The sequence below is a fragment of the Xenopus laevis genome, chromosome 6L (genome assembly GCF_017654675.1).
Source record: "Xenopus laevis strain J_2021 chromosome 6L, Xenopus_laevis_v10.1, whole genome shotgun sequence".
NCBI lineage: Eukaryota > Metazoa > Chordata > Amphibia > Anura > Pipidae > Xenopus > Xenopus laevis.
Window position 1 is genome coordinate 90,176,926 of NC_054381.1, and position 52,249 is coordinate 90,229,174.

The 52,249-nt window shown below is 40.5% G+C and overlaps 2 protein-coding genes across 6 annotated transcripts in view; one reads left to right on the plus strand and one right to left on the minus strand.

Moving 5' to 3' along the window:
- The window catches only part of XB5872520.L (uncharacterized XB5872520 L homeolog), an 18,744-nt gene extending 16,857 nt beyond the window's left edge, over positions 1-1,887 (minus strand). Inside the window, exon 1 of one of the 5 annotated variants that reach the window (XM_041565199.1) lies at positions 1,688-1,887. The gene's annotated coding sequence lies outside the window, so the exon portion shown is untranslated. 5 annotated transcript variants of the gene reach the window in all.
- A 24,420-nt stretch (positions 1,888-26,307) lies between these two features.
- LOC108719104 lies at positions 26,308-49,168 on the plus strand. Its single transcript, XM_018267731.2, has 5 exons — positions 26,308-26,453; positions 31,672-31,774; positions 33,841-34,011; positions 34,240-34,374; positions 48,976-49,168. The coding sequence occupies exons 2-5, from the start codon at positions 31,672-31,674 to the stop codon at positions 49,107-49,109; spliced, it is 543 nt and encodes a 180-aa protein (XP_018123220.1). The 5' UTR covers positions 26,308-26,453; the 3' UTR covers positions 49,110-49,168.
- The last annotated feature ends 3,081 nt before the right edge of the window (positions 49,169-52,249 follow it).

Here is a 52,249-nt window from a genome sequence, read left to right on the forward strand (position 1 = left end):
TCAGGATCTGTCATCTCACTGTGCATGTAGCAACTGGGGAAAGGGCAGGGCCAGAGTACCAAAGGATCTCCTGGTGGGCCCAGCCTATATCTGGCACTATCTGTCACCATTTAATTGGGAGTGGGCCCTGAATGTCAGGTTTTCTTGATGGCTCAGTCCAACATCAAGATAGGAGTGGGTTCCATTAACAGAATGGCACATTCACCTAGAATTGATTACATAGGCATGTTTTTTTTTTTTGTGACTCAATGCCATTAATGTGGAACATACTATAAAAAAAATTAAACTACTCTATTATTGTATTCTTAGGGTAAAGGGGCATGGTATACAATGCTCCACACAGTGTGCATTTTTTGTACACAGTTTGGGGCACTTAAAGAACGTCTGCAGGCTTCTGTGTTCGTACAGGTATGGGACCTGTTATCCAGAATGCTTGGGAACCTGGGGTTTTCCAGATAATGGATCTTTCCGTAATTTGGATCTTCATACCTTAAGTCTACTAGAAAATCATGTAAACGTTAAATCAGAGGCTGGTTGTGCTTCCAATAAGGATTCATTATATCTTAGTTTTGATCAAGTACAAGCTACGGTTTTATTATTACAGAGAAAAAGGAAATCATTTTTAAAAATTTGGATTATTGGATTATAATGGAGTCTATGCATCCCCAAACGTTGCAATTTATAGCATTAGCTAGAGGACTGTAGGTCATGCATCCCTGATTTTGATCAAGTTTAAATTAGTTCTGTCTTTGTTTTCTCACTGTGCAATTTATATATTTCTCACTGTGCAATTTATATATTTATCATGTTCTTCCATTAAACCATAGTTTAAAACAGTGGTGTCCAAATGATGTTTCATGTGGTCCTGATGAGGTGGGTGGGGGCACATGCTGGTCATACTGGATGCCACCATGAATAGTTCTAAAGGGGAAATTCACCCTATAATTATAGTTTAGCATAATGAAGATATGACAATATAAGACATGAGATTTTTTTTTTTTTCAGCCAGTTTGGAATCTGCTATCTAGTTGCTAAGCTGACTTTAGAAACCTGACATTTGAATGCGAGAGCAAAAGAGGAATAGATAAAAGCCTGAATAGAAAGGTTAGCAAAAATAACTATAAGCAATCTTGCCTCCTGCTTGTAAATGCATTATACTGTAAAATGTTCAGCAAAATGCACAGCGCTACATGGCATAATTGAAATGAAAACCAATACAACATATTAATGGGGAGTAGCAACGTCTTTAACCCACTGCCTGCTGCATCCATTTGATCTACCTGGATTCCAAAAAGAAACCTGGAAAATGTAAAACCTACAACATTGCCATGATGGCACTTGTAAGTTATTGTAGATCCTAAAATAACATTTAAAAGGTTAAAGATGATTATAACATGCATATAACAGGTTTTCATCATCCCCAAATTTTTCCTGTCAAGTCAAGGAAAATCAATGAACATAGTTGCAAACTTGTACCATAATAAAATCATGAGTAAATCATACCAACCAATCAGCCAAATTGGCAAATATCCCTCACAGACACGGTCAGCTCTGAGAAAGTTAAATGTCTTACTGATTCTATAAACTAACACAAGCAAGACAGTTCTCCGTCAATCACAATCAGTGAAATTCAAGGAGCTAAAGCTTCCTGCACATGTTCTGTTCCGTCACATAATTGCATTTTTACCTTTCAGCAAGATTTAGAAGTACAGCCTCAATTATTGTTCCCATCCATGAGAGTATCTGCTTCTCCCTTGCCAGACTAATGTAGGTGAAACTTTAAGTTAGAAGTAGTTTCAGGGAAACAGGTGAGACTGGTCTTTCTACTGAGGAAGAGGCAGTTCATAGATTGTTTACCATTACAAAAAGTCAGGCAAGCACCTCCTACCTCTCCAACTTTCCAGTACAAGTATGCAGAGAGGCCGCACCTATTCCCCTGTTGCAGGCACTCAGGTGGAGCCAAATTGGATTCTATTACACTCTTTCTTACTGCAGGAATAAATTAGAGGAATACAATGTTTAAATTTAGTATCATGGAAGCATAAAATCATGTCTTAATCTGGGGCTGTATTTTTCCTTTTACACTGACTATATTGACCCACATTTACTTTCTGTCCGGTTGATATCCCAGTTCTATTAGGTAAGAAAAGTTACTTTAAAGTGTTTAAAAGGGTAGCTTACCTTTAAAGGGGACCTGTCACCCTTAGAAATCATATAAAATTCTATACTATCATGTTAGTTGAGCAAAATAAGCTTTACTTACACTGTATTTATTATTTAAATTTTGTTTCCATCTGTTTTGGAATTTTACAATCACAGCAAGCAGGCAGCTGCCATTTTGTGGACATGGTTATTAAGGGAAATTGTGTATCACCCCAAAATCTTGTGTATGCACCAGAATGAGGGACCTTATGTCCATGTGCAGTGCCCTACACAATTATAGAGCCTGAGGAGGGAAGGGGGAATGTGAGGAGAGCAGTGATATGTAGGAAGTGCTGAATGGAAAGTGAAAGTAATTGACTGCCCCTCCTCTATGCCATGGGCATAGAGGCGGGCCAGGTAATATTTGATTGACAGTTTAGATATTTAAACACCTTTATAACAGGTATGGATGTTTTAATGAAAAAATATTTAATTTGGAAAGGACTTTCATTATGCAGTTTTTTGTGTGTAGGTGACAGGTCCACTTTAATTTAACTGCTAGTATGATGTAGAAATATTCTTAAAGAATTTGCAATTGGTCTTATTTTTTTCTATGCTTTTCAAATAATTTAGCTTTATCAACAGGTATCTGGTTGCTTTACCCTAGCAACCCGGTGGTGCTTTGACTAGAAGCTAAATTTGAAAGGGCCTGAATAGAAAGATAAGTAAAAAAAAAAGTAATCATGACAACAACATTGTAGCCTCCCAAATCAATATTCTCTATACCATATAAAAAATTTTCTGGCCAAACTGAAATGTTGCTAAGAATAGGACTTATATCACATATTAAACGTTAACTTAAAGGCAAACTAGCCCTTTAATGTACTTTAATGTATTGTACAGAGCTGAAATCTGACATTTAATATTAAGGCTATATAATGTATCTGTGTATTGTGTTTACATGCATTTTCAAAGGAGAACTAAACCCCCTCCCAATAAGAAAAGCCCCATCTACTACCCTAGATAGTCCCCCTCCCTGCTTCCCCCCAGCATAGTTCATTACCCCTGAAAGTGTTCCGAATACATCGCTCACGTATCTGTGCAGAGTAGCGCAGCGGAGCTCATGGGTGCCATCTTCAGGATCGTCAGTCTTCTTCGGATCCTTTCCTTTGTCAATTCACGGCACTTTTGGCCACGATTACTGGACTGCTCCAACGGTACATGTGTCAATATGGCGCTCCCTTACAGAAGAAGACTGAAGATGGTGCCCATGAGCTTCGCTGCGCTACTCTGCACAGATACGTGAGCAATGTATTCTGGACACTTTCAGGAGTAATAAACTATGCGGGGGGGCGAGGGAACAGGAAGGGGGGACTAATATTAGGGTAGTAGATGGGGCTTTTATTATTGGGTGGTTTAGTTCTCCTTTAGGCAATGTAGTGTGGATTAGCACACCCACCTTGTCGATAAGTGAAGATGTGCCTGGTGCACGTGGGTGGAGGTTCGGCAACCCCCCAAAAGTAGTAATGTAGAAAGAACCTCACGGCACACAGGAGGTTCTTTCTACATTATTAGTTCTCCTTTATACACAACTAGACACATGTTTGTGACTTAAACATGCATATCCATATTTAATAGTATTATAAATGCATGTTGAATGCATAAAATGCAGCATGTTGTGTTAAAAAAACAATCATAGTGTAACACAGCTGTGCTAAGACTGCTGGATGCCGGTGAGTACCACCAGGCAGGATAAAATGGAATCCGTTAGCAGTGTTAGCTCATGTGTTTAAGTGCGCTCAGACCAGCATTTCATTATGGTACAAGAGCCCTTAAAGTGCATTTATTTAAGCTTGATCAATGCATTTTAAAAGTCGGAACTCTGATCCTTTTAACACTCCTATTTATTGGTACACTAGACTGTAGGGTGCGCTGCCAGTGGTGTACTCAGCCCTATACACCTATATTTGTCTTTCCAACATTCCTTTTTTATTAGGGTTGTTAACCACAGAACCAGGCCATGTGACTGTTTAGTGATTAGACATAATTAGAGCTAAATTATATAGAGTTATATAGAGCTGATAGAAATGTTCCTACACTGAGGCTCACTGGAAGATTTTGTGGAAGTGTTCCTACTCTGAGGACCATTGGAAGATGCTCTGACCCTGGTCAGAGCAACTAACTGTAAGAGGGCCCGAAGGCGCAGTAATAGTGTAGACCAAAGAGGAGACCAAACCAAGTTCGAGGTACAAGAGGGTTTATCAAAAGAATCGTCAAGGTACAGGCAAATAGATCAGACCAGGCAGCAGACAACAGGAATCGTAATAACAGGCAGGAGTCGGTACACAAGAATCAAGAGTAATATATATCACACCCAGGAACAGACGAACAGGAACCTATAGTTGGGCAGGGACTGGAAGGGGAGAGAGGTTTAAGTAGTCTCTGAGTTTGGCGCCAAAGTTGACGCACTGGCGTCAGACGCTGACGTGCTTGCGTCAGACGCAGACGCCCGCGTCCCCATGCTGACATCCTGACGCCGGCGCCCATTCTGACGCCGGCGTCCATTCCGTCGCCGGCGGCCAATCCGGGAGCAGGAAGATGATAACACCATGGAGCTGCGCCCATCAGGAACCATGCGGTGAGGCAGGAGGTCGCCATCTTGGACGCCATCTTTGGAAGGTGAGTTAGAATCCATTACAGTACCCCCCTCCTTAGGGGGGGCCCCAGGACCACCGAGACTAGGAGAAGAAGGGAAAAGTCTATGGAACTTACGGACCAAGGCAGGCGCATGGACGTCCGAGTTCCTCACCCAGGAGCACTCTTCCGGACAGAACCCTTTCCACTCGATGAGATACTGAAGAGTACCCCTGGAAAAACGAGAGTCCAAAATCCTCTTGACTTCGAATTCCTGGTGACCATCAACCAAGACAGGAGCTGGGGAAGAAGAAGAAGGACAGGACACAGCAGGCTTGAGTAACGAGACATGAAAGACATTTGGAATCCGCATCTCCGGAGGAAGTTGAAGGCGGACCGCCACAGGGTTGATGACTTCGACAACAGGATAAGGACCGATGAACTTAGGACCAAGTTTGGGAGTGGGAATTTTCAGACGAATATTACGAGTAGAAAGAAAAACTTTGTCACCAGGAGTATATGGAGGGGCAGGAACTCTTCTCTTATCGGCAAACCTCTTCTGAGCCAGGGAACTCTTCTCCAAATTAGTGGCAGTGGCCTCCCAGATAGCCAACATGTGAGCAGCTTGGTCGTTGGCCGCAGGAACGTTGGTGAGAAGAAGATCTTGAGGAAAGGCCAACGGATTCCGACCATAAACACAGAAGAAGGGAGACTTTAGGGAAGAGGAATGCAGCGCATTATTGTGAGCGAACTCAGCCCAAGGAAGAAGATCTGACCAATCGTCCTGGCACAGAGACACATGACAGCGCAGAAACTGCTCCAAAGCCTGGTTGACCCGTTCAGCGGCACCATTGGATTTTGGGTGGTAAGCAGAGGAAAATTGGAGAGAAATATTAAGGGCCTTGCATAGCGACCTCCAGAACTTGGATATGAATTGAGAACCCCGATCAGAAACAATCTCAGCAGGAAAACCATGAAGGCGAAAAATATGTTTAATAAAAAGTTCAGAAAGTTCAGAGGCAGAAGGCAATTTCCGAAGAGGAGTAAAGTGAGCCATTTTACTAAATCTGTCGATCACCGCCCAGATCACAGTGTGGCCGGAGGATAAGGGCAGATCGACAATGAAATCCATTGCCACATGAGTCCAAGGGCGAGAAGGGATGGGCAACGGCAGGAGAAGACCTTTGGGAGAAGAATGACTAGCTTTAGAGACAGCACAGGTAGCACAGGAAGAAATAAAGTCTTTCACGTCCTTTCTCATCGATGGCCACCACACCAAGCGTGACAGGAGTTCAGTGGTCTTCTCAATCCCCGGGTGACCAGCTTGTTTGGAATTATGGGCTTGAGATAGGATGGCCTGGCGATACTCAGGTGGAACAAAAGCAACCCCCAAGGGAATGTTATCAGGAGCAGAGGCCTGGGCAGAAAGAAGTTCAGAAGCCAAGGAGGGAAACAGGGCAGCAATAATCTTGGAAGGAGGCACAATAGGTTCGGGATCTTCAGAACAAGAAATCTCGGGAACAAAACTCCTGGACAGCGCATCAGCCTTTCTATTTCTTGAGCCAGGACGAAAGGTGATGATAAAATTAAAATTGGAGAAGAATAAAGACCATCTGGCTTGACGAGGATTTAAACGTTTCAGGGACTGGATAAATTCAAGGTTCTTGTGGTCTGTAAAGATGGTCACAGGAATAGAAGATCCCTCAAGTAGATGCCTCCACTCCGCAGTTCACGATTCCCAACGTCGTAATTCTGCTCGGGAGAAGAGAATTTTTTGGAGAAGAATGCACACGGATGTAACTTCCCATCCGAAGAAGACCTTTGAGATAAGACGGCTCCAGCTCCCACATCAGAGGCGTCCACTTCAAGGAAAAAGGGTAGAAGAGGTTCGGGGTGTCTCAGAATCGGTGCAGAAGAAAAGGCCACTTTCAATGTTTCAAAGGCTTCCACAGCTAGAGGGGGCCAGTGCTGAGGTTTGCCCCCTTTTCGGATAAGAGCAAGAATAGGAGAAATCTTGGAAGAAAAGCCTTTAATGAACTGTCTATAATAATTGGCAAAGCCAATAAACCTCTGAATAGCCTTGACGCTGGTGGGTAGAGGCCAATCAAGAATTGCAGTAACCTTGGCTGGATCCATCTTGAACCCCTGCTGTGAGATTATATACCCAAGGAAAGGGATGGAAGGCACCTCGAAAGAACACTTCTCCAACTTGGCGAAGAGATTATTCTTTCTAAGACGAAGAAGAACTTCCTTCACCTGACAACGGTGTTCCTGAAGATCTTTGGAGAAAATGAGGATATCATCCAGGTAAACGACTACACATTGCCCCAACAAATCTCTGAAAACGTCATTTACAAACTCCTGGAAGACCGCGGGGGCATTGCATAGACCAAATGGCATTACTAGGTACTCATAATGCCCGTCACGAGTATTGAAAGCGGTCTTCCATTCATCGCCCTCTCGGATCCGAATGAGGTTGTAGGCGCCCCGAAGATCAAGTTTGGTGAAGAGATTAGCGCCTCTCAACTGATCGAAAAGTTCAGAGATTAAGGGGAGAGGGTAACGGTTTTTGATAGTGATTTTATTCAGCCCTCTATAGTCGATGCAGGGCCGCAGACTGCCATCCTTCTTTTCGACAAAGAAAAAACCTGCTCCAGCAGGAGACGATGAGGGACGAATGAACCCTCTCTGGAGATTCTCCTGAATGTAGGTTTTCATGGCAGCTGTTTCAGAAGGAGACAGAGGATAGGTGCGGCCACGAGGAGGCATAGAACCAGGTAAGAGCTCAACTGGGCAGTCGTAGGGTCGATGAGGAGGAAGAATCTCAGCGGAGCCCTTATTGAAGACATCCGAAAAGGATTGATATACAACTGGAAGAGAGGGCTTAGAAGACACAGAGGAAACTTTGACAATGGGCACAGCAGGTAAACAGTTCTGTTGGCAATGTGGACTCCAACGGGCAACTTGTGAAGAAGACCAATCAATGACTGGGTTATGGGTGCATAACCATGGAAGACCCAGAACAATAGGAGTAGAAGGGCAATCAATAAGAAGAAAGGACAGTCTCTCCAAATGCAGGGTGCCCACTTTAAGAGAAAGTTCCGGGGTGGTCTGTGAAATGATGGCAGAAGACAGAGGAAGATCATCAATTGCCAGAGCTCGCAGAGGAATAGTCAAAGGAAGAAGAGGAACAGCATGTCGGCTGGCAAAAGTTTTGTCCATGAAATTCCCGGCAGCACCAGAATCTATGAAGGCTTGAACCGAGATTCTCCGGGAGCCAAACTGGATCTGTGCCGGAAGTAGGAAACGATGACCAGACGGTCGGGGAGAAGAACAAACTCCACCCAGGTAAGTTTCCCCAAACTTACCGAGGTATTGGCGTTTTCCTGGCTTCACAGGACACTCGAGGACGGAGTGAGCTTTGCCCCCGCAGTAGAGACATAATCCCGCCGCCTTTCTCCGGTTCTTCTCCTGTTCGGAAAGACGAGCCCGTCCAATCTGCATCGATTCCTCAGCAGACGTAGGAGAGGAAGAAGCAGAAGTCGCAGGAGGTGGAGAGGGCGAGAAGTAAGCAGGATTGTTGAGCAGGGGTCTCTGGAAGTGGGGGGCCAGGATAGGCTGGAAACGAGGGTTCTTCTTAGAATACTCACGGTCTAGCTCGACCTGGAACTCCCTTTGGCGAGTATCAATCTTCACGGCCAAGGCGACCAACTCTTCCCAGCGGGAAGGAATTTCCCGGGATACGAGGTCGTTCTTTATTCTTATAGCTAGGCCGTTGTAGAAGGCAGCATGGTAACCGTCATTGTTCCACGACGTCTCCGCTACCAGGGTGCGAAACTCAATGGCATACTCAGGAACCGAGCGGGAGCCTTGCTGGAGCTGGAATAACCGAGCCGAAGAAGCTATGGCTCGTCCAGGAGCATCAAACACCGTCCGGAACTCATGGAGAAAAGCACAGGCATTATCGATCAGAGGATCCTTCTTTTCCCAAAAGGGTGATGCCCATTCTAGGGCCTTTCCCTGCAGACGGGAAATAACATAACCCACTTTGGCTCGCTCCGAGACAAACTGACCTGGCAGAAGGTCAAACTGGATCTCACATTGGATAATGAACCCTCTGCAAGCGTCAGGATCACCACTGTAGAGAGGAGGTGCGGGGATGCGAGTCTCGGAGACTTGGAGCGGGGTTGCAGGTACAGCAACTGGTGCCACGGGAATCAAGGTAGACACTTTCTCCAGGACTGCGCCAAAGTGAGACTGGAGTACTTCATAAGAGTCAATTCGGGAAGCCAAAGCTCGAATGGTTTCACCAAGATCAGGCGAAGCATGAGTCTCCTCCAAAGGGTCCATGGCCCAACTATACTGTAAGAGGGCCCGAAGGCGCAGTAATAGTGTAGACCAAAGAGGAGACCAAACCAAGTTCGAGGTACAAGAGGGTTTATCAAAAGAATCGTCAAGGTACAGGCAAATAGATCAGACCAGGCAGCAGACAACAGGAATCGTAATAACAGGCAGGAGTCGGTACACAAGAATCAAGAGTAATATATATCACACCCAGGAACAGACGAACAGGAACCTATAGTTGGGCAGGGACTGGAAGGGGAGAGAGGTTTAAGTAGTCTCTGAGTTTGGCGCCAAAGTTGACGCACTGGCGTCAGACGCTGACGTGCTTGCGTCAGACGCAGACGCCCGCGTCCCCACGCTGACGTCCTGACGCCGGCACCCATTCTGACGCCGGCGTCCATTCCGTCGCCGGTGGCCAATCCGGGAGCAGGAAGATGATGACACCATGGAGCTGCGCCCATCAGGAACCATGCGGTGAGGCAGGAGGTCGCCATCTTGGACGCCATCTTTGGAAGGTGAGTTAGAATCCATTACACTAACCCAGTACCTCCCAACATCAGAAAGAGGGACAAAAAGTTCTGGCACGTGTTGCGTGGCAACAATTTTTGACCACACCCATTTTGTGGCCACACATCCCCCCCTAATACCATGTCCATTTTACAAAATTTGGCAGGTTATGGAAAGTCTGAACACATTACTGGAGGTTGTAAGGCCATGTTTTTTGTACTATTACAGTTTTGCTATTAAAGGTGAATTGCCCTTTACGCTGCAAGTCTCAGTTCTCCCATGAGACTTGCTTATCTTAAATAGTTACAATTGTTTCTTTGCTTATCTTAAAATGTTACAAATGTATCAAAATGCAGCTGCTGAGTATTCTGGGCTCTCTGCCAAAAAGCCTCTTATTTTATTACGTTGTAGAAAATGTGTATTTTTTTGGCATTAGTGCAGCAGATCAAAGAGAAACTTAAGACATTTCTGTAACAGTCTGGAACTGTGGGCTGGAGGTATGACTAACCCTATAGTGTCTAACCCTGCAAAAATATACCATGGGCCTATGTTTTTTTTCAAAAAAAGTAATCAAATCCACCACACATTGCTTTATTTTATATCATTTACCATCACTTTTTTTTCTTAAACAATGCCTTCCACTGCTGATCTTAATGTTTTCCTTTTGATTTTATTGGCTTTCACAAGATCCGAGTTAGAGTAAAATGCAATGAGTCACAAAAGAAAAAACACACTTTAATAAATACCACAACCATTAACAGATGATTCCTGTAACTGTGATTGGTGGCATTAAATCACATGAAAAGGAAACCAATATTGTAAATGCTCCATTTATTTTACACTATTATTTGAAAGGACATAATTTTACATAGCTTGATAAATTAAATCCATATCTAGAAGGTGAGCTTTTCAACTGAGGACAACAGAACAATAATGGGGTGCATATCAGCCTATCATAAACTTCAAAATAATCTGTACAGGAGTAATTTCTATATTATCCTGAAAAAGGGCAATGGGTTGTCAAATTAAACAAACCCCCTTAAAACACAATATATACATAACACTTTTTTTTTAATAAATCAGACTGAAACACTTGTTTTTTTTCTGGGTAGGAATTTCTTGTCCTCTGACTCTGGTTGTCTGCACTGTCCTGTGTTCACGCTTACATCCTATCTGTGGCAGAACCATAGCTTCTAGGCCTCTACCTAGAACTGAAATCCATTTCAAGAACAAACAGATTTCTTATATTTAATTTTGAAATCTGACATGGGCAGTGTCAGGCTGGCCCACCGGGATACCAGGAAAAATCCCGGTGGGTCCAGGTGTCAGGGGGCCCTTGTGCTGCTAAAGATTTGGACTATTTCATGGCCATGTCCTATTTCTTTGAGAACAAAGAGACTAAATAGATGAAATAATAGATTATAGTATGTAAAGAAAAGAGACTAGGAGAATAGAGGTTGAGTGAGGAGAAGAATAATAATAGTACTGAGAGTGGGTCCCTGGTCTATGGATCTTTGGTGGGCCCCTGGTATAAGGTTTTTAGGTGGGCCCCTGGTGTCCCAGTCCGACACTGGACATGGGTTAGACATATTGTCAGTTTCACAGCTGCCCCTAGTCATGTGACTTGTGCTCTGATAAACTTCAGTCACTCTTTACTGCTGTAATGCAAGTTGGAGTGATATCACCCCCTCCCTTTCCCCCCAGCAGCCTTAGGGTAAGGTCACACTGGGCGATTTGGAGAGATTTAGTCGCCTGGTGACTAATCGCCTTGTCTTTGCTGCGACCAATCTCCGCATATGCCTTACCTCTGTCTTACGCAGGCTAAAATGAAAAATCACACAGGCATCGCCTTGTATTTTAAAGTCGCCCGAAATTTCCTCGCGAGCACATGGCCAGGTAAAATTACCTGAGATGACTGCCTACACTCCAATATTACAACTAAAAAAAATACACTTGCTGGTTCAGGAATGCAATTTTATAAGGCAGAGTGAATTATTTGCAGTGTACATAGTATAAATTAGAAATAAAAACGACATCATAAAAATCATGACAGAATCCCTTTAAGGAGACCTAACTGCACCTGCTTGGAATAAAAGACCATTCCCTGAGCTTGGCTCCTCTCTTTTATACCTTATGTTTTCAATCATTCCTACTCACATCACAGTCTATCCCCTTACATGCTCAGCTTTGTGCCACTATATGAATCAGCTGTAAATGAAATAATACAGTGTAACCCTGCTTTACATTTCTTAAGGGTCCAAGCCAAATGAGAGTAATATTTGGGAAAGTGTAAATTCTAGGACAAAATGGACATTGTGTACAAGCACTGGGCTGCGAAAGATCCTGGGAAATGTAAATTTGGGGGGTTTAAAATTGGGGTTCTACTGTAAACGTCAAATGTGTTCCTTTTCCCAGAAGCCTCCTGAATCAGTCAAGAGGATCTCCACCCTTTACTGCCTCATGTATACAAGTTGGTGGTGGACTTGAGGGGTGGCATCCTGGTAGGATATTTGTCCCAACACCTCATTGAATGGAAGAATCTGTGTGGCTCGAACATAGTGGTGGCAGCTTGTATATTTATCAGCATGTGGCCCCCAGCTCATCACCGTCATATACAATTGTATGAAATGCAACAACTGCAGCATGTTTCTCTTAAGGTACATGTAAGGGAAAAAACAATAATTTTTTTTCGACTAACATACTTTTGGATAAACTTGAGAAGTTCTTAAAGTCTGGGAACCATGGTATACTTGTTTTGCAAATGCATGCTACTTATCCTCATTTATTTTAGCCATCTATTCTATTATTATGACAAATCACTTTACTTTAACAGTGATTCCATTATGGGTTTTTGGAGCCACTCCCTTGCCAAGCTGCTGGTCTTTAGTTTTTCTTTTCTTCTATAGTTTGGGACCTCCAGGGTATCATCTGACAAACAAAACTTTGTTTTGGATTATTTTAGAGACCACCAACCAAACATATTCAAATTTAAAAAAGTTCACTTTCTTGCTCTGGTCTTATCTTTAGTTCACCAACTCAAGATTTTATAACTGTTACTTTTCTTTCCACTTTTTCTTTCCCTGTCCTGTATAACTGAAAAATGTTAATAAAAACTATTAGTTTTAACTAATGGCACCAGGGGTGCAATTACAGGGGAATCAGATCCTGCAGTCGCAGAGGGGGCAATGAGTGTGAAGGGCTCATTAATGATCAAATAAACCCCCTCCACAACAATTTAATTAGTGAACAGCCTCTTTGAAATCTTTAGATACCTGCCACTCTGGTTGTTTAAAGGTTATCAGTAAGGCTGCAGCATCCCCTTAATCACTTACAATTCCTTCTCCTCTAACCTACTCAGCCCCTCCCTCAGGAATTTGCTTTGGCTGTTGACTTATGAGCATGCTCAGTTCTTCTCAGCTCAGATTACTAAATACACCCTCCAGTCTAACAGCCAATGAAGAGATTGCATTATTGGTTCCCATGGAAACTCTAGCAGTCTGAACCTATTTTTTTCTCCTAACCACCTCTACTGAGCTCCACTTAACCATTACAGTGCTCAACCCAAGCAGAACCTTTTATCAAAGTATGTTGTGCCTGTGTAACCTGCATTCTGTATTGCATGAACTTTACAGTATACGTGTCTCAATGTTACTGATGATGTCTCAGAGGGAAAATGGCCGCCGGGTGAAAGCTGCAATTTGTTTTAGGAAAATGTGATGGTGCTGGCAAATGGAGGGGAAATATGCAGTACAAATGATGTGGCTTGGGTGGGAAAGATATGCCCAACCTTTATACGATAGGAAAATGTGCTTTACATGTGCTTTAAGGTCAGTAGAATAAATTCAATAGATCTGGGTAGAATTGCTCAGTTTAGCAATTTTTGGGCCATGACTTGAATTTGCTGTGGGGCCCAATAGGATCTATTTATGGCACCCCATAATAAAGTGACCCTTAATTATGTAATCAAGTATCACGTTAATGGATTCGCAGAGACAGTATGTAAATCAATTGTTCAGTTCAAATTGCCTCTTCCAAACTAATTTACACTCAAGTCATTGCTATTTTTGTACACTAGATGGCAGAAGAAACACCACAAAATCATTTTTAACGTTGTTGTCCCAGAAAATTCCCCCACCCACTCAGCTCTCCTTACTTCCTCACTCTCATGTCAGTTCTTAATTATAAACTCATTGCAACACTGTTATTCTGGTATTCTAAGGAATAATCTATACAGGTATGGACTGTGATTCAAAATAGGACCTGGAATCTTCAGTACACAGAAACCCAAACAGCACCCTAACAGCCTTATAGTTACTGCTTATGTATGGCATCCTACAGAAGCCTCTCTGGCATTTACTATAATTCACAGATCACCAGTCTGGAGCTTACTATCGCATCAACTCCATCATTTTGTACCAAAAGTTTTTGGACCTTTTTAATGCAGACAGAAGTTTTGTTTTATTTAATTCCCTTTACATTACTTTAAAAGGGCAGCTGTACAGGAGCAGCAACAAGCATGTCCTGTATCTTGGTAGAAGGAAAGGACCATATATGTAAAACCTAGAATGTAGTTTGGGTTAGTATGAGGGTGCTCTTTTAGGTGCTGACAATGGAAGGTGACAATAGAGATATAATAGAGACAGATATACAAAGATTGCAGCACTCCAAATGAATAATAAAACCGCCTTTGTTCCAAGTACAGCATAGCGACATTTCGGACACACAAGGTCCTTTTTCAAGCTAACTTGAAGCAAAACAGATTGAACAAATTGATCTATTTTTTATTGGAATAGATGATTGTGGCGCTTTCCTTTCTCTGCTTCTGGTCATCCATTTTGCTAAATTCTCCACAAATGATGAAATGAATAAAGAAAATGAAGAACCCACAAGTGTTCAGTTGTGTTGTACCCTTAATAATGACTTAATTTACCCTACATCTTTTGACTGTTCTTACAGTGCAATTGAGGGTTGTAAGTCAACACAATCACAGTAGATTCTAGTCACAGTTCAGTTGGGAGTTGTAGCTCCTCACAAACGCAGTGGTGGTAATTGCTGTCTCCAGTAACAGCAAAGTTACTTCTGTCTTTTCCCTTTGTGGCAAACTGGTGGCTTGGACAAGTAACTTTGGGGGGAATTTAGCAAATGGTAGGGCAGGCAGCATAGGAAAAGGAGCAGTTAGACAGGGACACACAGGCTCTTCAAAGAAACATTGGTTTATTTTTCCAAACAGTAAGTCATTCACAAACAGGGGTGACCATTTCAATATTTATAACAAACCATAAAAATAAATCCTTGCCCACTGGGTGCTACCTTCATATAAAGTGTTCCCTATACTGGGCCCCTTGTGGACTACCAGTCAAAACATAGGTTGGGGTCACCCCTGTACTCAAAAGTCTTTGAGTGAATTTCTCAGCCTCCTGGCTTTTCCTCAACAAAATCTGACTCTTAGTAACAGCCACGGGCTCCCTCTGCTTCATGCAGTAGCAGGCGGCACCCCCAGCTCCACTGGGGGTTCCTAACACAGCCAGGTGTCCTACCTGCTGTGTCCTGCTGAGAGACACTCTCTAAACTTCCAATTAAGTTTAAATACCCTTACCACGGGATAGCCTTCCTGTGGAAGATGAGCTCCAAAATGCGAACTGGACCACTGGAATGGATTGCCTGTTCCTTCCAGAACACTATAGCATCCAGGGCCAGATAGCAATATTCATTAAACAGGGAGACTGTGCTCTAGTTGGTAAAGTAATCTCCCTTGCAGCTTTCATCTCCTATTGGTGAGAAATCAAAGGAAAAACACACCTTTTTACACTTTTCATTGAGCCCTCTACCACACCTTGTAGAGCAAGTGTACTGCAGATTGTGTATTACTTAGTACTGTGGTTCTACTCACAGTATATAGAACAATAATGTGTGACTGCTAGTGATGAGCGAATCTGTCTCGTTTCGCTTAACCAAAAAACTTAAGAAACAGCAAAAAATTTGCGAAACTTTTGTTGCGAATATTAAGTCATGTGACACCATTTTTTGTTGTGTGTCATTTTTTCACAAACTACATTAGAGTCTATGGGCATTTTTTTCTTTGCATCATGTTTCTGCTTTGGGGCTACCATTGGAAAGGCAAACTCACACACAGTTTTTTGCTACACTACATTGTTAGAGGACCTAGAGGGAGCCTAGAAAAAACGTCTCCCATGTTGCCAATTTTGTAAAAACATGTCTGTGATTTTTTTTACATTACTGGTTGACTAGTAATGGTGTCTACTACTACTACACTTTGTAACTATGTACCAACTATAGTTTATATGTAAAGCAATAATTCCAGCAGCACTCCGATATGTGAATCAAAGATTATTTATTCATGCCATTAGCAGAGCGACGTTTCGGGCTATTCCAGCCCTTTATCAAGCTCGATAAAGGGCTGGAATAGCCCCAAACATCGCTCTGCTAATGGCATGAATAAATAATCTTTGATTCACATATCGGAGTGCTGCTGGAATTATTGCTTAACAGTGGAGTTTGTCCTTGGGCAGAGAGGAACACAGCTGTGCACCCGACGCTGCAAAAGGCGATATAGTGTAAGTGTGGCACCTTATTGATTTGATTTAACTATAGCTTATAGCTCACAAACAAAAGCACAACTAATAGTAAATCTGACCACCAACAGATAATATCTGGGTGCTTTGTATCCTAAATTAAAATGAATAAAACATATCTTTATGTGTATGTCCTTATATAGACAGTGGGACGGCTCAGATCCCTTTGGCTTATGGGGAAGGAGAGGGGAAGGATAAATGACTTATGCACCTTTTTTTAGCGTCTCTTTATTTTGTTGCGCAAAGCGAAACGAGATGTATGTTTCATTCTAATGATGGATAATGATGACGAGGATTGAAGTTTTGGCTAGGAAAAGTGTGAGGTAATTTGGGCTTTAGGAACAAAAAAAGAAAAAGAAGACAGAATTTCTATTGTGGGTCAATCCAAATTAGTGGTTTTCTGCTACAAAATTCAAGAAACAGAGGGAAGGTCTTTTATTATAGCATTAAAAACACAAGTGCTTTAAGGAGTTGTTCACCACACTTTTTCAGTTTAGTTATTTTCAGAAAAAGTGTTTGAAAATAAAGTGTTTGGAAAGTGAACAACCCCTTTAATGTAACACAAAAGCCTCCCAAAAATCATGAAATCTTCAGATTTTTGCACAAAATCCAGAGCAGATCAGGATATCTTCTGGACATCTCCCATCAACTTATATACAACCTCGGCAAGTCGGCAGGTCTGAGATGCCAGATTTTCAGATTCATAATTTTTCCATCACTGGGGTATAATGAATCTCGGGAAAAAAAATCTCACTAAAATTTTTTATTCTATAGTTAAAAAAAACTCGATTTTTTTCAAATTGTTTGCATTCGGACTTTAATAAATAACTCCCTTAGTTCTGCTTCTATCTCATGTAATTGCTCATGTAAATTATAACTAAGTTTCTAGACATGCTTTCTTGCATTCCTGAAGAGGAACATTCATTAACATTCCAACTTTAAGGTATCTTATTAGCAGAAGTGTACATAAACATCAGATTGTACAAGTGAAATTTGTAACATGAGTACATCAGCTGCCTTATCCTAGAATGCTAGTCATATTCAGTATGACACAGCAAATTCAAGCAGTTACAAGAAACATGTTTAAAAACATGTACGTGTTATGGGACTCATCTGCAGGCTCAGTTTCACATGGGTAGGTGGGATATTAGAACGTGGTTAGGCCAAATGCAGGGTTCCAGCCACCAGCCCTGAGCTTTGCAAGTGGCATCAACAGGTAAGGCAGGATACACATAACCAGGCACATAACTAACAAATGATTGCAAGGAATCCTTATGAAGCTAATATTCAGGAAATAGGGATCTTTAAGGCACTAAACAACAGATTTGTAAGAACAAGGAATAACACACAGACACGTGCACAAACAACAGAAATCTAATGCAAGAAGCAGAAGAACATTGTGTTAATGGCAGCCCCTCCAGCCCCCACCCATGAGCAAATAAATCTGACACCATGATTATAGGCAGAAGGATGTGCTCTGGCTAACACTGTCTGGTGCACCTTTACTGGGTCCCCTTTTCCAGGTTTAATTTCTGTACAAAACTTCACTCCATAGGATAGGTACAAAAAACGGAATAAACTCCTCCCCTGCCTTATATACACCTGATTGGTGGGTGGGTGAATGTAAGGGGTGGTGGTGAAAGGAATGGTGTATCTGATATTGACATCCCTAAGGTTTAGCCTTAGCCCCCCATCATCTCTACCCCCAAGGAAACACTCAAGAGGTACCAAGAGGTAAGTTCAACTGCATATTACTCTTATGGTACTTACAAAGGAGTCAATCCAGTGAAAGTGTCTATTCCACAACATCGGTAAAGTGCTGCATGCACCAGCCATGGCTGTCAGGTCAGGTTGAACCAACGTCTCCTCTGGCCAACGTCCCCACGCCAGCGACTGTTACTAGCGCAGGCGCATGTTCTAATGCGCGCGCGTTTTATTGCAGGAGCGCGTTTTTGCGCAGAAGCGTGTCCAGATGCAGGTGCGCGTTCTGACGCAGGCACGCATTCTGACGCAGGCACGCATTCTGACGCAGGCGCGCGTTCTGACGCAGGCGCGCGTTCTGACACAAACGTGCGTCCTGGGGTTAAAAGGTCACTCAGGCCTAGGCTCAATGCGAGGTGATCGTCTCTACTGATACTAAGCGTACTTACTACTGATGATTATTCTGATTACGACTACGACTTGTTCCTGACTACTCTTCTGATTATCCCTGGATTCCTGTGTTTGTTATTCCTGATCTCGACCTTGGCTTCCCTGACTACTCTGCTGGATTTTCCTCAATTGGCACCTGCTTCCTGATTGTTCTCTGTGTATGACCCGGCCTGTTCCTGACTTCGTCTCTTCAACTGCAGATAAGTGCTGAGTCCTTATTACGAACTGTTATTCTGCGGGCTCACCTAGCACTCCTGCTATTCCTTATCTGGGACCGTCCTGTACCAACTTTCAGGGCGCAGCTCAGTGGGAAGCATGGGGGGAGGCTCATACCTTCAGACTCGCCTTGATACCTGACAGTATCACTTCGCCATGGAGTCTGAGGAACCAGCCCCTTCCCCTTTGGAAATCGTTGCTCAGCAATTGGCTGGCCTCACTCGGGCTGTTCGAGATTTACAGGGAGGCTATCAACAATTGCAGGCTCAGATGCAAGATATGACTGTTGCTGCTGCTCTTCCTCCTGGGCCCTCAGTTTCGTCTGCTTTTCCTATCTCAGCATCTTCTTCCACACATCCGACGCCCGAGCCCAAGATGCCACTTCCTGAACGCTTTTCAGGAGATCGAGCAAAATTCAGAGCTTTCGAAAATAACTGTCGGCTTATGTTTTCCCTGAAAAGTCAATCCTATGCTACGGAACAAATCAGGGTGGGAGTGATTATGTCCCTATTGTCTGGAGAACCCAAGACTTGGGCTCATCGCCTTTTCGAAACCCAAAGTCCATTACTGGCTAGTGTGGATATATTCTTTTCAGCTATGGCTCAGATCTATGATGATCCTAAGAGGTCCGATACTGCTGAAACAATGATCAGGACTCTTTTTCAGGGCAAACGCCCAGTAGAAGACTATGTGACGGGTTTCCGTACTTATGCTACCGACACCGAGTGGAATGACAAGGCCCTCAGACATCAATTCCGCTTGGGTTTGAGCCCTACTCTGAAGGATGAATTAGCCAGAGTAGGAATACCTGACTCATTGGAATCTTTGATTGATTTGTGTGTCCAGATTGATCGTCGTCTTAGGGAAAGACACGCAGAGAGAGCTGCAACACCCTCTCTTGGAGCATCCTGGGTATTACCTAAAGCCCCTCTGTCTCCACATGTCTCTGCAACTTCTTCGTTCATCTCTTCTCTTGCTTCAATGGCAAGTGCCCCTGAACCTATGCAGATTGGACTCATTAGAGCAGCCATCTCAGCCCAGGAAAAGCAGATGAAACTGAGGGCCCAGGAGGAAGAGCATCAGCAACAGTCATATCTTGCATCTGAGCCTGCAATTGTTGAGGCCCAAGACTCAGCCGTTTCTTGTGAGAACTGCAGATGGCTCTCAACTTTCCTCTGGACCAGTGATGTTAGAGACTACACCACTTATTGTTATTGTTGACTCTAATCATATTGAGACTTTGTCTTTTGATGTGGTGTCTTCTCCTTTTTTTCCCTTTAATTCTCGGTTTCCCATGGTTGAAATCACACAATCCCTCAATAAATTGGAGCACTGGGTTATTGCAATTTTCGTCTGTGGCTTGTATTTCTCATTCCATTATGCCCAGAACCACTTCTAAAGCATTTGCCTTGTGTTCACCCCAAGATCCTCGTTTTCAGGCTATTCCAACATTTCTTCATGATTATATGGACGTCTTCGATCAAAAGGGAGCTGACACATTACCTCCTCATCGAATTTATGATTGTCCCGTAAATTTGCTTCCTGGGGCTCCTATTCCTTTCGGACGCATCTACCCTCTGTCTGAGCCTGAACTGTTGGTCCTGAAAGAATATATCAATGAGAATTTGAATGAAGGGGTTTATTCGTCCTTCCACTTCTCCTGCAGGGGCGGGTATTTTCTTTGTGGAAAAGAAAGAACACTCCTTACGTTCCTGCATTGATTACAGACACTTAAATCAGATTACTGTGAAAAATCATTATCCTTTACCTCTTATTCCTGAATTATTCCAGAACCTTCGTGGAGCTAAAACTTTTTCTAAATTACACTTGCGGGGGGCATACAATTTGGTAAGGATTCGTCAAGGAGATGAGTGGAAAACATCTTTCCGAACACGTTTTGGACATTATGAGTACCTCGTTATGCGATTCGACTTATGCAACGCTCCCGCTATTTTTCAGCATTTTGTTAATGATATTTCAGAGATTTTATGGATCAATTTTTGATTGTTTATCTAGACGATATCCTAATTTTTTCTTCTTCCGAACAGGACCATGAGATTCAGTTAAGAAAGGTTTTTAACCGTCTGCGAACTCATCGTTTGTATGCTAAGTTGGAGAAATGTGAATTTTGCAAGTCTTCAGTGGAGTTCTTGGGGTTGGCCTTTTCCACGGCTTTCCATCCACAATCCAATGGGCAGACAGAGAGGACTAACCAGACATTGGAACAATACCTCCATTGTTTCTCGTCCTTCCTTCAGGACAATTGGAGTGAACTTTTACCATTGGCAGAGTTCTCCTACAATAATGCGGTTCATTCCTCTACCAAGCAAACTCGTTTCTTCGCCAACTATGGTTTCCATCCTCACGTGCTTCCTAACCTTCCTAAGGGAATAGAGGTGCCAGCAGTACAGGAGAGACTTTCCTTTCTTCTCGATAATACTCAGAGAATTCAACAAGTGATGTCTCACAGGATTCCTGTGTTTGTTATTCCTGATCTCGACCTTGGCCTCCCTGACTACTCTGCTGGATTTTCCTCAATTGGCACCTGCTTCCTGATCGTTCTCTGTGTATGACCCGGCCTGTCCCTGACTTCGTCTCTTCAACTGCAGATAAGTGCTGAGTCCTTATTACGAACTGTTATTCTGCGGGCTCACCTTACACTCCTGCTATTCCTTATCTGGGACCGTCCTGTACCAACTTCAGGGCGCAGCTCAGTGGGAAGCGTGGGGGAGGCTCATACCTTCAGACTCGCCTTGATACCTGACAATGGCAGATTGTACAGCTGTTGTGACTACTTATCAATGTAAATATACATTATGTCTGCAGGCAAGAGGGACGGTCTTGTGCAAAATATTCTGCACACTGAACAACCTACAGAATGTCTTATTATCCTTTACTGTCTACAGAAGGAAAATAAATGGAAATATTTATAGCCTGTATTCACCATTAATTAAATTACCGTGCAAATATATATTTTTTACATCTATTACAAATGTAAATTAATATGCAGTAAGTAGTAGAAATTACATTTTTAAAATGTTCCATTGGATTGATCCTTTGTTCCTTTTACTTGCCTTAAATGCTTAATTGACTGCATAGCTCCAAACAATATTCACTTTAATGATTAAAGAGTAGCTGTTGCCATTGAATTTGTTCAGAATACATTTTTTCTTGATTCAACTTGTACATAAAAAAAACATGTAAATAATGGATTAGAACTTCCTTGTTCTGCCACATGTTAACATTAACTTACAGTAATAATAATAATAATGCTAATGTTTCAAAACTGGTTATGCTGCATAACAACCAGTTGGAGAAGTTGGCAATACAGAAGACTGTAGGGGGGGGGCTATAATTAAATGGGTGATGGTAGTAGCATGCACTGCCAAAAAACAGTAATGTACCCATCATTTTTTGCAGGCAGGTTACTAAAGACACATATAAGTCATTTTCTCCCAGATCATCTACACATCTACGCTCCTATTAATCCCAGGAATGCATCTCTTTTGAGGCCTTTTGCCGTAAACGTAAGCAACGGGCAGCTCTTTCAAAGGAATGCTTTCCAGAACTCTGAAAGTGCGCCATCAAAGCCATAATTCTGTACTTAGCATGCTAGGCACACAGCCCAATATTTGCCAAGTGTCAGGCATTAAGTATGACATTTAGAAATTGCCTTTAGTTTTTTCATGCTGTAAGATGTAAATGTAACAATATGAACCAATTCATAAAATAAATGTAACATTAGTTTGAAGATGGACCGCTTCTTTGTCCCTAGGACCTTGCTTTTACATTCCCAACCCTACTTGGCGAGCTGCAACTCCTGGTTCTTTCAGGTTGGCACTCCCTGTAGGATTGAGGTAGGGTTAACCATGCTGACTTCACACACCCAGAACAGGAAATTTCTTGATCTGCATACTGTATGACAATAGCTCCAGCTTGAGGCTTTTCTTGATAATTTATTCAGACTTGTCTGTCACTGTACCAGGAACCTCCTAGTGGGCATCACTGTATGGAAATGATATACAGCAGCCATGTCAACTTTTATCATTTATTGTGTTTTACATCTAAAGCTGGCCAAATATATGGAGATCAGCTTGTTTGTTGAGGTCATCAAATGAGGGCATCTGTCCCCAATATGGCCACCTTGAGGTTGACAAAAATCAGGCTGATTCAATTGTGGGCCCTAGGGCCCAACTATCAGATCAATACGAGGAAAAAACTGGCAGTCAGATCAAGGACAGCATCAACGAACCAGTGTGGTCCTCGATCCAAAAGATTTTATAAGCCCAACTGATCAATATCTGGCCAACCTTCAGACAGATATTGATCGGGGAAGCCTATCGGATGGCCCCATACACTGTTTTATAAACTGTCGACTTAATCTGCCTGAATCTTATATCTGCCCGAATATGGGGGCCTTAACGGTTAAGAGAATGAACTCAAGATTTCAGATTCTCTGGTTGGCCCCAGGAGGCCCAAAGTGACACTTTTAATAAAGAAAACTTAGAATTTAGAAAATTAGGTAAAGTTGTAAATACTTTACCAGATTATACAATTTGTTTCAGGTTTTCAGTGGATTTGCTTGCCCATGTGTATTTAAAACAAAATATAGATTGATATTTCAGTGAACTCATTAATTTCATTAATGCCACAATGAAATGCAATGGATATAAATAAATTATAATCTTCACTTACATATCTTGCATAGTGATGGGCGAATTTGTGCCGTTTCGCTTTGGCGGAGAATTCGCAAATTTTGTGGAACTGCGAAAAATTTGCGGTTTTGACGCTGGCGCCCGTTTTTGACTCTGGCACCTGTTTTTTCGTGGGCGTTTCGTGAATTTATTCGCTGGCGACAAATCACGCAAATTCGCCGCAAATTCGTGCCTGCCAAATAAATTCGCCCATCACTAATCTTGCACTATAGTTCCTGCAGATCTGTTTTACTTCGCATCAATTTATACTCCTTGAATATATTATTGCCTCTGCCTTCAATACCACAAGAGCCCCGTTCTCTTTAACTCCTTGTCAGAAACATGACATACAACTGTCAACAATGTGATAGCAAGAAAACCCCCAGGCCGTTGACCAAAATGTTCTCTTAAATGTAGAACCAAAGGTTTCATGTCTGTGTTTCTTGATCACGCAGGGTGAACACATTCCATCTAATCTGCAGGCAGTGCCCTTACATTAAAAAAAATACAAAGGTTGTACTTCTGCATTGGCAGTAATATGGTTTTTATAATAAATATGAGTAAAAATATGAGTGCACTTTTGAATCTTCTTCATGTGAGATGAAAACTGACAATGGGTGCTCTCTCTTCTTTTATACGATTAGTGGGAAACCATTGAACATCCCTTACTAGTGGGCACATCCCCAGCCACAGGGCATGCATTAACTTGAAGGGGCTACAATTCTACCACCAAGTGTTTCTTAACTTATGGGTTAGGACCCAAAGTCAGTCTCCATAACCCTCTTTAATAAATTAAAATATCCTGCTACAATAGGGTTCCCTGAAAAAAAAGTTAAAGGGCACATGTCACCCCAAAATAGTTTCCCCCACCAGAGGTGCAGGCCAATAGAGCCCACACTCCAGTTGGAGAAATCAATAGTTTAAAGCAAATGCACCCACTAGCTCTAATCTGCCTGCTTCAGGAGGAAGCTCTTGGTGTAGGTTACCCATGTTGGGGCAATCTGACGTCAGTGGAATCTAAATTTTCTGCAGTGAGCACTAATGTCACATTTTGATAAATCTGCCTATAAGGGTTCAACTACACAGACTATGTCCCCGCAATTGTGCCGGATCAGACACTCTGTGCCAAAATGCAGGCGTCAAGTCGGATGCAACGGAAAACAAGGTAAGCAACAGGAACGTTTAATGGTGTTGCATCGTTCGTCCAACACGACACGACTGTCGGATGCAGGTGCTGCATGCAGTGTCTGCATCCGACAGTTGTGTCGCGTCAGATGAACTCTGTGACACCATCCGACATTTGTATTTCTTACCTTGTTTTCTGTCGCATCCGACTTGACGCCTGCGTTTTGGTAATATCTTAAACAGAAAGATAGGCCCAAGGTTTGATTGTGTCCACAGATCCCAGCCGGCTCCCACTTGTATCCCTTCAAGTCCGAAAATTCTGTTACTAAAATAAAAGAGCCAGCGCCAGAGGCACGGGAGACAGACAAACAGGCAAATAGGGTAATATAGTTTTGCAATGTTGCCACCTCTTGTGTAGGGAACAGATCGTTTGTTACACCATATATGTGTGACCTTCCTTTACTGTCAACCTCCACCAAAAAAGGGTTAAAAAGACTCTCCTCAAGAGCTTGTTTAGATGGGTACTCACAAACAGGTAATATCAACTTGCACGTAAATTCTGAAGCGCTTCCCTTCGTGTAGACTGTAAATCAACATGTAGCAGCAAATAGTGTAAAAATCTTTTTAATATTTATAAAACAAAGTTTAAAATGCACTCACATGGCAATGGTTAAAATAGAGCATATCTATGCACCGTCCAACCGGTACAATCAGAGGGGCCTCCAGTTGGACGGTGCATAGATATGCTCTATTTTAACCATTGCCATGTGAGTGCATTTTAAACTTTGTTTTATAAATATTAAAAAGATTTTTACACTATTTGCTGCTACATGTTGATTTACAGTCTACACGAAGGGAAGCGCTTCAGAATTTACATGCAAGTTGATATTACCTGTTTGTGAGTACCCATCTAAACAAGCTCTTGAGGAGAGTCTTTTTAACCCTTTTTTGGTGGAGGTTGACAGTAAAGGAAGGTCACACATATATGGTGTAACAAACGATCTGTTCCCTACACAAGAGGTGGCAACATTGCAAAACTATATTACCCTATTTGCCTGTTTGTCTGTCTCCCGTGCCTCTGGCGCTGGCTCTTTTATTTTAGTAACAGAGCCTGCGTTTTGGTGCAGAGCGTCAGATCCGGTGCAATCGAGGGGAAAACGCCCGTGTAGTTGTACCCTAGGTGGGTGATTTATCAATGTTCAAACTCAAAGTTCTGCTGCGATTCAAAATATTTTGCACTGAAACTTCTTAAATCAAATTATGCTTTCAAAAACGTGAAAGTACGATAAGTTTTGAAAAAAATTGATTGTAAAACTTCAGCATCTAAAAGCTGCGGAGTTCATGTAAAAGATAGTGGGGCAAATTTAAAGTGTATTTTTTATGCAGCTTTGCATTGAAAATGGTACAAATTTGAGCTATTTGAATTATATTCACAACTTCATTCATGCAAATATTTTATATTCAGATTTTTTAATAAATAAGCAAACATTAGAATTTTTTCAAGATGTTTAAATTAGTCGAGGTACAAAAAACCTTCATAAGAAGAAAAATAATTATTCTTGTTGAAAGAAAATTGACACTGTGAATTGCCAGTCAAACTTAAACATTCACCATTATAGTGACCCCCCCATAGATAATAAAAAGCACAAGGTTTGCCCAGGTGCAGTAATTAAGATGTTTACTTTGAAACAGGTGACCAGTAAATGCTACCTGTTGGCTAGTTGCTATTAGTGATGAGAGTAACATCTGGTGCCTCTATATCAGAGTGGTACTAGGTTATCATAGCATGGAAAAATATGGAAAGGGATACTGCATGCACGTGCATGTTTTAGTGCACAAAGGACAGTATAATGATCAGATCTCTGGACCAGCTGGTTTTGCATTGTAACTTTTTCTCAGAGTCACTTCCTATTGTGAAGGGAGATTGGTCTGGCTGGGAGCCAACAACACCTACTTTCTGTTTGTGCTGCTATATATATAAGGACATACTGAGCATCTGAACACCATTTAGAGTGCAGACTGAGGCACGTACCTAGCAGCTGCAAAGGTAAGGACTTTGACCATTTTTTATCTGAGCCATTAAATAAAAGACAGAACACATATATACAATGGTTTATCAACATAAACAGTGTAGAAAAAAACAATGTTTTTGTTTTTTTGCAGTGGGATTACTAATGTTTACTTCTCTAATTGTCTCAGTAACAATATAATAGAATTCAAAAAGGGAATTGTTTCTGCACTTCATTAGATTTGCATGCAGCAATCAATTTTTCATTCATTAAAATCATTTGAAAACAGACACATTTTTAAAATATTTATATTCTTTATATAATGTTCAAATCTTACACAGCACTTTAGATAGAATATTCATCATTTGCATTAGTTGTCTACTACATTCACAAACACTCACAGGGAGCAAATGAGGAGCCAATTAACCTGACTGAATTTTTTGGGGTGTAGGAGGAAAATGGAGAACGCGTAGAATCCACACAGACACAAACAGAACATCAATGCACAAATAATTTTTTTGTGAAAACACATCATTTAATACTTATATGCACAGCCACCACAGCAGAGTCCTGTACACTATTAATGGTTATTATCTAGCAGTTCCTGGTTGAGATGGGGAAGCAGTACTACGTGACTACGTGCACAGCAGCAGCAAGCTTCATTTGCAACCAAACCCTCAAAAGTTTTTTCTAGACACAACTAAAAAATGACATTGAAATATGTTTGTCAGAATGAGGCAGCAGCCCCAGGCGTCTTGCACCATCGTACATTAGGTTGATTGTTCTAGTTGTGGTTTTTCAATGAAGACAATGAAGAATTAGGAAGTGTTTGATTTCAATTCTGCCTTTACTGTATACACTGGGGGCTATATGGGTGCAGAGGCATGGAAACAAACTGTTAAGTTGGTACTTAGACTGCAATGTGTGTGTGCATACTAGTAAAATCCCTGTAGCATTTATTATTTTTTTCTTGAGAGTTTTATATATACAGTATGTTAAAAGTTCTGCTTATTATAAAGCAAGAAGAGTATGTAGTGCTTTATATGCGTATGTAGACAAAAATAGTACAGATATGGCATCCGTTGGGACCCACTATCCAGAAAGCTATGAATTATGGAAGGGTCATCCCCCAAACACTTTATTTAACCAAATAATCCAAAAATGATTTCCTTTATCTCTGTAATAATACAAGAATGCCTTGTACTTGATACAAACTAAGATATAATTAATCCTTATTGGAAGCAAAATCAGTCTATTGGAGACAGATATTTCTATTTCAGCGTATCCCTAGAATACAATATACATTTTATGTTACTGCCTTGCATTAGCAGTTCTCTAGTTCCTGACAATACCATCACTACTGTGTTTGACTGGTGAGTGTCCCTGTAGTGTTACAGTACCAAAAGCAATGGAGAAAATACACAGTGTGTATTGAATGGTGACACTAGCTTGGGAAATTAGACTTTTTCAGAAATTTTACAACTTCTCTTTTTACTAGAAAATATTATGGATATTTACAATCAATTCTTCTTCCTTCCATGGCAGTGAACAGTACATAGCTGGAATATAAATTGCCTGCCTTATAATATTTAAGTGTACATACTTAAGGGCAGTACTGTCGCAAATTCATTGTGGTGGCTGCATGGGGTCCATCAATGAAATCTTTGACCTGGGCCCGCTGTTACCTTAAATTAAACTATGGAAGGGCCAGCATTAAAAAAACCTGTAGCCCATCAGGTTATTAGAATATAAAAGGGTTACAGCATTAGAATATGGAATGGGAAATATGAAAACATCACTCTAGGGGGCTGATTTATCAAGAGTCGAATGAACTAGAATGACCTCGAAACTCGAATGGCATCTTATTTAAGAAAGAACTCTATTGGCAAAAACTTGATTCTGCGAGTTTTAGTCCCACAGCCCTAAAACAAAAATTTATTGAGTTTTCGGCAAAAAAAACTCAAATCAATCGAGTCAATTTGAGTTTTCTGAAAAATAGTTGAACATCAAGCAGGCTAAATGGTTCCAGGGACCTCTGCCATTGACTTCTATAGAACCTCGACAGGTTTTCAGTGGTTTATTTTCGGATTCAAGCTATTTCCAGGGTCAAGGTATAATAAATCTTGAATATTCGAGGTTTTTTTTAACCCAAAATTTAAGTTTTTACCAAAAATACAACTCGAATACTTGAATTTTAATAGAAAAAACAACTTAAATCTTAATAAATCTGTCCCTAAATGTTTATACAAAATGTTTTAATTTATTGGTGGTAAGTGCAAAAGACACGCAGTTATTTACCATGTCAAAAACAACTTCAGTAGCTGACCAGAAGATAATAAGCATCACTTCCAGGGTTAATAATGGCAATGGTAGGTTATGTAAATACTATAGAAAGGTTTTTTTTTATTATTTGTGTTTTAGAGCATGTATTTTATTTGGAAAAAAGGAAACTTTGTTCCAATAAATAAAGAAATAGTCAGGCCCCTCTTTATAAATAGGTCTCAACAACATATAATTAGGATCTCTTTCAATGCTACAGAGTTTTAATGCTGGAGGATGTTTTAAGTTATATTATAACTACGCAGAATTTGTGATTTCCAGCCCCCCTCAATAATGAAGACCCTAGTATGTATTTATGGGCGTCTTATGAATTTATTTGAAAGCTGGTGGGGAGATGATATGAATTATTCTCAGTAAAGTGCTTCATAGTATGTAATTGCTAACACTAGTGATTAACCATTTAAGCACCAGCACCTTTTGATCTTGCTTTGTCATATGTTGGTTGCAAACACACACACACCTGCAGTGCCGGTACAATGCTACTTTCAGTCGGCTCCTTAGATCCTACACTTCAGATAATATAATTTCTAGCATTTCTTGATACTCATAATTTTCAGGTTCTTTTGTGATGTATTTAAATTGCACTATAAATAGTTGTTTTTGTCATTGTCACAGAGGGCTGCTTTACTCTCTGTGCATGAAGCAAACAGCATCAGTGATGGCTAAATGGTATTTAAAAATGCAGAGAAACTGGTAACAGGTTGAACAGCTCCTATCAAGTTAATAATCAACTGCTTGTATATGAAGTTCAATAAAAAATATTAACTTTTATATCACACACACCCGAGAAGAATGTTTGACACTATAATCACAGATAGGCAGGTCAAAATTTTAGCAATCATATTGGTTCTTGTTGCTTGTGCACTAGACTTTGATAATAATATTGAGTTATTTTCTTATAAGAAAATCTACATCTTTCTTTTCTACACTTTTAATTCTATGAAGATTTTGCAGTACCGATAGATCTGGAAACCCATTATCCAGAAAGCTCAGAATTTTGGGAAGGCCGCTTTCCATAGAGTCCGATTTAAGCAAATAATTAAAAAAAAAAAAATTCTATCTAAAAATAAAACAGTAGTTTGTACAGGTATGATGAGCCTGTTATCCAGAATGATCACGGCCATGGGTTTTCCAGATAAGGGATCTTTCGTTAATTTGGATCTCCTTACCTTTAAGGAGAATTCAACCCTAAAATTAAAAAAAAACACTCCCCCCTACCCTACATAGACCCCCCCAGCTTAAGTATTACCAAAGCGGCTGACTCCGCTAGGACAGAATCTGCCCATAGGGGTATGTAAAGACTTAGGGGCATTTGCCCGGGGTAACACTTAGGCGGGGGGGGAAAGAGGGGGTCTATGTAGGGTAGGGGATAGGTTTTTTTTAACTTTAGGGTTTAGTTCTCCTTTAAGTCTACTAAAAAAACATTTAAATATTAATTAAACCCAAAAGGGTTATTGTGCCTCTAGGAAGGATTCATGTTATCTTAGCTGGGATCAAGTACAAGGTACTGTTTTATTGTTTGGAAAAAGGGGATCATTTTAACATTTTTGAATTATTTGATTAAAATGAAATCTATGGGAGATGGCCCTCCTGTAATTTGGAGATTTCTGGATAATGGGTTTCTGGATAACTGATCCTCTACCTGTACTTTTGTGTTGAAATGTGTGTGTTTCTTAATCACCACCTGAAATCTCATGAAAGGTCAGTAAGGATTTTATTATCCACCATATTAAAGCCATGTTTACTCCCTTCTGGCAAAGGAGAGATTGCCTTTAGGTAAAGGGTAGACAGGAGATTTTCCTTTATTATAGGACAATAAGCTGCTGCATTTAATGGCACTCACTGCTTATCTAGAGCATAGAACCAATGGCAAGAAGAGTTCAAGTTTAAAAGGTAATTCAGAAAGCTATGATCCTCTTATTTCTATATAGTAAAAGATCATTTCTTGGGTCTAAGTTCCAGGCTTGTTAAATAAATGACTAGTATTTGGTTAAACAATACACATTTTCTGATTTCTTAAAACGCCTATGAAAATGGTAAACGTAGTTTTACAACAAAGCAGATGTGGAATGGTGCTTCCCATTCACAGGACAGCAGTTAATTACTTCCTCACACTTTGACACCAAAGAACCGGAGCCTCATCACTGCATTACAGATATCAGGGCAGCAGATTTTTGCATTTATAAATGCTTGGACTATCACTCTTCAACTTCAGCTGCATTTTCTGAATTATTGCATTTGTTTTGTGGGATGTCATGTCATCCCCAGGGTAAGCCTCTGTATTCTGGCCTATGTTTTGCTGCTTATAGCAGCCACCTTGAGCACTAACGTAAATCCTCAAACAACCTAGGGGCTGCCAGTACTTAACGATATTCCAGTAGTTGCCAAAGAGTAGGGGGGCTGCCGGTAGTGTGTAGCACCAGAACACAGGGGCGTAACTACAGAGGAAGCAGACCCTGTGGCTGCAATGGGGCCTAGACGGTATAGGAGCAACATGAGGCCCTAACTAATGAACAATTTCAATATATATTGGTAAAACAGGACAACCTCTAAAAATGTTGGGGGCCCTAAAATTATTTTGCTATGGGGCTTAGTAACATCTAGTTACGCCACATTAGGACTACGCTAAATGGCAGACTCTACATTGTTTTGGTACAGATAGAAGTCAGGGCAGGTAGAAAAGAACTAAAACACATTAGAAATGCACAGATACTTTTAATACTAAGCATACTGTATATTCAGTGAGCTTTTGTGCTCAGTTTATATGTGCCTTCTATGTCTATTTTTTTACTGCCATGTGTGCATATTGTGTAGAATGTCATGATAGAGGCAGCTCAATAGTAGACCCTTAACTAAAACAGAAACCATGTTTTATGGGCAATGTGTATCACATTAAACATCATTATCATTTTGTAGATGCTATCAACTGCAGCACGCACAATTAGAGTAGTACGGTCAATCGCATGGAGAAGTCTTTCCACTACCTCTCCTGTGTCTGCATCTCTGGATCGTGGTTATGGTAAGTGTATTTAAATAAAGAATAAGGAATATCTTCAGCACAGCTAGGACCAAAGAGCCAGAGGATGAGTGCACTGCCACATCTAAGACATATTGCTACATTACTTCCATGTTTATGCAGTGTATGGCTAGACAGTAAAGCAGTTGGCTACAATTTAGGCAGAAGGCCATTGTAATTTCTAGGCCATATTAAGAAAATTCATGACCCTGGTCAATGAAGAAACTTGAACTAAAGAAAAAAAATGTTCATCATCAAAGTACAACCTGGTACAATCAAGGTGTTGCTGATCTCCTGGCACACTTTGGCTGGAGGGCCACACAATGGACACCCCTGACATGTATACTAAGAATATCAGTTGTTACTCAATGACATCTTCTGGCTAAAGTGGGAGGGGGCTCTCTTATTGGTGGCTCAGAGCAAAAGCCCAATTTGCAATACCCTAAAATGAGCCCTGCTCTTCTTTATAGTCACATATAACAGGATTTATGGAATTGTTATAAATAGTACAGTACAAGTGTGTATGGCTGTTCCTTAAAGCAAAGACACTGGTAACATGTTGAAAGATACAGGCTGTAGTGTAAAAATGTGAGATTAGAGCTCACTAAAAAAAAATTAACCTACTTTCTATTTATTCCTATGGAATTTTTAGAAGTGTATTAATCAATGGGTGAAAGTTAGCGTACATCATTTGATAAATCTACTTCTAAAAATCCCATAGAAATGAATAGAAAAATGGCTTTTCTCTGGTGAGCTCTAATCTCACATTTTGATAAATCTGCCCCATAGAGATAGAGATTTTTACACTTTTTTAATTTTTTTTACTGTTGCTTATCTTTCAAGGTTTATGATACACGATAGACCTAGACTGGAAGTCTGTAAAGCAATAATAGGCATAGAAAAATATTTGCATATTTCTCAAAGGCTTGGTGATGCAATACGTTGCTAGAGGAAGCATACCCCACAGTCCACCAACACCCCCCTCCTCCGCGTGACCACAGGGTCTGCATACTCAATAGTTCTGCCACTGGTCACAGGCAGCCATAACCATAACTCTCCTAATCTAGCCTGTATGGAGAGGACGAAATACCTTTTTAATATGTAGGATTTTCAATAAAAATCAATCAGATCATTTGTTTTGTGTACAGGAAATAACCCATTGCTATCTATTTGCTTTTATACAAGTGGAAATTGCTTCAGTTTGTTTTGGTACTCCAAGGTGATCAGTCTGACCCCTCGATTTTTAAGAAATAGCCTATAGGTGCACTACCCCGACCCCTCAATTCTTAATAAATTAGCCTCTAAGTGTTGGCCTAATATAATTAGTTGTATGTTTGTAAATTCCATTCTTTCAAGTCTATACAAGTGTTCACTTGGCTGAGCAGAGTCTGATTTGAGTACTGTATATTGTGTATAACTAGCAAATATGAAATAAATGTCAGATTTCAATTCAAAAATATCTTTCTACACTTAAGGGCTCATTTATTAACATAGGTGCTAAATAACACAACTCTAGGGGGCAGATTTACATAGGCTCGAATATCGAGGGTTAATTAACCTCGATATTCGACTGCCAAATTTAAATCCTTCGACTATGAATATCGAAGTCTAAGGATTTACCGCAAATAGTTCGATCGAATGAAAAATTGTTCGATCGAACGATTAAATCCTTCGAATTGTTCGATCTTCGACCTTCCCCATAGGCTAACATGGTACCTCGGTAGGTTTTAGCTGGCAAAGTTTTTTTTAAAGAGACACTACTTCGACTATCGAATTTTAGTTTGAATCGTTAGATTTGAAGTCGTAGTGGAAGGTCGAAGTAGCCAAAAAAAAAATTTGAAATTCAAAGTTTTTTTTCTTCTATTCCTTCACTTGAGCTAAGTAAATGGGCCCCCAGTTGTCAATAGAATCTATCGGCAATTTACTACCAAGTAGAAAAGGAAAGCAAAGATATTATTGGTTGCTGTGGGTAAATTGATGAAAATCGGGCCTGTCAATTTAGAATCCTTGTTGATGTCACATCTTGTTTGTTAAACTTTCAGCAAGTGACTGAATTTGTTCTCTTGCAGATATAACTACCAACAAACCTATTGATTTTACCAAGCCAATGTACTGTGAACGCAGAGAATACCCTCTGCCAGATGTACCCTATGTATCTGACCTGAACACTCAGCAGAAGGCTTTAAAGCAGAAGGAAAATGGACCCTGGAACCAGCTAACCAAGGAGGAGAAGCTTGCCTGTATGTTGCTCTTATTCTTTATTGAATGACAGAGTATTATAACCCTGTCATCATGAAATCAGTCATTATTTTAGGATACCAGGCCTCGGATTAAAGGCCAGTTTGAATGCATCTAGAATAGCTGTAGAGTCTTATGTTGGCTTGTTTTGCATAATCTACTATGTAGTTTGTTGGATGCAGATGGAAAATAATTCGGAACTATGTTTTGTCTGTTGTTTTCTCTTGCAGTATATCACCTTAGCTTTAACCAGTCCTATGCAGAAATGAATTCAAGTTCAAAATCAGAATGGAAAACCATTGTCGGAGCCGTGATGTACTTCTTGGCCTTTGGTGGACTATATCTCTGGTGGCACCGTGTATATGGTTTGTTCTTTTTTATGTTCTTATTTACTGAAAGAGATAGCTTTATGCACTTTCTACTCACTAGTTTTGCATGCACTGGTTTCTTTCCTGATAATCATGTGCCCTTAATTATATATACTATATATACTTTCTTCTTGCTCTTTGTCAGAGTAGAATTGGTGATAACGATAATAGAGTGAACCATGATATGACTACGGGGTACAGCAACACTGTCTAAATGTAAAATATACCTTATTTATATTGATTATCTAAATATTTTTTTCTTCCATATAATACAAAATATGAAGGCATAGCATTTTGTATACACAGTGTGCTCCTTATTTTTGGAAGGCCATAAGAATACATCATGTTATATGTGGGTCTTCAGGGATGCTTGTGGAACACCGAGTCTGCTGCTATGTTGAGTTACTGTAAATATATATATATCATCTGTCTATCTAGCTACAGTATCTATCTAACAGTTATTAATTATGGTAAAAACGACACTACATTGACAATAGATTGTAATATTGGAATAGTCTTCTTATAGCTGCTACAACCTCACTGGTTTTGCAATTCACCAAGATCCCCAAATAAAGGGAAACACATTATTTACTAAATCTTGAATTTATCTAATCTATTTATTAAACCAAGCTCAACCAAACTCTCCATAATTTTAACTTATTCATCAATAAAATAACTTGAAAAAGTCAGGTTAGGAAAAGATTGATAAAACCGAATCTTACGAGTCTTTTGGATTTGACGCCCAAATCGCTAATTTTTTTTCGGTTTTTACCTGAAAACCTACATTTTTCATATTATCGGATGAAAACCAGCGCAGATCACGATCTCTTAAAATTGTAAAAGTGACATCTGCCATTGATTTCTACATGACCTCGACAGGTTTCAGATGGTAGATTTTCAGATTTCGACTTTAGGAAATAATAAATCTCAAAATTAAATTATTTATTTCTTTTTGCCCAAAAAACCTTGACCAAAAAAAAAAACCCCCGAGGTTTAGTAAATAACCCCCATAGATTTGCTCACCATATATTCATTATATGGTTGTTCTAAAGAAGCAGGATCTCTTTAAGCCACATGGTTTCAGTTCAAGATTATTGTCCAATTAGGAAAGTATGTATAACAAAGTCTGGGAATTCAATCGTTTTAATTAACCAAATCTTTCACTAACCATTAAAATGGAAAACGACTAAAATTACGCCCACAAAATTAAGATATCATTTGTGACCACTAGATGGCACTACTAATTGGATAATTTAAGTAGGAGGTGGATTTCCTTTTTAAATTTAACTCTTCCTTCTCCAAACTGTTTGAGAGGAATTAAACAGAGATTTTTTTCATTTAACCCAAAAGAGTTTTCAGGGGAAAAAAAAACAGTGAAGCATAATAAGTGAAAGTAACATTTTTACAACACTAATGCATGTCTGATGTTTTTAGTCTTTGTTGTCCAAATTTTTTATATATATATATTTTTTTTATATAAAACTGCATGGTGATATGTATGACTGTATTAAAACAGACCAGTACTGAATGCTAAATTTTAGAGCTCATTAATATACAAAGAACAGAATGCACTGTTTCTAGATTTTAAGTATGCCTCGTTTCATTGAGATCAGTTGAAACCTTTTTATGGACCAGGAACTGTTTAATTATAGATGGCAATTTGTAGGAGGCTTTTAAAGATACACGTTATATCAGGTTCTGACTGTACATCCAGCTTGCTTGCTCTAATGACATTATTCTCACATTAGATTTAAGCAACTGAAATAATGGAAAATGCAGAAGGGAGACAATAGTTCCTGTGCATTGGAAATGTGTTTGATTGTGTAATATTCTGCTCCCTATATATAAAATATCAGATATGCGTATTTAATATTCATCAGCAATTGAATAGCTCTCTTTTCACTTATATAGGATTTTAGGGGCATATTTAGCCAATCTTAAAAAACAGAGCAGGACATTGTCATAGCCTTAAGGCCTATGTTATGTCCGGAGATTCCCCTCCACTGGTGAATAAAAATCCAATCTGCTTTGATCTGCACCCTGTTCAGCAAGTAGAAATGTGCACTCACCTCACACAAGGTGGATTTAAGTGAAAAAAACACACAAGTGGATCTGAGTGGATCTTCTGTACCGGCATTTTGCTGTACACAAGATACACTGGAGGTATGCGGGTAACCACTGACCTAACTTGTGCTTTGCTGTTATGACAAAGTATATCTGAATGTCAGGCTATACATTGCAATGACAGACAAAGCAGTTTATTACCTGTGGGAGATGGACTCTCTCACAGGTGACAAAGTGTCGAAAAATACCATGTCATATAGAATGGGGAAGAATAAAGAATTATTTTAAAGAGGTTTTCTCCTCCAAACCACTACATCTCTCAAGGGAGAAGAAAAGGCAAAATTCCAAAAAGGGGGGGATGCCAAAATGTTAGTTACCGCCAGTGATTATAAGGGCAAGGGCAAGGGCTCTCAGCCTGTGTTTGTTCTGCAGACGGAGAGAGGCAGATTTGCTCCCTTCCACATTTCTGTGTATCTGCACTGAAAAGTACAGCTTTCGCTTGAGTGCAGGTACACAGAGCAAAGCAGAAATTGTACCGAGAAACAAGAAAGCTGGCCTCTGCTCTGCTCTATGTACCTGCATTCAAGCGTAAGCTGTACTTTTCTGTGCCGAAATACGGAAGGGAGCAAATTCATTTCTCTCCGCCTGAGAACAGGGATTGTGCACCTGTTTGCAGAAAACTGCATTACATGGTACACCCAGGGTCCAACTGTAGCTGTACCATGTAACCATCTTCTTCTTGCACCATGACCCTCGCTATGGCTCTGACCAGCAGTGGCATAACTAGAGTGCGCAAAACAAATCTTTGGAGGGGCCCGGCGCAACGTGATCCCCAGCCCTCCCACCGGCACACTCCCCAAATCTACTTATTCCCCACCCTGCCCTGCAGTCTCCGAGCTGCCTGTGTCCCCCTTCCCTGCCACAGGTATGAGACCAGCTGGGGAGGGGGGTATTTCTTTCAGCTGTAGAGGAAGCAGACCCCTCAGTCTAGTCCCCCCCACAACCTCTCAGTCTGCTTCCTCTATAGTTACGCCACTGCTGTCCAGGTACACATTCGCAGTAGAGTGAAATGCCAAACCAAAAAGCAAATAACTGCATGGGGAGTCTGGTGACACATAGAGGATTCAACATCATATTGTACTCCAATAGTAATACCATGGGCCACTGTATTTTTCAGTGACAGGAGTACTGCCATGACTCCCCCAGTGCCCTCCCTCAGTCCTGGCCTGATCTGGCCACCCCTGCTGCCCTCCCTCAATCCTGGTCTCTCCCGCTGCCCTCCCTTGACCCATACCTGATCTGGCCTCTGCCACTGCCCGCCGAACCTCCCTCCATACTTCGATCCTGTTGCTTCTATAGCTGGGCCGCTGCCCTCCCTCACTCTACAATCGCATCAAAAGTTACATTTATACAATGGTGCCTGGGTGTGGGGAGGGACTGATGGTGGGTGAACGTGCAATGGTGGCACCAGAGGGGGGTGTGGGGGGCCCTAGAGGGGTGTGGGGGGCCCTCTGGTAGCAGCCCTGGTTGGCCTTGGATACCCCAGTCCGACCCTGCTGGGGGGTGCCTAGCATTTTGTCACCCCTTAAGTGATTATGCCTTTCCTTCTCTTTTAAGGAGATATAGCTATTGTTTTCTGATAGTAATCACTCAGTTGAGGTACTTTGGACCCCTGGGACCTTTTGCCACCCATTCACAAACCCCCCAGAAAATGGTGTATTTCCAAACAGCTGTCACATTGTGACTTGGTATTCACTCTTACTGTTTGCACCAATTGCCTCCACTGGATCTCATAGTGGGAAACCTGTCAGACTGATACTGGCAAAGAAGCAATACATGTAACTTGTTTGGAAATTAAAGTAAAGCTTCTCAATATTGCCTATAACATATTTTCTTATATTGGACGAGAATTAATTCCATCACATGAAAACATACGGACGAGATTCAGTTGGCAGAGAAAAAACTTTTCTCCTAATTCAGTTCCTGTTTTCCCCCATAGACTTTAATAGAGTTTCTCATTGAATTGCATCTGGCTCTATGGGAAAATCTGGGAGTAAATTAGAAGATATGCTTTTTTTCAACTGAAACTGGCCCATTATTTGATAACACTTCAAGCTTTGTTTTCTACTAAGGAATGGTCCTGAGCCAAATAAAGCAATTAGGTGCTATTCCTATGTAGGAATTCCTATTCACATGCAGAGGAGTGGCAAAACTGATCCAAGAGCCAGTGGTATAGGAATACCTGCTTGCTGATTAAAAAATCTTAAAATAAAAAAAGACCAAAGGTTTACAAAATAAAAGCTCTGCTGTGTAATGGGAATCAGGTGAAGAAGAGGAAAACACAGACCAGAAAGAACCCAATTGTTTTGCAGAACAAAACAAATATTTTGGCACCTACTCCCTTTAAAACTTTGTTTCTGCTATTCACGATGGCACAGTGCCCTCTCATTAAGGCATAAATCCTATGTCATTGTGAGGCTGTAGATATTAACCCTTTCAACTAGAGCTTTTTTCTTCCATATGAGCATGATTTTAACAGTAGAGCCAATAAAAAGCGTTACAATTTCAAATCAATGGATTCAGCAGTGATGCTTTTGCTTTTTTACCCCTCTAATGAAAGACAACTGCTGATTGGTTGGTATTGGCTACCGCACTGGTTCAGTTTGCACTTTTTTTAGTAAATAAGGGCAACATTTTTAAATGAAATATTCCATCAAAACTGATTATTTCTTTGCTATGCTCATCCCAAATTCCTGTGCTATTAGTAATCTAAGGTTAGGGCCACAGGGGGCAGAAAACTGCTAGCAGAAATACACTGGCCTATTTCTGCCCTACCGCTGGCAGGAGCCTCCTCTCTCTCTTCCTCATTGAATCAGTTCGGTTTGAACAAACTTTGGTGTATTTCAGCTCAGAGACTCATGGTTCTTCGCCAAAACCAGCCTAGTCTGTTCACGCTGAGCCGATTCAGCAAAGAACAGAGAGGAGGCTACTGCCTGCGGTAGGGCAGAAATCAGCCCACAGATTTCATATAGTGGTTTTCTGCCCCCGTGTGGCCCTAGCCTAAGGCTATAGGGCTATAACATGGTCACCCTCTTTTGAAAGCATCACAGTTAGTTGCAGTGGTGTAACTTTAGAGGAAGCAGACCTGGGGAAAAGGGGGGCCTGGACTGTGGGGTCTACTTCCTCTATATCCATCAATATCCCCCCTTCCTTCCCCAGCTGCTCTCTTACCTGCAGCGGGGAAGCAGATCGTGACGGCATGGGGCAAATGGTGGGCGGAGCCTGGATACTGGAGTGGGCGCATTTGGGTGGGGAGTGGGCAAGTCCAGATGGAAAGTGGGTGGAGACAGGAATGAGGTGGGAGGATGGGGATCGCAGTGCGCTGGACCCCTCTGAAGATTTTTATGCAGGGGGGGCCCGGCGCACTCTAGTTACGCCACTGATTAGTTGTCTGTATACACAAAATATCAGAGTAGGTAAAAAGTGAAAAAACAAATAGACAGTCTGACTTCTGCTTCTAATGTAAATAGCTAAAAGTATGAGTTTTTAAATGAGTCCAGGCTTTGTGATTGTTTGTTTAATTTGCTGCTGGCTTTGCCCAGTGCTCTGTCTAATAAAACACATATGTAATATATACTGCTAGAATGCTGAGAACGTGCATACATTCAGTTACATAGATGGGGAAGAATCTGAAGTGGGGTGACGTCTAACCCTCTTTTCAACAGATTAATCGAGTACCTTGCTCCTTGGCATTCCAGTCATTTTTGCACAAGTAGAAATTCTTTTATTAGATATTTTGACACACACAGGTGCAGTCAGATCTGTGAGGGTGGGGGTGAATATTGTTTGAATCCAGACATTCCTTCCAAACCCCAACAGTCAGCGGTTTTGTTCTCAATTAAAAATTTCAGGCTTATTTTCATGGGAAAATATAACATGGGAAACAAACTGCACCGGGTCAGGTTAGTTTTGGTTTTTTATAAAATTATAGCAAAGAAATGACTGATTGCTATGGTTGTACTGTATTTACAATATCAGTACATTACCTTCTTGTATATTAATTTCTCTCCTAAATAAAGGGATCATCAGCTTGCATGAATTCTTTTTTTGGGCGGGGGGCTGTTAAACCTCTTGTACCCAGGATGCACTGAAACCCTGATAAAGGGAACCATACATCAGAATCTATTAGAGAACCCTGGGATATCACTGGAACATGCATGTAGTCCTTTAGATATCTAGTGGATTTCAGACTATTATTATTACTATTCTTAGTCATACTTAGTTCTTAGTCGTATATGGCCATTTACATGCTAATATGAACTGCCAAATGAGGGCTCTTGGGCTGGAAGATTCAATACATACAAGGGCTTACTAACAGTATAAAAAGTGGGCAATTTTGCAACTGGGCAGTAACCCATAGCAACCAATCAGTGATTAGCTTTTTTTCAGCCAGCTACAGGTTAATCACTCACATGTGATTGGTTGCTGTGGTGCTAATTTGCCCACTGTTTATAAATGAGCTTAAAGGAATTGTTCAGTGTAAAAATAAAAACTGGCTAAATAGATAGCCTTTGCAAAATAAAAAATGTTTCTAATATAGTTAGTTAGCCAAAAATGTAATGTATAAAGGCTGGAGTGACTGGGTGTCTAACATAATAGCCAGAACACTACTTCCTAACCTAAAAAACCTAAAAAAAAAACCTTTAGGGTGTTATTTACTAAACTTAGATTTTTTCTGGTGGTGGTTTTTTGGTGGAAAAACTTGAATTTTTCAAGATTCATTATACCCTGAAGCTGCAAAAAGTCAGAATCTGAAAATCTGCAATCTCAAACTTGTCGAGGTCAATGGCATATGTCCCTTTTACAATTTGAAGATATCTTGATCTGCAATGGTTTAGTCCAAAAATGTGTGGTTTTTGGGCGATTACCCGAAAAATTCAATCGATTCGCGTGTCAAATCTGAGAGATTTGTACAATTGCTCGATTTTATCGAGTCTTTCACGATCCTGACTTTTTCAAGTTATTTTATTGATAAATAATATAAAATTATGTATGGGAGTTTGATTTGAGCTTGGTTTAATAAAATGATGAGATAAATTTGTTTTGGTAAATAATCCCCATAGTGAATTCAAGCACAAGTTTATTAGGAAAAGCCTCTGTGGTTGTTTTGTGCTTGATGCTGTTGCCATTTAGGGGACGTGTCTTTAAGAATGTCTCTTGTTTGAACCCTACGTCCTTGTTAAAGCAAGATGTTTTTGTCAGTTAAACTGACAACAGAGATAAAAAAAGGCCTGGTGTTATTGCGTGTGTTGCTCAAGAAACCACCTTTGTCACTGATGAAAGACTTAAAGCCTGCCAACAACTTTCCTTTCTTTAACGAATTTCCTCCACAACTGCCAGAAAAGCGAATCTTTATTTAAAATGATAAGCATCTCTGTGTGTCCCTGCTGCCTGTCGGCCTCTGTCCATTAATGTATTTTTGTTAAAGAGTCATGTTTGTGTATGTGTCAGTTATGTCCACCAAAGGGAACCTCAGTGCAAAAGTACAAGGAAGCTGCATGCCTCTATAAGTGACTCTGTAGGACAGGGAGTGGCACACATCTCATGGATACATGTTCAGAAATATAACAAACTTAAACAGAAATTAATCCTTTGCATATTTAGAATGCTGACATTAGAATTAGAAGTGTAGGCACGCCCTAAGTAACCAAAATCAGGTACAGATACAGACAGTGGGATTGTGCCTACAATCCCCAAACATACCAGATAAATACAATTGTGCCTTAAATTTTGTCAAAGGGTTCACAAGCAGTTTAGCAGACTCAATGAAACAGCTGTTTAATTAATTAAATATATGTAAACTCAGTGGAATGTCACATTCATTTCCCATTTAGTCACAGAATGATTTTGAAACAAATCGCTATCAATGGCTAAAATATTCTTATGTACAGTACATAGAATCAAAGAGTTGCTGGTATGATTACTATGACTATACCTGATTAAGTGAACACATCTTTGCTGGATGTCAGTGAAACTGACAGATAATAGAAAAAAACTTGTGACGTGATAAGAAATGCTGAAGTCCTCATTTCGTGGCATGTTGGGCTCATGTTTAGAAGCTTATAAACTGCACAAAATCTGTTTCATTACATTACAAAGAGTAGCATATAGAAAACAACAACCTTCATGAGTCATAACTGCCTGTAACGTTCCTTTATAATATATTTTCACTCTGAATTGACCTTTATGCTATCACACATTATCAGTTTATACAAGTGACTGACTTAGTAACAGGTTCATTCTGCAGTTCAAAGAGAAATTGCCCCCCCAACCTCAGTTCATGTTTAGACAACAGAAGCATCAATCACTGCTCCTGTAAAAATAGTAAAGTTGCACTATAGATGCTAAAGAATTGGGAACACATTTGTTAAAGTTCAAAGAGGATTTGAGGGGCACACACCTGGTTAATTTTCTCAATTGTTTGGGTGCACCTCCCGCAGTGTCCTTCCCCACTGGAATACAGGAATCAGAGACGAAATGGGCAGCACTCCAGGATAAAGTTAAAAAATGGCCTTTATTTACCAACAGCTTGAAAAAGAGCCGTGCGAGGCTCGAAACGTTGCTATGCTGCCCTGCTGTTGGTAAATAAAGGCAAATTTTTAACTTTATCCTGGAGTGCTGCCCATTTCGTCTCTGACACATTTGTTAAAGCACAAATTGGCATAAAATGTCCTCAAATTTGAAAAACAATCCTCCATCCTTTTCATGAAGTCACCTGTGTGATTTGCTTTGGACAGATAACACACTATGAATTAATATGAATTTATTGGGAGGGGGGGTCATATTGCATTCACCTTAAATCCTGTAGGGTTCATTGTGTTGTATTTAGTCTCCAGTCTAGTTGAACTCATTGAGGGAAGACTCAAAGCCACTCTTGGGAGAAAAATGGCATAGCTTTACGTAGGAAAAATTTGCATTTAGGTAGAAAAAATTAGCATTTTGGATGGGGGCATGAGGTCTAATAAAATATATCAGTAGGGTCCTGTGTACTAATAAAACATTTTGACAAATTTAGAAACTCTACAAATGTTAATGGCTTAGAGCAGGGGTCCCCAACCTTTTACTTAAGAGCCACACTCAAAACTGGTGGAGAAGAAAAAATTGGGGATGCCAAATAAGGGCGGTGATACACGAATTGATAACCCCATGTAGACTGCTAGCCTGCAGGAGGCTCTGTTGGAGTAAAAATGTGCCTTTATGCTTCCAAAACTTGATTTTAGGTCAGGAATTTCAATGTTGGCATTTACTATAAGGCGACTGGGATCAACATCAATGCAACGGAGAGCAACATGTTGCTCACGAGCCACTGGTTGGGGATCACTGGCTTATAGAAACAATTTGCTAATATGATACAAGTCAGGGTTCATTTACTTACTGTACCACAGTAGGATAAGTGCAGTTCTGATGTTTTCCCCACATAATGCACCCTTTTCCTTATGGTTCCAATGTAATTGTGGTAACCAAGGAGAGATGTGCCTTTGGCAACTGCAGCCAATGCGTTAACATTGATGCAGTTGTGCTTGCACTTCAAATTAGATAAAGTTGGGCTGAAAGTGTAATTGGCATCATGAGTGACTTGGGCACTAGATTCTTGTGGGGCATTTGTGCTGCACAGAAATTGATGCAGGATGCTGTGGGAACCAGGATCTGTGCAAATGCCAGACGGGCTGTTTGTGTAAGATGCCACAGACAGTCACTATCTAGTGGGCTGATGGGGGGCTGTTTGGTTTTCTGTGTAATTGGAATGCCAGGGCCTATTTTGACTTCCGGTACAGACCTGGTGGAACTCTGGACCTACTGCCTGTTCGAAGACGGTGGCAGCTTCAAGTTTCCAATAGCAGCCTGTGCTCGGTTAGGAACAAGATGCAGAAAGCACCTATAGGTAAATGCAAGGAGTACATGTTGAATGTGTTTTTACACATGCATGAACATTTGCAGGCCAGCAACTGAGGAGAAATATGAAAATGACTGTGCACATTCAGATTTGACCACCATGTGATGAATTCCTCCCCATTGCAAAGATTGGTTGCTAATTAGTACAACACCTATAGGAGTGCTGGGGCTCAATAATACAATGAGAATACAAGTCAATCTAACAGTCCTTGTAGTCATCTGTACTTTTACTAAAATAATAGAGAAACAGTGTTTTATTATTCATAGGTGACAGGGTTGCTTTGTGGCTTACCAGAGCTTGCAGCCCTGTGCTAGCAACATATTTTCCATGATCCCTGATCACTTGAATTGATCTCCCCCCTTCAATCCAGGAAGAAACTTGACCACAGAGTTTCCTTGGGGATGAAGGAACCTAATGGGCACCAAAACCCTGAACCTGAGCAATTCAAATGTGCAACACTCCAGAGGACTTAAAGATAGAATTAGAATTCTCCCACTAGCAAAGACAGAATCTGCTCTACAGCAAAGGAAGAGTTAATTTAAAATTGCACAAAGCTTACTATACTTACTTACCAAGTGTCCCCAAGAACATTATTTAGTAACAAAATGCCCATATACTTTTCAAGTACTGAATACACTGTACTGTATAACCCTTTTTAGCAACAGAAACTGGTTTAAGGTACTATCAAATTAATAAAATATAAATTTTGCAAGCCTTTACATCAAATTATGAATTTAAGTAGACACCTACACAGTAGGAGCTAAATAGGATACTGTACCACTGTTCCTAGCTAATTTCACTATCTGTGACTGTTCCAATAAGCTGTTGTGACAGATGGCCCATTGATGCACAAACTGTATAGGGCAGAATAATTACCAGACAATCCTACGCTTACTCTCCCTCAATGTTACTTGCATGAAAAGTTGATCGCATCCTGTAGAACTGTAAACCATAGTCCCTGCTGTACTTTGAGTAACTGGCATTCACAATATAGCAGATAATCTCTGTGTCTGCATGCATAGCTCACAGCCGTCCTGCAAATTTCACATGGGTACGGATACTCAAACCAATCAAATAAAAAGAAAAGAACACGTGAACAATGAACATGAGCCAAGTAGAATTGCTTACATTGCAGAGGGACACGGCATGACCACCTGTTTTTTATAACATACAGAGACCTCAGCTCATTTCATTGTGCAGTGCTCGGTCATTTAAACTTCCCCAGAACTTTCTGCCTTATAGCTCTAGAATTTGTTTTACTTCAACTTTGTCTCATTTATTCAAACAAATAAATAATTAGCTCTTTGGGTCAGACACTCCTGTCTCTGCATTGCCTGCTATATTGCATATATGTACAAAAATGTTTTATTTGTGCCCTATAGTTTTATCTTACATTTCTGTTTCCAATTTTGGAACACGGCAGGAAATCCACACAGACTCGGAGAGAACATAGACACTTAAATAGTGCCTTGACTCGAATTAAACTTGGAAGGCAGCAGTGCTAACATTGAGCCAATGGACTCTCAGTTATCCATTGTGAGCCCTGTAGGAAAGTCTTACATTTTTTATTTCTGAGCACAATTAGGTTTAAGTCTTAGACCAGTTTATTGATAAACATAACCCTGAATTTACACATTCAGCTTCAAGTGTGGATGAGCTAAATTGGATGGGAATATTGCGCATATTGATACCATTCATTAAAAGGTATTTGCATGCAAACACATGCACTTCTCAGCATTGTTGTGTCTTTCCGATCTGCTCTGGCGAATTGTATGCAAATACACCTATTGTCACTGGGTAACCCTGGAGCTACTGCTACCCTGAACATAGTGTTAATTCCAGAGTTTCTGTAACAAGTTGTGAATCAACAGATTCACAGAGTAAATATTCTTGAGTAGCTTCTACCTTTATTGTCACCTCCTGTCATTGATTTCTATACAATGATGGTGTTTTTGGCATATACCATTCAGGTCCATATAGCTAAAAAGCCCATGTTTGTGTTGTAACACCTCATTTTAACTTACCTGTATACAGTAGCTGTGTCTCTAGCTCCCACAGGACATGCAAATATAAATATGGGTTGGCTTCACAAACAAGTTTATCTGCTAAGGTTTTGTACCTTGTGACATGGAAGCTATGTTTTGATTGATAAAGTCAAGAAGTTCCTTTTACTGCTTTGTTGAATGTTCACATATTTTTTTCTTGCAAAAGTAGTGGAAAGTAACTTAACTTGAGGGGGGGGGATTTCATGTATCATGCTTCATAGCACATTAAAAACAAAGTATTCACCTATACAAACTTTTTTCAACATTTAAAAGAAATAGAATCAAAAACCTAGGTTACAATTTAGGTTTCAATGTTTTTATTGATTTCTGATTGTTAGCAAAGAAGGGGATACAATGAAAAGTCATAAAAGTAATCAAAAACAATAGGTAAAAAGTATGTTCAACACAAGCCCTATTGCACTTGTATCTAAAGGGATCCTGTCATCGGAAAACATGTTTTTTTCAAAACGCACCAGTTAATAGTGCTACTCCAGCAGACTCCTGCACTGAAATCCATTTCTAAAAATAGCAAACAGATTTTTTTATATTCAATTTTGAAATCTGACATGGGGCTAGACATTTTGTCAATTTCCCAGCTGCCCCTGGTCATGTGACTTGTGCCTGCACTTTAGGAGAGAAATGCTTTCTGGCAGGCTGCTGTTTTTCCTTCTCAATGTAAGTGAATCTGTCTCAGTGGGACATGGGTTTTTACTATTGAGTGCTGTTCTTAGATCTACCAGGCAGCTGTTATCTTGTGTTATGGAGCTGTTATCTGGTTACCTTCCCATTGTTCTTTTGTTTGACTGCTTGGGGGGGGGGGAAGGGAGGAGGGGTGATATCACTCCAACTTGCAGTTAGAGTTGCCACCTTTTAAAAAAAAAATTACCGGCCATGGTGGGGGGCGGAAAAAAAAGGGGCGGGGCGTGACACAAAAAGGGGCGGAGCCGATGAAGGGCGCCGCAAAAGGGTAGCATCACAAAAGTGGCGGAGCCATGGGGAGTTGCGTCACAAAAAAGGCGGGGCCACCGCCCGAAAGCTGACGAAAATGTACGTTTTCATCGGCGGGCAGGGGATTTTGTAAATGGTATTACAAATTACCGGCAGCTACATTGCCGGTAAATTTGCAATACCACCCCTGGCCCTGGCAGGTGTTTTACTGGCTACGCCGGTAAAATACCGGCCGGGTGGCAACCCTACTTGCAGTAAAGAGTGATTGAAGTTTATCAGAGCACAAGTCACATGACTTTGGGTAGCAGGGAAATTGACAATATGTCTAGCCCCGTGCCAGATTTCAAAATAGAATATAAAAAAAAAATCTGGTTGCTCTTTTGAGAAATGGATTTCAGTGCAGAATTCTGCTGGATCAGCACTATTAACTGATTAATTCCCATGACATTATCCCTTTAACAACAGGGTATACCATTCAAATCTTTCTATAAATGTGATTAAATGTGAATGATATATAACATATATACATATAAGCCTTTAGAAGTGCTTGGGGATCTCTGCTGCCTAACCCTGTTTAGCCTTGTGATTTCTAATAAAACATTTTCTACTGCTGCTTTTCTTCTTTAATTTAATTTAATCTAATGTTCCCCATTCCATTCTGGTATTCCCATATCATTCTGCTTTATATTATAGACACATGGGCAAATATAATTCCAGTAGCAATTTAATTCAATATTTAGCCATTAAAAAGATAATTCACAAGGTTTAAGCATAAATGTTGCTTCTTAGAAGGAGGCTGCGTATCCCAAGAGTTGTTTTGCATTCCAATGCATGTTCCTGACACTGTTAAACCACTGATGTGGTGAGATTTATAGAACCACTGGGAGGGCGTGTTGGCTGGAAGCAGTGGCCGAGCTAAACAGCCTCAGGGGTGCACTGTTGAAAACTGCCAGCAGGGTCTGACAAACAAAAGCTAATTTCATTGGGAAAGTTGTGCTCACCACAAATAATGAGGCTGTGACCACAAAATACATATAGACAAATTCTACAAATTCTATTTAGATTTTTTAAATTTATCATACACTGGCACTCGAATTCGACTATTTGCCACCTTAAACATGCCGAATTGCTGTTTTGGCCTATGGGAGATGTGCTGGGATAAATTTGGGGCTGTTTACTGACCTCCTGAAAATCAAGTTTTTTTCAGAGAAAAAACTCGATTAGAATTTGAATTCGATTCGAGTTTGTGGGTCGATCCTATTCACCCGAGTACAAAAAATTTGATTTTTTTAAAATAAATTTCAGTTGGTCAAATTTAGAATTCATGGGAGTTCATGCGAGTTTAAAATAACTCCCATGAACTCAAAATTCGACTCTCTGCCCCTTAATGTCCTTAATATATTGATAATGGGTTGAGTGCAAAGGACCTCTTGTATTTGTCTAAAGAATTGAGAGTAATATTAAACTGGAACAAACTATTGATAAATGAAACCATAGATCCAAAAATAATCTGATAATTTGTGCCAACAAGCCAATAGCAAATTATACTTTGATGCTGCTAACACTTGATTGTGTCTTCCTCCCCAGTGTATGGTCCTGTTCCTCACACTCTCTCAGAGGACTGGGTAGCAATGCAAGCAAAACGAATGATTGATATGAGAATTAATCCCATCTCTGGCTTCTCCTCTCACTGGGATTACGAGAAGAATCAGTGGAAGTAAAAATATGTCTGTTAAATTAGCAGATGGAATGTATTCTAATAAAATGTGTTTATGACTTACTAGAAAACTGCACTTGTATTTTTAATCTCGTCTTGGTGCAAATCACAGTTAATCTGATAATAGGCTGGATGTAAACCCCTAAATAAAATGTTGCAAAATATATGAAATACCGATTTTAAGTTACTTTCAATGCACAGAAAATTAAGGTTATTTGTAAATACTTTTGAAACATTGTAGCAGAAGCCAGCTGCATAGCATAGCTGTGAAAAAACACTCAAGGCTGATTTTCCTGCTGTTTATTTTAGGATCTGGCCAGGCACATTTTGTATGTGGATTAATATGCACCAGTTTTGCTCATCACTATTTGGGGATTCTAACAAACAAGAAAACAACAAACCCATCTTGGTTGGTATGAAGCGCCAGGAAATGAATAAATAGGCCATTTATATTTATAAGAAAGGAATTAGTGACATTTCTAGCCACAGAGGACAATTTGTTTTCCTGTTTTGAAATCTGAAATTATTAATCATGAATAAAGAACAGTGATCAAAAATCTTTGGTTCAGCTCGGACACATATGCCAAATGAAGACACAGCTGTTTGCCACTGCCCAACGGCTATAGTTCCATGGAAAACCACAGTGTAACACTAAAAATTCAGCCTGAAGATTGGTAAAATATATAAATAACAAATAAGTGACTTAAGTTTTTTTGTGCAAAACATTTATTAAGAAAGCCACAATTTATGCACCAGCTCAGCACTGGAATAAATATTGATCTTGCCAAAATGCCTTTGTGGTGGGCACTTCTTGGGGCTCCTTGGTATGATTTGTACACATTTTATATAATTATTTTAATTATTATGTAGAGCAAAAATACTGCTTACAGGGATGGTTTAATTATACATATTAAGCTAAAATCTTAAAATCTAAATTTCTTGCCATAGGACCACACATATATGCACACCAGAGTCAATTTCATCAGATACCATTTAAGCTACAATTTCCTTCTCAGGGAGGAAACTGGAGCATCCAGAAAGAATCTGCACAAACACAGAAAGGACATACTCAACTATCGCATTATATATTCAGGGGTGCTTTGCCAATGAGGCAAGTTGAGGCTGTCGCCTCAGGCGGCAGCGCCCCACTAGGTACCAGGGGCAGCAAAAATGCTGCTCCTGGTACATTAAGAGCGAATTTCCAGGGGAGGGGGGGCAGCAGCAACTGCTGCTGCCTCAGGCGGCGGAGGGGCCAGGATCTCCCCTGTATATATTTATTTTCAGTATCTGTGAATTCTTCTTTCTTATGTTTTCTGCTATTTCATTGGACCATCTTCATTCAATGGTTGTTCATTGGAAGCCCAAAACTTTATATACATTAGCCAAGGCTATTGTTACATATTTGCATTATTCGCCAGCACTACAGATAAAGGAGTTTTAAATGGGTTGCCTCACCTTTAAGTGAATTTTTAGTACATTATCTAATGGCCAATTCTAAGCAATGTTTCAATTATTTATTTTTTATAGTTTTATAATTATTTGCTTTTTTCTTTTGACTCTTTCCAACTTTCAATTGGGGGTCACTGACCCCATATAAAAAACAAATGCTCTGTAAGGCTACAAATGTATTGCTATTTTTTTTGTGACTTTAATCGAATGAGCAAAACTCAGAAATGCTCCCTCCTGACTACTGCATTTTTGAGCATCAATTGCATGACCTGTAGTTACACCCAGGGGCGATACTGAATGCTTTCAAAAATCTGGGCTTAGCTGTGAGTGTCACTACTGTTGCTTTATACTGTTAAAGGAGAAGCAAAGGCCCAAGTGATTGTATTGACTTACCTGAAACCCTGGGCCAGTGCTCTTATCAGCAGAAAGCTGCACCAGCCCGGGGTTATACCAGTGAGCACCATGGAGCTTCTTCTTTCTTCAAATTTCCCAGGGCAGACGCATGCGCAGTTGAACGAAATAGCCGACTTTATAGATAAAGTTTGGCTTTTCGTTCTACTGTGCATGCCCAGCATCTCGAAGGAAAGAGGAAGAAGGAAGAGGATTGCTCCGTGGTGCTCACTGGTATAACCCCGAGCCGGTGCAATTTTCTGCTGATAGGAGCACCGACCCAGGGTGTCAGGTAAGTCAATACAATCACTTGAGGGTGCTTAACATTTGGCACCCCCAAGTGCACAAAGCCTTTCCTTTTCCTTTAAGGGCACAAAATCCTGCAGATGTGTAAATTGTTGGCTTCAGACCGAATGCTCTGTTATAGGGGGAACTAGGATCCCAGCTATGGAGTAACTTTAGTTAGGGCCTCATGGAGCCCCTTTTAACTCCTGGGCCCCCCTGCAGCCGCAGGGTCTGCTTCCTCTGTAGTTACGCCCCTGTAGTATGTTGACATCACTCTTGTGCATATAAGATGGCGGAAGAAAGCATAACTACTTGATTGCACTTCCTTCTGCAAGGAGAAAAGTAACAAAATATGTACTGTACATTTGTTTCTCTGAAATGACTTTACTAAACTTTATACAGTAAGAATTGTCATTTTGCAGAATTCTACTTCTAAAGAGCTATTAGTTGCTAAAACAATAGGTAGAAAGATTTGGATCTCAGTATGATGTTACTGAATTACAATAAGGCTCCAGGCATTGGGCAGTTTAGAGTCAAGATTCATTTTTCTCCTTCATGGACAAACTAACTAGGATTTTAGCAAATGTGATGCACATGTACAATTTTAATCATACAATGTTAAACAATTAAAAATTTGGTTATACCCAACACTTTAAATTAAATGCATTTGCGGACGATATCTTACCAATCCATCAGAGGCAATCCCTGCTCTGCTAACCAACATTGAAATGTTTAGCAAAGTGGCCGGATTTCAAGTAAATTTGAATAAGACAATAGTGATGCCTCTTAATTTACAATTAAGAAACAAGTGGCGTGGTCCGTTTCCGTTTAAGTGGGCTACTAGGACTATTTAATTTCTGGGGATTCATATTCCTCCACAACTACATACACTATATAGTTTAACCATTACCCCCCTATTGAATAAACTCACTCAAGAACTCAAGGTGTGGTCAAACCTACCAGTAAATTACCTGGGAAAGTGCCACTTAGTCAAAATGGTATGGTTTCCTCGGTTACTCT

Bases quoted from the DNA above. Each gene is read 5' to 3' on its own strand.
- LOC108719104 (XM_018267731.2), top strand. From the start codon at position 31,672: ATGCTATCAACTGCAGCACGCACAATTAGAGTAGTACGGTCAATCGCA. The intron at 31,775-33,840 runs GTAAGTGTATTT...GTTCTCTTGCAG, and splicing joins ATCTCTGGATCGTGGTTATG to ATATAACTACCAACAAACCT. The intron at 34,375-48,975 runs GTTTGTTCTTTT...CTTCCTCCCCAG, and splicing joins CTGGTGGCACCGTGTATATG to TGTATGGTCCTGTTCCTCAC.